We start from the raw sequence: 72,089 nt of genomic DNA, 5'->3' as shown, positions 1-72,089 counted from the left end.
CCAGATCTTCAGAGCCTGAAAATGGCAGCTAACTCAAGGTCGTGGACAGGTTAATTCTTCTCATGTATCTTCAAGTGTATGGACATGTAGGCAATCACCCTATCGTCCTGCATCAACACCGCTCTGAGGCTAATCCTCGAGGCATCACAATAAACGGTATATGACCCTGAACCTGTAGGTAGTATAAAAATTTGGGCTGTAGTCAAAGCTATCTTAAGCTTCTAAAAGCTCGCCTCACACTCCTCCGTCAACTGGAATGGAGCACCCTTCTGGGTCAACTTGGTCATAGGGGCTGCAATCGATGAAAACCACTCCACAAAACGATGGTAGTAGCCCACCAAACCAAGGAAACTATAGATCTCGGTAGCTGAGGATGGTATGGTCCAAACATTGCATGGCCTATATCTTCTTCGAATCTACCTGAATACCCTCACTCGATACCATGTGGCCTAAGAATGCCACTGAATCCAACCAAAACTCGCATTTCGAGAACTTAGAATATAACTTCTTCTCTCTCAGAGTCTGAAGCACAGTCCTCAAGAGTTGCTCATGATCTTTTTGACTCTGGGAGTATACAAGAATATCATCAATAAAAACAATAACGAACGAGTCAAGATATGGCCGGAACACACTGTGCATCAAATGCATAAAGGTTGCTGGGGCATTAGTCAACCCAAATGACATAACAAGGAACTCATAATGACCATACTGAGTCCTGAAGGCAGTCTTCGAGATATCTAGCTCCCGAATCTTCAACTACAGGTAACCTGAGGGCAAATCAATCTTATAAAACATTCGTGCGCCCTGAAGCTGGTCAAACGGATCATCAATACGAGGCAAAGGATAACGGTTCTTCAATATAACCTTGTTCAGCTGGCGATAATCAATACACATATGCATAGAACCATCATTCTTTTCACAAACAAGACAGGAGCACCCCAAGGTGATACAGTGGGCCGAATAAAACCCTCATCAAACAATTCCTATATTTGATCCTTCAACTCCTTCAACTCAGGAGGAGCCATACGATATGGAGGAATAGAAATGGGCTGAGTGCCGGTAACAGATCAATGCAAAAATCAATACTCTATCAGGTGGCATGCCTAGAAGATTAGCTGGAAATACATCGGGAAAATCCCGTACTACTAGGGTTGAATCAACTGAAGGGGTATCAATACTGACATCTCTTACATAAGCTAAATACGCGTCACACCCCTTCTCAACCATACACTGAGCTTTAAGAAAAGAAATAACTCTACTGGGAGTATGACCAAAAGTACCCCTCCACTTAACACGCGGTACACCTGGCATAGCTAGTGTCACGAGTTTGGCATGACAATAAAGAATATCATAATAGGAGGACAACCAATCCATGCCCAAGATAACGTCAAAATCTACCATGCTAAGCAACAATAAATCGGCTCTGGTCTCAAAACCAGTAAGAGCAACCAAACACGACCGATGAATGCGGTCCACAACAAGAGAATCTCCCACGGGAGTAGAAATGTAAACAGGGGAACTCAAAAAATCCCGAGGTACACCCAAATGCGGAGCAAAATAAGAAGACACATAATAGTAAGTGGAGCCTGGATCGAATAAAACCGATGCATCTCTGTGACAAACCAGTATAATGCCTGTGATGACAGAATCAGAGGCAACAGTCTCGGTACGAGCAGGAAGGGCATAGTATCTGGCTTGGCCTCTCCCTCTAGGGCGACCTCTACCTCCCCAACCTCCACCACTAGCTGGCTGAGCAAGTGGGGTAGCAACTGGAGCTGTGACCATAGCTTGAGAACTCTGTGGGGCACGTTGTGGCTGAGAAGTGTATGGATGTATACCCCTCCCATGTCTGGGGCAATCCCTCACCATATGACGTGTGTCACCACACTCAAAACAAGCTCTAGGAGGATGTGGTGGTTGTGACTGGCTCAGGCCAGGTCTGCTGGACTGACATCTCAAAGCACCCCGTATAGGAGGCGCGCTAGAAACCGGAGGTGCATAATAAGGCTCCTGAGGTATAGGGGGAACTAGAATACCACTGGATTCTAGAAGAGCTGAATAAACAGGGCGACTCATATAACCCCTACCATGATGACCTGGAGTTGGGGCACAGGCACGCGCACCAGAGTAATGGCCCGACCCTCGAGACCTCTTAGCCTCCTTTTTCTCTCTCTCTCTAGCATGAATACCCTCAATCCTCCTAGCAATTCTCACCACCTGCTAATACGGAATATCCATCTCCAACTCATGAGCCATGCTAGACCTGATGCTGGGAATAAGCCTCTCAATAAACCGGCGAACCCTCTCGCGAATAGTAGAAACCAAGGCTGGTGCATATCTAGCCAAGCTAGTGTAACAAACATCATACTCTGAGATAGTCATAGCACTCTGGCGCAAATGCTCAAACTCGGCATGCCATGCATCTCTGAGGCTTTGAGGAATAAACTATCTCTAGAATAGATCGAAAAACTGGGTCCAAGTCAGTGAAGCAGCCTCGTCCGGACTGTCTAACTCATAGGTGCGCAACCACTCATAGGTAGCTCCCTAAAGTTGGAAAGTAGTGAAGGAAACCCTGCTCGATCCTGATATACACATGGTACAGAGAATACAGTAGCACTCCTCCAAAAATCCCAAGGCATCATCTGATGGTAACCCACTGAATACGGGAGGATTATACTTCTTGAACCTCTCAACTCTCCGCTGCTCATCCTCCGAAGCTGCTGCCCTATCCTCGGGCTAACCTGGGGCTACAGGGTGCACAGGAATAATCTTTGGGACCTGATCAATGTGCACTCGCTGCTCAGGAGTTCGGGCGGCAGGAGTCTATGCTTCTCCCCCGGCCTGGGACATAGCTACAGCAAAGGGAAGCAACCCTGCCTGAGCCAAAGTGGTGTACATGATCATGAACTGTGCCAGAGTCTCCTGAAGAGCTGAAGTAGTAGTAGCAGTAGCCGTATCAAGTGCCTGGACTCCATCTGGAACTGGTGGTGGTACCTCGGTGGCAGCTTCTGCAGGTGCTCTGGCTGCACCACGTACGTGTCCTCGGCCTCTACCCCAGCCCCGGCCTCTGACGGCTACAGTAAGGGGTGCGTGTTCTTGATCATCTCGAGGAGCATGTGTCCTCACCATCTGTGAGAGAATAGAGACAGAAATTTAGAATTGTGATGTCAAAATATCGCACGACAAGGGAATCAAATGAAGCGAAAATTTTCCAAACAGTTACATAGCCTTTTGTAGATAAGTACAGACGTCTCCGTACCGATCAGCGAGACTCTAATAAACCATCTTGTGATCCACGACTCCTATGAACCTAGGGCTCTGATACCAACATGTCACGACCCTAGTTTGCCCTCCGTGAACTGTCGTGATGGAACCTAGTCTCTACGACTAGGTAAGCCTAACAAATGTAGAAAAATAAATGAAACTTGTAGAAGAAATAATCAAAAGCCAAAAAAACCGAATGAAACAATATTTAAAATGTCGTTCGACATATACAACAAAACTTATCAGAATCTAATACACTATCCCAAAACCCGGAAACTCACGGAACCACAAGCCTCTGAATGTCTAATAGTGTCTAACTCCAGAATATCTAACAAGGAAAAGAAATACAGGAGGGCAAATGTTTAAAATCTAGAATAGAAAGGGACTCCTTGGTCCACGGACGCGGCAGATTTACCTTGATGTCTCTATAGAAGTCGCCTCGCCTCATGGGTGGTAGGACTGAGTCAACATACTTGGACCTGTATATGAAAAACATACGCAGAAAAGGCATGAGTACACCACAATGGTACTCAGTAAGTTCCAAGCCTAACCTCGGTTGGGTTGTGACGAGGAAGGTCATGGCCCTACTGAGGTTAAATAAAATATAAAGTTCAACAGTATAGAACAGAACAATATAAATAAGTACAACAGTAAAAATAACACAGGGTATACAGGATAACAACAACTATACAGAAGCAAGGTAAACATGGAACGGAATACAGCTCAACACCAATAATAACAATCGGGGAACTCCAAGGATACCGTCCTGTAGTCCCAAATACACATATCCGATAAGTCTTCAGGGATACCGTCCCGTAGTCCAACTCATAGTGCGCGGGGGATCTACCGGAATCCCATTCCATAGTCCTAAATGTAAATACCCAGTACTGGGGAAATCTACTAGTGCATTCCCGTAGTTCCATGTAACTGTGCAGGGGGATCTACTGGAATCCCATATCCGTAGTCCCAAATGTAAACAGACAAGGGGGAGCTACCAGAATCCCACATTCGTAGTCCCAATGTAAATACATAGTAGCAACAAGAAAATACTCAGAAATGTCCAATTTCTATATTATGGAAAACAAGTAAGTCTAGCCTATATTAATGCACAGAATTCAGGTAAAGCAGGTTGAGCAAATAAAGTAATTAAATCACATAAGCATGCTTTCCTAAGCTAACAACAGGCTTAATAGTGCAAGTAATAAGAACAGGAAAGAAAACATACAAGTAATTACTTAATGAAAAAACGGATTTCCAACAATTAGCACAAGTACACACTCGTCACCTCACGTACAAGGCATTTCAGTTGTCAACAATACCAAATCCTAAGGTGAAGGTCCCCCACACAAGGTTAGACAAGCCACTTATCTCGAGCCGGCTCGATAATCAATCTGAAACCACGCTCTTTCCATGATTACTCGACTCCAAATGGCCTAAATCTATTCAATTCAATTGCATAATATAAGTAACACTCCAAGTAACGGATTCTACAATTAAATTCTAAACTAATAGGTGAAATTAGGTAAAATGACCAAAACGCCCTCAGGAACACGTCACCGAATCGGGTAAAATTTATATTTTCAGAATCATCATATTCTCACGAGTTCATGCATACCAAAATTATTCAAATCTAAGGTCAAATTCCCAATCAAAAGTTGAATTTTAGGTTTAGGAACTTTCTTCCAACTTTTCCCCAATTTTCATCTCCAATCCGAAATTAAATTATGAAACTAACTATAGATTGATGGAATATAACTAGGAAGGGTTAAAGAATCGTTACTCAATGATCTCATCTTCAATTTCGTCTCAAAATCGCCCTTTTCCCGAACTCCAAATCGAATTTCCAACTTTTCAAAATAAACTCTCGAAATTTCATACTTCTGCCCAGCTGTTTCGGCATCTGCGGTCCTGCATTTGCGGAACAATGGATGCATCTGCGACTTTTCACTTAAGGCCTAGATTCCGCATCTGCGACTCCCCATTCCCAAATGCAGTATCGCTCTTGCGTATATTCTACCACTTTTGCAGTTCCTGCTGAGCTCTCCAAATCTGTTTCTGCGATTGGTCCGCTGCTTCTGCGAGCCCGCACCTACGGAACCTAAACCGCAGGTGCAGTTATGATAGATATCAGTTGAAGCTGCAACCTCCAAACTCCAAAATTCCTTCTGTCAACCATCCGAAATTATCCCGAGGCCCTCGGGACCTCAACCAAAGGCACCAAAAAGTCTAATACCACTGTCCAAACTTATACCAATCCTTAAAACACCTAAAACAACATCAAAACGACGAATCACCCACGAATTCAAGCCTAAAAATTCCAAAACTCTAAAAATACGCTTTCGACCAAAAAGTCTATCAAACCTCTTCCGAATGACCTGAAATTTTGCACACACATCACATTCAACACTTCGGAGCTACTCCAACTTCTGGAATTCCACTCTGACCCTCAAATCATAATCTCACTATCGAACCTGAAACTTCAATATTCGACCTTTCGGCATTTCTAGCCTAAATTAGCTACGGACCTCCAAAACACAATCTGAACATGCCCTTATGCCCGAAATCACCCAACAGAGCTAACAGAACCATCAGATTTCCATTCTGAGGTTGTCTTCACACTATTCCGACTACGGTCAACTTTCCAACACTTAAGCTCTCATTTAGGGACTAAGTGTCCCAAAACTCTCCGAAACTCAGAACCGATATCCCGGCAAATCAAAATAGCAGAAATAAACTCGTGGAAAGCAGTTAATAGGGGATCAGGGAGTTAATTCTTTAGACTACCGGCCGAGTCGTCATCAATATATCGTCGATAAATACAATTACGAACAGATCTAAAATGGGCCTGAACACACGGTTCATCAAATCCATGAATACTGCTGGGGCATTGGTCAAACAGAATGACAATACATGAAACTCAAAGTTCCCGTATCTAGTCCTGAATGTTGTCTTCGGAATAGCTTCCTCCTTAACCCTTAGATGATGGTACCCGGACCTTAAATCTATCTTTGAAAAACACTTAGCACCTTGCATCTGATCAAATAAATCATCAATCCTCGGAAGCAGGTACTTATTCTTGATTGTCACCTTATTCAACTCTCTATAATCAATACACATCTATAAGGAACGATCTTTATTCCTTACAAATAACACAGGTGCTCCCCATGGTGATATCCTAAGTCTGATAAAGCCTTTTTCAAGCAAGTCCTTCAGTTGTTCCTTCAACTTTTTCAATTCTACGAGGGCCATTCTATAGGGAGGAATAGATATTGGATGAGTATCTGGTAGTAGGTCAATAGCAAACTCAATTTCTTGCTCTGGCGGAAGACCCGAAAGTTCATCAGGAAAAACATCGAGAAACTCATTAACCACAGGGATGTATTGAATGGTTGGTGACTCTACTTCCATATCTTGAACCCGAATTAAGTGATAAATAAAACCCTTTCTGATCATCTTTCTTGCCTTGAGATATGAAATAAATTTACCTTTCAGCGGCACTGTATTACCTTTTCACTCCAAAACAGTATCCTCTTGGAAATTGAAATCGAACTATCTTTGATCTACAATCAACGTTGGCATGACAAGAAGCCAACCAATCCATACCCATGATAACAATAAATTCTACCATATCTAACTCGATTAGGTCCGCTACGGTAGATCGACTATGACCTACTATTATACAACCCTTATATACTCGCTTTGCTATCAATGAGTCCCCAACAGGTGTAGACACCTCAAAAGGTGTAACCAATTCAGGTTCCAAACTTACTAGCAACCAACAGAGTAACATAAGATAAGGTGGAACCTGGGTCAATTAGTTTTTATACATCATATGAGGAGACTGATAATATACATGTAACAACATAAGGTGATGACTCCTGATCCTGTCGTCCTGCCAACGCATAAATTGGGTTCCAAGGACCACTTGAGCTAGATGCTCCACCTATGCCTCTACCACGACTCATTGGTGCTTGTGAACCTTGCCTAGGGGGCGTATTAATGATGACGAACTAGCTACAGACCCTACTAGCTAAGCTTTGGTTGCATCACCTCTCGTCGGACAATCCCTCATAACGTGGCCCGGATAACCACAAGTATAACAAACACCCAATCCCATATGGCACTGCCCCCCATGCTGCTTACCACACTGAGCACATCATGGCACGGGCGACCTTATCTGATTTGACTCACCCCTATACTGAGAACCTGAGGCCCTGGAATTCTGACCAGGCCCTGAATATATGGAACGATCAAATTTCCAACCACCAAATTGAGGGGGTGCACTAGCCGATGGCTGGGCTGGATATCTCGTGTACTGTTGTCTCTGACCACCTCGAAACTCACCAAAAAGACCTGAAGACCTTGCTATCTTATTCTGGGCCCTATCATGCTTACAATCGGCCCTCTATTTCTACATACGCTCCTCCACACCCTGAGCGTATGCCTGAATACAAGAAATATCCATGTCTGGGTGAAGTGAGACCGACATACAATCGCTAAGCAAGTGAGGCTTGTAGACATGTGATTTTTGACCCTTCCCAAGATTTTACATATTTTAACGTTTAAATATTTAGTTTAGGTCTAATATCATTATTTTAACTAGCTTTGACTCTTTTACTTTATTTTAAGAACAAAAATACAAAAATAGTTCCATATTTCTTTATTTAATTCATGTATTAGATAATTTCAGAAGGATATGTTACTTTGAACCTATTTTATTTTAATATAATAATTTATTTTAATAATTTATACTTTAATTTTTAGTTTTATTTGTATCTTCTTATAGGTATTGTTAGAAGTAGATTAAATTTTTAGCCTTTTCTTACCCAATTTTGTAGATTTTTTTTAGCCCAATTAAATTCATGCAAGAGGCCCAAGTTAGACAACTCACACCCTAAACTCATAAAAACCCTAAGTCTTCATCTTCTCAAAAAGCTAGACACTACTACAAAAAAAACTTAGAGACAAATACAACAACAACAGTCACCCTCACACCCTTTAGCATTCGTTGCCGCTTCTAAACCCATTCCATCGCCGGAAAAATAGTAAGAGCAAAACTCCCTAGCGCCGTATAAGTCATCTTCCTCACCCATATTCCAGAAAAAGATGGTTAAATAGTGATCTTCTTCTTTGATTTTCTTTTCTTCCATAGCCATGTAAACCACTGTGACCCATCACCAAAAGCCGAAGTTCCACCACCCATAAACACTATTTTATTAGTCATACTCTCCCACCCATAGCCATGTGAACTCAACCATTTCACCACCATTCCTTCAGCCTTTTCAGTTGCAACTACTACAGATTTATTGTTTTCGTGTCAAATGGGGCATTAGATATTTTAAAGTTTTAATTTCTAGTTTAGTCCGAGTGTTTCGGCGAGCTTTGAAGTTGTAGAAGGTCATTGTTCGAGGCCATTGTTCATTCACACGTCGAGGTTCCGCCAGCAGGGTCTGCCGTTCGAGGTTCCATTTTCCTGTCAAGGTTTCGGTACTAATATCTGCTGTAAAGATTAATTCATAGTCAAGTTCTCCTTGATTTTTCTTTAAACAAATATTGAAGCTTTGCTGCGAAGGTTCAATTCTTGTTCCCTTCTTTTCCTTGTCATTTATTCGGATGATACTTTATGCTCTTGATTATCATTTTTATGTCGTTTAGATCTACCTTTTATATGGATGAATTTAATAGCTAATTTTGAGTTTTTAGTTTTGTTGCAATGCCTCCTTAGGAGATTAAGTTTCTAAAGCTTTAGAATTAACAATCTAGTGATAAGTAAATCAAATCAGTAGATTTGATAGATGGATTGGTGGCTGGAATAAAAATGATTAATGAGCCAGCACCTCGTTTAATTCACATGGTCTTTTTTTTCAAATTGATTGTACATATTTGACTGTTTTATCATCGTGTTGGATATTTTGTGTGCTTGATTGAACAAGTAGTATGGGATTTTAGGTGATTAAGGTCTTAAAAAAATCTTTGGAACGGGACATGGGATTGGGTATATAAATAAAAGAAGATTTGAGCTTATAGGTTATCGCTTTATTTATTTTATTAACTCTGACCGCTAGGAGCATGTTAGGCCCGTCAACACCCGGGTAGGCAAACTATAGGTCATTTCTTATATTCGAATTGAGGCGAGAGGTCATTCCTTTAGTTTATTATCCGGGGAATACCCCGCAAAATTTGTATATATTTTATCCGGGGTATGCCCCAAATTATTTGTATTTAGAGGCCGAATATAGAACTCATAGCATTTTTATTTTTATTTTAAATTTTCATTTTTCTTTTATTAGGTGGGAATGACCTCGAGCTTCGTTTGTGTTTATTTTTCTTTTCTGTGTTTATTTTTACCTCAAGTTGAATATTTTAAAAGCTGATTAGATCAAGTATGCAACCGTACCAGTTACGAGATTTGGGGAGTTCCTAATACCTTCTCCCCGAGTCAAATGAACCCCCTGACCTGAATCTCTGGTGCAGACTTAGTTTTGGAGTCCAAAGTGTTTTAAAAGGAAAACTTATTTCTAAAAAACGGTGACCTGACACACCGAAACCAATGTCATGTGGCGACTCTGAAAAATCCTTTTGAACATGACTTTGTCACTTTTTAATTAAAAATCCTTTTGATCTTCAAAAATCATTTTATATATTTTAAGAGGGTTAGTGAAGTTTGTAAAAAAAGGGTGTGACAGCTCTGGCAACTCTGCTGGAGAGTTGCAGGTTCGAGCTGGTACTTGATCTTGTTGGCTTTTAGGATATTTGGTTGAGTTGTTTGTTTTCTTTATTTGCTTTATTTGTCTTATTTCCTTGTTTTGTTGTTTATTTGTTTATCGCTTTTCTTAATGTGTTACTTCTTTATAAACTATCATCATTTGCATAACAATGAGTCTTCTTTCTGCAACAAGTCTCGGAGTATGCATCACGTACATGAATTCTTTGTTGAGTCACCCTTATTTTAGGAGGGGACCGTCGGACGTATGGAGTGGATGAAAAGCTTGAGCAGCCACCATCGACCATATGCTCCCCTGAATTGCCTTGTTAGTGAACCCCAAACTTAGGTCAGCCTTTAGGTCATTTTTATTTTCATCATGTCATTTACACCTAGTAGGGCTCGGTCTGAGGCACCGTGTCCCTTTGTAGGAAGCCTATCCAAATTTTGTCAAAAATGGGCCCGTTGCCCAAAAAGATATTCAATCATCCCTATGTGATACATGTTGCATCTTTTATGGTAAAAAGGTCATTTGGCAGACCTATGTTTGGGAAAGAAGGGTGAAAAATGAAGCAAGTAGGGCCCAAATATATTTTTCTTTCTCAACTTTTTCAAAAAAAAATCAAAATACAAAAAATGAAAAATCCAAAAAGATTTTATACTTTCCCATCATTTTCCAAAAAAATCAAAAATCCAAAAAGATTTTACATTTCCACCATTTTTTTAAAAAAGACAAAACTATAGTGTTTTTTCAAATCAGATGCATTTTTTTAATTCTATCATATATCTAATCTTTCCGAACTACGCGAACCTGATTCTCGTCTTTCGGTGCGGGATACGTAGGCAACCCACACAAGGTCCGGTCTTCCTAGTGTCTTAGGTTCTTGGCTTCGCGGGGTCTTAGCCAAATCTTGCATGTCTAGCCACGTTTGGCCACATCGGTTGTTTTGCAAAATAGGGATATTTTTACAAAGTGGCTTGTTAACCCATGTCTTAGAGTCCTAAGCCCACAACAAGGTGTCCTCTCAGTTTTAAGGTCCATTCCTGTTAAATTTGCATGTCTAGCCACTTTTGGCCGATGCAAAATGGGGTTATTTTCGCAAAAGTGGTTCAATTACCAATAAAGTATGTGTCATATGAATTTAAGGTCTGTCCTTTTTTGATTTTGCCTCTTTAACCACTTTTGGCCAGGTGGGTTAATTTTCAAAAATAGCCCAATCGTGACTTGCATGTGTCCAATAGGAGGTGTTGTGGTGTTGCATAGTGTCTTGAGTCACTGATCTATTTGGTCTTATTTTTCTCATTCAGATACGGATCCATGTACCAGGACTCGAGCATGATAGATACCCCAGGACCATGGAGCTGCTTGAGGAGACTTTTTATGTTTTTGAGTCTATTGTTCATATTTTACTTTCTTATCTTGTACAGTAGTATTCATTCATTTAGTTGGTGTCAGAGTTGTCGTAGTATAGTTTAGTTTGTCAAGTCTCTCATTATCATACCTCTTGTTTTGTATTTGAAAAACGAAAAAAAAGTTATAAATAAAAAATTCGAAAAGATTTTTACTTCTTAATTTATTTTGTCCATTACTTTTCCAGAACTATGCTTGATCTGATTCATAAGGGACATGATACGTAGGCAACCTACATAGGGTTCGATCGAATCATTATTAAAAAGGAAAAAAAAGAAAAAAAGTTGTGGGATGTGAGAAATGAGAGGAAAGAAAAGAGCGATAATCAGAAAGAAAAGAGGAGAAAAGAAATGAAAAACCAAGCAGTGTTAGAAAGGAAGATGAAGAAGGAAATGGGGCAAGAAGAGTGAAATTGGGATGGTGCCATATGACCTTTGTGCCCTTGAAGCCATTCTAGAACCATTAACTGTTACTAGGGGACATTGCATATCAAATGTGATATTTCTATCTGATATATGCTCTAATGCTAACATGTTGGCTTTGTTTTGTTACTTTCATTGTTATCATAACAGAGGGTAGTTAGTTTGTGGTACTTTTGCGAGTCATCTGTACAACACAATGTCAAAGAGCAAAGTAGGCATGGCTAGCAAAGATTTGGATACAGGAGTTGTTGACCCGTCGAGAGAGTTTGTGGAGTCAAAGTCTGAATTGAAAGAGGAGGTCCAAAAATTGAAACAGTAGATGGCAAAAATGTATCATTCTTGGATGAGGGGGGCATCCTCCACCTTCATTCCCCACTAACTGCACTGAAAACCCTACAACTATCCCACCACTATCACAAGCCCAGGTTCCCACTACCGTTGACGTTTCCCCTCAACATGCATCGGGATTTACCCCTTACCACAATTACCCTGGCACTTCCTGCCAAACTTTCCATGCTCCACCAGCCAAAACAACTGCATTCCCAACTCCAGATACCCAATACTATGCCCCGGAACCCACCTTCAAAGTCCCAGATACTTACTCCTACACTCCTCACTTTTAAGCCTCGTGTTGAAATGGAGAAACCACCTAAGAACGCGGAGCAAGAGGAGATATTTAGGAAAGTAAAGAGTCTGGAGCAATCATTGGGAAATATGCAGGGGTTAGGAAGCCAGGTGAGTGTGGCTTATAAGGACTTGTGCTTGTTCCCTGATGTTCAACTGCCTGTCGGGTTCAAGATGTCCAAGTTTGACTTTTATGACGGACATAGGGATCCTGTAGCTCATCTGAGAGGTTACTACAGTAAAATGAGAGGCGCCGGGGGAAAAGACGAATTACTGATTGCGTACTTCAGCCAGAGTCTAAGTGGGGCAACTCTAGAATGGTACACCCGCAAGGACGCCAGCAGGTGGTACACATAGGACGATTTGGCTCAAGCCTTTGCTCGACATTTTCAGTACAACATAAACATTGTCCTGGATCGCCTGTACCTGACCAAGGTAGAAAGAAGCCCAGTGAAAGCTTTAGAAAATATGGGTTCCGATGGAGGGAGCAAGCTGCACGGGTCAATCCCCGATGGAAGAAGATGAGATGGTCGAATACTTTATTCAAACACTGGACCCTACTTAATTCGACCATTTGATCTCAGCCATGGGTAAGTCTTTTAATGATGAGGTAAAAATGGGAGAAATGGTGTAAAAGGGACAGAAGTCAAGCAAGATCATGAGCTATTCTACTTTAAAAGCCACAACACAGCCAATTTAGAACGACACAGGAAGCTTGTCGGATCAGAAGAAACATTATGATGTTTCCATGGTTGTCTTAGGATCACAACATGTCCCAATGGGTCTGCCTCACCAATATGCTCAGCCTCGACCCCGACGCCAACACCAAACTTATCCCCGAGCTTCACATAATCCACCTTAGTACTATCCTCCTAATAGCGTTCAGTCATTTGTTCAACCACTAGGTCACTCCTTATGGCGAGCACCATCACCGCATAATAGTCTTTCTCCTTCACAACATTTTCGAGCACCAAACAACCCTAGGAAACATGGTCATAGAGGGTAACAGAGGCAAAGAAATAGTTTCACGCCAATCGGAGAATCCTACACAAGCTTGTTTGAAAAGTAAAAACATGTCTGGCCTGATTGAGCCGCTCCTTGGCTATACTCTGGACCCATATGCAAAAGGTTTTGATCCTACTATACAGTGCATATACCACTTTAATGTCCAAGAGCATAGCATTGAAGATTGTCGGGTTTTGGAAAGGGAGATAGAAAGAATGATTCAAGAATGGATAATTGTGGTACAGGACAATGACACCTAGAACATTGCAAAAAATCCTTTACCTGCACATGATGATTCACACTTTGTGGGGAAGATGCGTGGTGATAGGGAGTATGAGAATCCTCTTGGGAACTTGGTAACTGAAGTTAATGATATTGAAATTGGTAAAGGTCCCAGTAATTTTGATGTGCAACCCAGTGGCTAAGATGTCGAGCTAGGTAATTGGAAAGACACTCCTTTCTTGGCTAGCCAGGGATGAGTTTTGGTGGTTTATTTTGTTGTCATTTCTGTTTATCCTGGTTATTTCAGGGTTGTAATCCAGATATTGTCTGTTGGCTCAAACTCTTCTTATTATTATTTTGTCTAGTTCATTTAGTTGTAGTAACTCGTCTAGTGTTATTTAGAATTGTTCTAGGGTGTAACCTGTGTCTATTTTGCTTTTCTTGTTCAAACCCTTTTCATCATCTATTTAATGCAATCTCCTATTTTCTGTTAGTTCTAGTCAGTTTTTGTTTAGGTCATTTTTCCTTTTATAGTTCTTTTCATGCCGACTCTAGTGACATGACATGCACGCATAATTCTTAGCCTGATCTTGAAAGTTAGTCTAATCAAGAAGCAATGGCGCAGTTTTGAATATGATAAAAGGATACTGAGGAAACAAATAAAGATTCATGCATTCTGAGATGACCTGAACTTTGAATTGAGTGAAACTGAGGCAATAAGTCTGGGAAATCAAGAGGTTGATAAGAGCATACAACAAGGAATTGTCTCTCAAGCAGTTTTAGGTAAATCAGTCAATGCTGAAATGCATTCTGCCACATCAAGATAAGGTTGAGTCAGGTCTGCTCCGAACTGGGAAAGGTCATTCATTCGGACAAAGGTATTGCCCGTTGGCACTTTTTGTTGGTGTTGATGCCATCAATAAATACTATGTCTGATTTGTTTGCTTATCTTCAATTGCATGTTTGTACTTGTCATTTTTAAGTTTGGTATGACGAAGGCATTTTATTCTGCTACCCAAACACTTTTATCCTTTGCTACCCATTTTGAGCCCCAATTTTTGTTTCATACCCCACTATTGGAATCAAAAAATAGAGTTAGGAACTAGAAAAGGAAAAGAAAAAGAGAAAAAGAAGAAAAAAAAGAGAAAAGAAAAAACTAGGAAAAAGAAAAAAAAAAGGAAAAAAAAAACAAACTTTGTCTTTTGAACTACGTTTGACCTGATTCTTATAACCTCAAGATACGTAGGCAGCCATACGGTTCGGTCACACCAAATAAAATATTTCATAATTCCCCGAAGTCGCGAGTGGGGCAAATTTTCTTAGAAATCCCATCAAAAAAATCCCCAAACACCAAAAACTGGGGCAAAAGTTTTAATTTTGCCAAAAGGTCTGATTCCAAAAGTCGTAATTTTGAACCCTTTTATCTTAAATTATTTTGAGCCTTCATGCCACCCTTTCTTTCTAACCCTGTCCAAAAGCCTACATTACGGTCCAAAGAAAGACCTTCCGACCAATATTTGAGGATGCCAAATCAAGTGTGTGGTGGAAGTATGATCTTCCTACATCATTGGTAATAACTTGTTCTCATCGCAAAGAGAGAAAATGATTAATGAGATAGTCTTATAGGTGAAAACCCTCATGGGCACCGTAAGGCGATAGTGAGTTGAGAAAAATAGCAAAACGAGAGATGCTTGATGGTGAAAACCCTTCGGGACAGTACAAGTCGACTGAGGATTGTTGATCAAATAGGACAATTGAAGCGCTGAAGCCCAGTTTCACAACTTAGAGGCATAACAAGAGTTGAAGATTAGACTCGCTTGACAGATCAGGCCGCTTAATCTAAAATGCATGTCATAGCCAGTGGAGATAGCCTTCAAATCAGATTAGTTTCTACTTTGTTCCTTTTCCTGGTAAAAAATATTTTCTTGTTAGATACCATCTCTTTGTTTTTCTCCTTATTTTGTTCCTCTTGTTTTGTTTGAGTTCCTTTTTGAGTCTGTTTGGTCAGAACAAGTAAAAGATGACTTCAAAATTTTCTACCAACTTTCCAATTGCACAAAATGAATTTGGCTAGCACATCAAAGTGGCATAAGTCAAGAAACAACCGCATGCGCATTGAGTTGATAACAATTAACATGCTTTGGGATTCATGTGAAATGCAAAGGTTCGGTAAATGCCAATTCATGAGCAAAATGCAACAGATAGAGGATATTGGGGTCGAATGGAGCGGAGGTGTTTTCTGTGATAAGGTTTCAAAGAAAATAGGTAGTCGATAACATGCAAGGTCTTCCAAGTTGAAATAAAAGTTATCTTGGCAAGTGTCGAAGCAGCCGCCTTCAAGTCAATGCCACAAACTAACCATCGTGTTTTAAACTCACAACTTTTCTTTGTCCGAAACTGGGATAAAGGCTATGTTCATAACAAAGCTTGAATTCTTCAGGTGTATTGCCCTAATTCTGCTTGTGCAAAGGCTATTGAGAAGATCACACATCACCCCTAGGAGACACACTTCCTAGTTCTGGGTCATTTAAGTTTATTCCAAGGAGATGCACTTCCTAGCTTGAGCCATTGAAATTTTACCCCCTAGGAGACGCACTTCCTAGTCTGGGTCCTTCAAGTTATATTTTGTTTTAGGAGACGCACTTCCTAAATTGAGTTTCACCCCTAGGAGATGCACTTTCTAGTTTTGAGTCATTTAAGTTTATTCCTAGGATACGCACTTCGTAGCTCGAGTCATTGAAATTTTACCCCCTAGGAGACGCACTCTTTGGGTATTTCAGGTTATATTTTTGTTTTAGGAGACACTCTTCCTAAATTGTGGTTCATTCCTAGGAGACACACTTCCTAGTTTGAGTCATTGAAGTTTTGCCCCTAGGAGACGCACTTCCTAGTCTGGGACTTTCAGGTTATATTTTGTTTTAGGAGACACACTTCCTAAATTGAGGTTCATTCCTAGGAGACGCACTTCCTAGTTTGAGTCATTGAAGTTTCACTCCTAGGAGACGCACTTCCTAGTCTGGGTTTTTAGGGTTATATTTGTTTTAGGAGATGTACTTCCTAAACTAAGATTTTACTCATAGGAGACGCACTTCCTAGTCTGGTTCTTCAGATTATATTTTTGTTTTAAGAGACACACTTCCTAAATTGAGGTTCATTCCTAGGAGACGCACTTCCTAGTTTGATTCATTAAAGTTTTACCCCTAGGAGACGCACTTCCTAGTCTGGGTCTTTCAGGTGATATTTTTGTTTTAGGAGACGCACTTCCTAAATTGAGATTTTACGCCTAGAAGACGCACTTTCTAGTTTGAGTCATTCAAGTTTTACCCCTAGGAGACGCACCTCCTAGTTTTGGTTCATTCAAGTTTCATCCCAAGGAGACACACTTCCTATTTTCAGTCATTCGAGTTTTATACTAGGAGACGCACTTCCTAGTTTGGTTCATTCAAGTTTCTTCCCTAGGAGACACACATCATAGTCAAGTCTTTAGTATTACTCTCATCATTGCATCAATAGCATATGTGATTTACAGTTTTGCTAACAACTCACAAATCTTCCTAGTGCAAACTGGGGCAGAAAATTTTGTTTGTTTTGTTGTTTTGATTGCAGGCACCCACCTGAAGAATAAGGGAATTCGTTTCAATTATTTCAAGTTTCAAGTCAGTAGCAGGCGCCCACCTGAAGAACGAAGGAAGTCATTTCAGAATCCAATTCAAGTTAGAAGTAGCAGAAGCCCGCGGCAAAAATGCGAGTCAACAGTCCGAGATGATCAACAGAAGTAATCTCAATCTTGAATAAAACAGAAAAACAAAAAAAAAAGAAAAAGAAAAGGGAAGTGAATCCAAAATGCAGAAGCTGAGACAAGAGGTAGATTGCTTAAGACATGACTAAAAGTCACAGGCATGGTGTGTCCGATTTTGATCCAAAAGGTTGAAGAAGAATGAACTAGCACCTGCAACTAGGAAGCGTCAAGGTTCAAATCTAAAGTATGCATGAAGAACCATTCAAGACTCAAGATCAAGCTGCAGAAGACTTATAGATAGGAATCTTGTAACTCATAGTTGACAGGCTTAGTTAGTCTTTTTTATTTTTTTTATTATGTAATAACAGGATCGCGGACCGGAACTACGACGGAACGACACCTCGACCGACTCTCCACCTCAATATACACCATCACTGCTCCTGCTTCTGATCTACACGTGGCATGATTCCTTTATTTCCAAGGATATGTAGGCAGCTCAGATACCACGGCTCGGTTACATTCTCTTCCTTTATCTTAGTTTTGGTCTCTCTAAATAAGGGTCGAGTCAGAAACCAGTCTTGTCGTTCTTTGTCTGAAAACTCTTCGTGTTTCCAGTCAAAGAGGGGCAGCTGTAGACATGTGATTTTTGACCCTCCCCAGGATTTCACATATTTTAACGTTTAAATATTTAGTTTAGGTCTAATATCATTATTTTAACTAACTCTGACTCTTTTAAGTTATTTATGAACAAAAATTTAAAAATACAAAAATAGTTCCATATTTCTCTATTTAATTCACGTATTAGATATTTTCAGATGGATATGTTACTTTGAACCTATTTTATTTTAATATAATCTTTGAAAATACCAAAAATAGTTTCAACTTTAATTTTTAGTTCTATTTTAAATATAATGGTTTATTATAATAATTTCAACTTTAATTTTTAATTTTATTTGTATCTTCTTATAAGTATTTTTAGAAGTAGATTAAATTTTTAGCCTTTTGTTACCCAATTTTGTTAGAATTTTTTTAGCCCAATTAAATTCTTGCAAGAGGCCCAAGTTATACAACCCACACCCTAAACCCAAGTCTTCATCTTCTCAGAAAGCTAGACACTACTACAAAAAAACCCTAGAGACAAAAACAACAACGGCAGCCACCCTCATACCCTTTAGCCGTCGCTGCCGCTTCTAAACCCATTCCATCGCCGGAAAAATAGTAGGAGCAAAAATCCCTAGCGCCGAATAAGTCATCTTCCTCACCCAGATTCCAGAAAAAGATGGTTAAATAATGATCTTGTTCTTTGATTTTCTTTTCTTCCATAGCCATGTAAACCAGTGTTACCCATCACCAAAAGCCAAAGTTCCACCACCCATAAACACTATTTTACCAGTCATACTCTTCCACCCACTACCATGTGAACTCCACCGTGTCACCACCATTCCTTCAGCCTTTCTAGTTGCAGCTACTGCAGATTTACTGTTTTCGCGTCAAAGGGGGCATTATATATTTTTAAAGTTTTAATTTCTAGTTTAGTCTGAATGTTTTAGCGAGGTTTGAAGTCGTTGAAGGTCGTTTTCCGAGGCCATTGTTCATTCGCACGTCGAGGTTCCACCAGCAGGGTCTGTGGTTCTAGGTTCCATTTTCCTGTCAAGGTTTCGGTACTAATATCTGCTGTAATGATTAATTCATAATCAAGTTGTCGTTGGTCTTCTCATTAATCAAATATTGAAGCTTTGCTGCCGAAGGTTCAATTCTTGTTCCCTTCTTTTCCTTGTCATTTATTCGGATGATACTTTATGCTCTTGATTATCGTTTTTATGCCGTTTCGCTCTACCTTCTATATGGATGAATTTAATAGTTAATTATGAGTTTTTAGTTCTGTTGTGATGCCTCCTTAGGAGATTAAGTTTCTAAAGCTTTAGAATTAACCATCTAGTGATAAGTAAATTAAATTAGTAGATTAGGTAGATGGATTGGTGGCTGGAATAAAAACGAATAATGAGCTGGCACCATGTTTAATTCACATGGTCTTTTATTTCAAATTGATTGTACATATTTGACTATTTTATCATCGTGTTGGATATTTTGTGTGCTTGATTGAACAAGTAGTATGGGCTTTTAGGTGATGAAGGTCTTCAAAAAAATCTTTGGAACGGGACATGGGATTGGGTATTAAAATGAAAGAAGATTTGAGCTTATAGGTTATCGCTTTATTTATTTTATTACTCTGATCGCTAGGAGCATGTTAGGCCCGTCAATACCCGGGTAGGCAAATTATAGGTCATTTCTTCTATTCGAATTGAGGCAAGAGGTCATTGCTTTTGTTTATTATCAGGAGAATGCCCCGCAAAATTTGTATATATTTTATCCGGGGTATGCCCCGAAGTATTTCTATTTGGAGGCCGAAAATAGAACTCATAGTATTTTTAAAAGCCGATTAGATCAAGTATGTAACCGTACCAGTTACGGGACATGGGGAGTGACTAACACCTTCTCCCCGAGTCAAATAAACCCCCTTACCCGAATTTCTGGTACAGACATAGTTTTGGAGTCCAAAGTTCTTTAAAAGGAAAAATTGTTTCTAAAAAACGGTGACCCGACACACCGAAACCAATGTCAGGTGGCAACTCTGAAAAATCCTTTTGAACACAATTTTATCACTTTTTAATTAAAAACCCTTTTGAGCTTCAAAAATTGTTTTATATATTTTAAGAGGGTTAGTGAAGTTTGTAAAAAAGGGGTATGACAAGGCTCTAATTCTGTCACGAACCGGTGAAACCGATCCTCCATCTTAGATAAAATTGTGGGACCATACCTAGCCAATGAATCAAACTGAAGATTGTACTCTCGAACACTCATGTTACCTTGCCGAAGGGTCAAGAACCTCTCAACTCTGGCCCACCTAAGCTCTGGTGGCAGATAATGACGAAGAAAAGCTTCTGTAAACTCCTTCCATACTGCTAGAGGGGCATCCTAACCTTTGGACAATTCCCAAGACTCGTACCAATTAACTGCAATATCTCGGAGTCTATAGGAAACTAGCTCAACTGACCCAGTCGTAGTGGACTTCATATCCCTTAACGTCCTCTGCATTCTATCAATAAATACTTGAGGGTCCTCATTTGGATATGCCCCTGTGAATACTAGAGGGTCTAAATTAATGAAGTCACGAACCCTCGCACTAACGTACCTATCTGCATGACGAATACCTACTTTCTAACATCGAGCCTGTAGGGATACTAATCGGGTTAATAGCTGAATAACATCTCTCATCACTTCACCTGATGCATCTAGTTGAGGAGCTTGACGTACAGGGGCGGGCGGTTGAGTTGGTTCCCTTTGTAGCTCTTCTGGAAAGGGCGGGGTGTGTTACATCTCGCATTTTCGTACGTTAAAAGTTTCATCTGCAGTTAATCGACATAGACTCGGGGATGGGATTATCTTGAGGTTAACGTATTTATACTATTTATAACAAAGGATAAAGAGTCATGAAGGATAAAGGGTACACATATTAAAGAAAACGAGTTTCGTTGAAAGTGGCCAATTTGGGTTAAAGTACGGATCAAGCGAAAATACCCGATAGTTATTGAGTAATACCATGCAAGGTACCATATGACCACGGTAGTATAATGTATAAAGTATACATAAAGTATATCAAAAATAAGTAAAATTTTAAGTAATTTATGGCAATTTTTAAATTATGCGGGTAATTGATTAATTATCGGGTAACGGAACATTACCCAGTTAACTAATAAGTGGATAAAAATCAATAAAATTACCCCCAAAAGAAATGTGGCAGCCAACCACTTTCCAAACAATGACTCATGGTCACGTTTGGAGCAGGTGGCTACCTAAGGGTTAATTGACATTTAATAAGTAGCTTACTACTTCCTTATTGACAATAGAACAAAAAATGTTCTTAATTAAAAAAGTAAGAAACGTTTTCCAGCTTCAATCTTTGGTATTCCAAGAACAGGAAATAACACTCAAAAGTAATAAGTACTAGCATAAGATCATAGTAACCGAAGTTAAAAGGCACTAAATTCCTGGTGAGCAGCTCATAAATCGAAAGCACACACCAAGCTTGCAGAAGCTTACTTGGGAGCAAGTATACAAACAATTCATTTCATTAACACCTAGTTCAAAACAATTCAATGAAAAGAAGTCCAAATTAGTTCAAATAATGCAAAGTAGAGAAGTCAAAAATTCGTTCAAAACTATTCGGGGAGCAGAAGCTCATTACGATCAAGAAAAATTCAAAGAAGCATAAGCTTATTTTGTTCAAAATACTCCAGGTATGTTAAGGTCATCCCTTCTTTCTTTTGACATGGTCTAAAATATACTGAAGAAACGAGCAAATGCATAGTTACCACAAATTACTCTATTCATAGAGATATTAGGGATATCTATATTCTTGATTCCTCGAGAGAATTTTTATTATCTTCTGTTCATGGGTCTCAGAATAGTACACAGTTGAAAAAGTTTATCCGGAAGGAATATTGGGATTATCACATATTTTTCAAGCATTTCACCCATTTATGCATGTGCATTGACCCATGACCAGATGGTGTTACATACCCGTATATATGTAAATATATGTATATGGGATATGGAAAAAGGTTATGGCGTTATATACGCACCACCACCTGATCGGCTAGTATATGTTGATGATGTTGCCCATAGTGGCCGAGACGATATGATGGATGCCCTCTGTGGCTTGATGATATAATATACACCCATACCTATGCATGGTACGACATTTATACGCACGTGCATGACATTATAAATATTTTAGAATTTACAAGGTTATTCAAATTTAAAGACTTATTTCTATACTTCATGTTTCATCTATGTCTTTTACGTATAAATTTTCATGCCTTACATACTCAGTACATTTTTCGTACTGACGCCCAATTTCACGGGGCATGCGTTTCATGCCTGCAGGTGTAGGTAGGCAAGATGATGGTCCCCCTTCTTAGGATCACTGATCAGTAAGAGTTGGTGTGCTCCACTTGATCTGGAGCTTCTTTAGATTTTGGTACGATATGTATATATATATGGGTATGACGTGGCTCATTCCCGTCTTTGTATAGTTATGTTTCCGTTAGAGCTCTGTAGAAAGTATGTCTACTTGGGTTATATGTGGCCTTGTCGGCTTTCAGTTTTGGATGTATAGTTGTCTATAGCAACCTTGCCGGTTTGCCCACTGTATTCTGCATGTATACATATATATGCCTTGTTGGCAGGTCTCCTTCATGTATGTTATTTTCGTAATTCAGCAAATGTTATTCAGGTTCATATCTTAGACGCATGCTAAGAGGTGTTTGATCGGTAGGACTCAAGCACCCATCGTGGCCCATTGGTTTTGGTCGTGACAGGGTATGTGAAGTGTCACGACCCTAACCGATGGGCCACGACGGACACCCAGTTCCTTACTCAATCGAGTACCAACATAACGTATCTCTTCATGTCATACTATCATAGGTAACTGAGCCGGAAGGCTGCTGTGAGATAACTAGAATACAACATGTGATACCAACTTATATATTAGACATACGGGCCTATAAGGCCAACATAACCACTCGTACACTAAACATAGGCCGACAAAGTTATAGAATCTTTTACGTACATGACATTTGTCTACAAGCCTCTAAGAGTAAATAATTTTCATAAAGGTCAGGACAAAGTCCCGCCATACTAAATAATACACGTCTAAATCATACTAACCAAGCAAGCAATTCCGAAGCAAATGGAGCACACCAACATCTTCTGTGGAGCTAATAGCCTACTCGGAGGGTTCTCGGCCTGTCTGTCGGGACCTGCGGGCATGAAACTCAGCATCCCCTAGCAAAATGGACGTCAGTACAAAAATTTACCGAGTATGTAAGGCACATAAATAAATACATAACAGATGTGGAAAAAATATTGAGTAAATGACTCAGCCTGTAAGTCTAGATAATTCTATAATTCACGAAATAACTATAGTGTCATGCATATGCGTATGAATGTCATGCCATGCATAGGTACATGTTTCATAATATCATTACGCCTCTGAGGGCATCCCATCATATCATCTCAGCCACTGTGGGCAAAATTATACCAGCTGATTGGGTGGTGGTGCGTATATAATGCCATAACCTTTCCCATACATATATATATATATATATATATATATATATATATATGTGTGTGTGTGTGTGTGTGTGTGTGTGTGTGTACCGTATATAATGTCATCTAGTCATGGGTGAATGTGAATGTATAAATGCATGAAATGTATATGAAATACGTTAATAAAATCTCTCGGTACGTCATAAGACCATTATGCCTCTAATTAATATCATGAAATAAACTTTACCAACTTACGTATTTTTAAGACTCATGAACAGATGATAGAATAATATTAACACGTGGGAGAATAACAATATACACATCTCTAGAATTTCTACGAATAGAGTAATTTATGAAAGTTGTGTATTTGCTCGTTTTGTTCGTGTCGTATAGATCATGCTAAAAAGAAAGAAGGGATAGCCTTAACATACCTGAGACGATTCTCTTGACAATCCCTCTATTACACGTCAATTGTGACAAAATACGTAACGGCGGATCGAAGTAGGAAAAAATCCGTATGACATTCTTGAGAAAGATTGCACCGTACTTCCTTAGAATTGTAAAATCTTACATTGCTAAGTATTAAATAGCCTTTTACGATATTTGATTCTAGCAAATCACGTATGTAACTTGTATGGAATTATATATGATTTTGACAATTCACTAGCTCCAACCATTGTCAAAGAACGTATGAAAACTTTCTGATCTTAAGGGGATAGGCAACCATTAGCTTTCATGTGTTCAGATAAATTAATATTATTATGCAAACTTTTATAAGAAAGCTAAAGAGAAGTGAATCACTTTGTATGCTTTAACAATGTGACACCTTGTTACATAGTTTATGAGTCACTTATTGCATTTATTATCCACATAACGTGCTGCCACTTGGTTCCTTTAACCTTATCCAAATAATTCATCTTTTCTTTAATTAACTCATTAATCCCCTACTAATCTAATAATTAATCAATAACCCACATGATTAAAAATTATCTCAAATTACTTAAAATACTACTCATTTTCACATACTTTATACACATTACTATCCTGGTCATGTGGTACCTTGTATGGCACTAACCCATAAACACCGAGTACTTTAGCTCGGGCCGTATTTTATCCCAATATGCAAAACTTGGACGAAAATTTATTTTTCTTTGACTTGTTTCCCCTCTCACCTTCACGAATTTACTCATTACTTGTTTGAAATAGCATAATCCTTATAATCTCCAAATAATCTTTTTCATGGACTTATGTCAATTAACTTACGACAAATTCAACGTACAATACTACAAGGCGCAACATCGTCGTAATTTAATACTGCGAAGTGTAATATCAACGCAATGTAATACTGCAAGGCGTAACATCATCGTAAAATAATATTGCGAGATATAATATTGACGTAATATTGTGGGATGTAACATGAAATCTGAAATGGAATCTCACTATGAGACTCTCCCCGATCCCTGGTTACTCGTGGAACTCGACTAGTAGTGTCGCCAGCCACGGACTTTCCCTTCTGGGCGGCTGTAGTATTCGGAGGCATCGCTAAAAGCGTATCATATTATTAGGAACATGAATTCTTATCTCGAACGATCTGAGATAAAAAGAGAGGATAACATCCTATATGTACTGTAGCCTCTTGTCTATTAGCGTGGTGCACAACACACCCATAAAAAAGACTCTACTAGACACGGTCTATAGAAACCCTAGGACAGAACTGCTCTGCTACCACTTTTGTCACGGCCATAACTGATGGACCGCGATGAGTGCCAGAGTCCTACATGTCGAACACCCTTAAGCATGCGACTAAGATATAAACATGAATAATATCTGCTGAATTACGATAGTAACATGCGCGAGGAAAACCTATCCAAAATACATATATACATATACATGTATATTACAATGGGCGAGCCGACAAGGCCGTGATAGACAACTATATACCCAAAACTGAAAGTCGACAAGGCCACATACTGTCCAACTGTACATAACTGTCAACAGGCCTCTCATAGAAATACAATTTTACAAAGACGAGACTGAGCCATGTCATATCAATATATATATGTATATACAAGCATATAGTACCAAAATCAAAAGCAACCCCGGATCAAATGGAGCACGCGAACTCTCACTTATAAAGGATCCTAAGAAGGAGGATCGTCGGCTTGCCAACCTGCACCTGCAGGCATGAAACGCAGGCCCCGTGAAATAGGGAGTCAGTACAAAAAATGTACTGAGTATGTAAGGCATGAAAATCAGTACGTAAAAGACATAGATGAAACATGGAAATAAGAAATCCATTTGTAAATCTGAATATCATTATAAATTTTGAAACATTTATAATGTCATGCACATGCATATAAATGTCATGTCTTGCATAGGTATAAGTGTACATAAAATTATCAAGAGTTTGATGGAATCCCATCATATCGTCTCGGCCACTATAGGCAACATCATCAACATATACCAACTGATCAGGTGGTGGTCCGTATATAATGCCGTAACCTTTTCTCATATCCCATATATATATATATATATATATATATGTATATATATATATATATTAACGACATCTGATCATGGGTCGATGTACCTATATAAATGCATGAAAATATGCTAGTAATCTCAATATTTCTTTCGGATAAACTTTATCAACTGCGTATTACTTTGAGACCCATGAACAGAAGATGTAATAATATGTCACATGGAAAATTAAGAACACAGTCACCCCTAGTATTTCTATGAATAGAGTTGTTTATGAAAACTCTAAATTTCCTCGTTTCTTTTGTATAACTTGGATCTTGCCAAAAATAAAGAAGGGATAGCCGTACATACCTGGAGTAGGAAAAAATCCGTATAATATTATTTGTAGGAGAATTTGGATGGAAGAAATCTCGTTGTTAATATCTTATAGGAGCTTGAATTGTCAATATTTCTAACATTCTAATTGTGACTTGTCTTCAAGATATGAGAAAGGAAACTTTGTTGAAAGCTTTGAAATGGCTAACATTTTTGGATTTGCAAAATGCTAATGTCTTTGAATTATAAATGTTCCTAATGGTCTGATGGTAAGAATTGTATAATAATCTTAAGAAATGAAGTGTCCCTTTCTTTGCTAACTTAGTTGTCACCTATCAAAATGACTAAGGAGTCATTTTTCTTAGGTTGTGGCCAGCTGCCACGTTTTTGGAGGAGTGGGGTGGGAATTATTAATTTTTATCCACTTACTAGGTAATTAGGTAATGTCACATTACCCGGTAATTAACCAATTACCCGTATAATTAAGAATAATCTCAAATTACCTGAAAATACTACTCATTTTAAATATACTAAAGTTTACAGATTGTCTTTCTAATCTACAACTTAACTACCTTACTAAATAAGTATTTTTTAAGAGATAAAAAAAAGATTATTGGAACTCTAAAATATTATTATTATAATAATAATAATAATAATAATAATAACTTAACTTGGTGACAACAAAGGGACAAACATGGCTACAAGGGTTCAAATTTTAGTATATATGCTCCTTTCAGACAACCAAATGCCAGTGGAATTATATCTAATGCTTTGCAAAAATAAAAATAATTAAAGATGCTTAACACAATTTAATTAACTAACATATTGTTATAACATTATCAAACATTCAAGATCATATAAAAATGAATTACAATAGAAGGATGAAGCTACTAATATTTTCCAGCGTCATTATCTTTCATTCCAACTCGATTTTATGAGTTTACATGGTCCGAAAATTACATGGACAACAGAAAGAAGAACAAATACAGCAGAGTCAGCTCTTTCCAAAATCAACAGCAAAACAATTAAACGGGCAGCAACAATAGCAAAAGACAGCGACAACCGGCTGATTCAAACCCAAGAAAATAAACTAGAAATACCCCAAGAAAATAGTACAATTATGTAACTCCAGAAAAATCTTTCAAGACTACTCTATTTTTCTTAAACAAGTTTTTCACTTAAGAATCAACTCACAAAAGCTGCTAAGGGATATTATAGCTACTGATTTTTTTCTCTTTTTTGTGTGTAGAGCTCCCTCAGTAAGGTGGAGTGTCCTCCTATATATCAAAACAATCAGCTATTTCAAAAAATTAAAAATCAATCTTTTTGATAGATTTTTTTACAAAATTTGCTCTTAAATTCAAAATGCCAGACTTTCTAGTTTAAATCTTGTCAAGTATTTCAAACAAAATCTGCTCTCCACTATTCAAAGACAGACTTTTATTCAAACACTGTCCAAAGGTCTACATTTCCTTACAAAACAATTTGACTTTTGAGTGTTGTACTCAAAGAGTCTTGAAGCAGTAAATAAACAACCAAACAAGTACCATATACTCTTAAGTATTTTTCATTACCTCACTTTTATCAACACAAAACTATTTTACTAATTCAACAAGTGCAAAAACAGAAAATTTAACATTTCAAACTTCAAAAACTAATGCTAAAATAATTAATAATAGACAAAAATAAAATCTGAAAAAATAAAAATAAAATAGACAAAACAGCCACAAAAAAAGAATAGAATTTTTACCATTTTATAATTCAAGTGGTCGAAAAAATGGTGGTATGCCCAAAGAGGGTGTTCGGGGAGGTCGCCGGAATTTGGCCAGATTTTGGTCGCCGGATTTTTAGGGTAAAATTGGCATCAATAGCTAGCTCTTGGGGAGTTCTATCCATTGATGTAGGTATTGTGGAGCGGTAGTGGTTGGAGCTTCAAGAATTTGGGCAAAAAAGTGATGGAAAAGTTTCCTAGAGAGAGTATGGGTGAAAATGGGGACAATTTTCAGATTTTTTAGGCTTTAAATACCTAAGCCAAGAGTGAATGAGATCCATTGGATCAAAATAGAATGGATGGGTAAGATTTGATCTTGTTTCATTTAGCGAAACGACGTAATTTTGAGTCAAAATTACGTAGTTTCAGACCCTTTCAATGACAGCCGTTTATCTTGCACTCTTGGACACTTTTTCTTTCAAATTTGGCCAAATTTCTTCCTTAACCCCACTCATTAAACTAAATTTACACAAATAAATAAATTAATTAAATAACTTATTCAAATGATCGATTAACTAGATTAATTCACCTGTTGAACATTTAGTTAATTTCTAAAATGCGCAAATGAAGAAAAAACTATTTTTGGTATTTTTATGATCGAAAATATGCAATTAAACACACAAAATTGAAAAAACTATTAAATAATAAAAACACTAATAAATTTAGGAGGTGTTAAAATAGCGCAAAAATTAGGTATTCATAGCTTCCCCTTCTTTGCTCGATAACATGAATATTTTTCGTGCAAAGAAAAATGAATGTCATGGCTAATTTTTGCTCACATTTCACTCCAATGAAAGCGTTTTTGAAAAGGGTGACCGAACCTTGCTTCTGAGGTTGCCTACATATCCTTGGCTATAAAGGAATCAGGTCGGTGTAGTTCTGGAAAACTTTGGTATCTGGGACTACCGGACACTGGATTTAAAACTGTTGTTGTTATTATTGTTACCTACTGCTTACATCAAAAGGAAAAGAGAAGAGAAACTACATATGTCTGCAAACTAAGAATTACAAAATTCCTATCTATGTGTCTTCTGGAGTCAAACCTTGATTCTTGACCTGCTCGCTTATGTTGACCTTAGATTGGATCTTAATTCTTTTGAAGAAAAGATTATGACTCAATCTCGATGGCTTGCTTTCTGGATCAGAATTTGAGAAGATGAATCTAGAGAATCCGGGTTGCTGATACTTTATCAAAGCTAACCCCGACTATCTTGTGATCGAAGGACTTCTTTCTTCTGATGAGAAACTAAAATTGCAAGCTTTAATCGTCACTTGTGCTATACGGCAGAGCCTGCAAAGCTATCAAAGACAAACAAAAACGAACAAAATTTTACTGCCCCAGTCTGGCACTAGGAAAATTTTGTGAGTTATTAGAGAAATCTGTAAATTATCTAATTTATTGAAAAGGCAGACAGAAACAGTAGTATAAACTAACTAAAAGAGATAAAATTTGGTAAAGAATGATAGTTCAACCAGGGATCGGTACCCTGTACTACTGAAAGGAAATGTAATCAGGGGCTGGTACCCTCTCTTACAGGAAGGAAATAGAATCGAGTATTAGCACCATGTATTATTGATAAAGTGTTGAATCCCTCTAGGCAAAACGGTTCTACCTGAGTTAAGCTGCGTAAAACACCCTGCGCGAAGAGTACTTCTACCCGAAACTATGAGCTAGATCCCTCTAGGCAAAACAGTTCTACCTGAGTTAAGCTACGTAAAACACCTTGAGCAAAGAGTACTTCTACCTGAAAACTATGAGCTGGATCCCCCTAGGTGAAACGGTTCTACCTGGGTTAAGCTACGTAAAACACCCTGAGCGAAGAGTACTTCTACCCGAAAACTATGAGCTGGATCCCCCTAGGCAAAACGGTTCTACCTGGGTTAAGCTACGTAAAACACCTTGAGCGAAGAGTACTTCTACTTGGAACTATGCAGCTGGATCCACCTAGGCAAAAAGGTTCTACCTGGGTTAAGCTACGTAAAACACCCTGAGCGAAGAGTACTTCTACCCGGAAACTATGAGTTGGATCCCTCTAGGCAAAACGGTTCTACCTGAGTTAAGCTACGTAAAACACCTTGAGCGAAGAGTACTTTTACCCGGAAACTATGAGATGGATCCCCCTAGGCGAAACGGTTCTACCTGGGTTAAGCTACGTAAAACACCCTGAGCGAAGAGTACTTCTACCCGGAACTATAGAGCTGGATCCCCCTAGGAGAAAAGGTTCTACCTGGGTTAAGCTGCGTAAAAAAAACCTGAGCGAAGAGTACTTCTACCCGGAACTATGAGCTGGATCCCCCTATGCGAAATAGTTCTACCTGAGTTAAGCTACGAAAATGGGAGGTGTAAACAATAGTGATGCATGCTGAAAACAGAAAAATGGAGATTTTAAGGATCTTACGTTTGGTGACGTTCGTTTTTTTTTGGTTCTTTATTTCATGGAATGCGGGAAAGAATTTGGAGAGGACTTCCCTTTTGGATTGATTATTGTTGTAAAGCTGTTTCTAGCCCTTGCGCAGTTTTTCTTTGGTTGCACCTGCTTCTCACAAGGTTGCTTTGGATTGCACCTATTTCATGTCTTTAAACAAAGAACAATTGTTAGTTTGAAATGGTGGTTGATTTTATGGCCTTGGTTATTTTGATCACTTGATCTCGGCCCTTTCAACTGCAATTGGTTGCTTCCTGAATACCAATTGCCTTTCTGACTCTGGAAAAACTCTGGCTTTTTCAGAATTTGTCATGATGATTGGTCGGTGGAACTCAACCTTTTCGACTTTATCTTGCCTTCGTAGGTCTTTCCCTTCTAACTTCTTTTTTTTTTCTTTTTTTTTTCTTTTTTTCATCATTTTTTTTCTTTTCTTTTCTTCGGAGCATTGGGGAACTTTTGGCTCCTTAGACTTTACTGCAACGGCTAGTCGTGTGGGACTTAACTTTTTCCAACTTTATTTCGCCTTCGTAGGCCTTTCTTTTCTGGCTTCTTTCTCCCAACTTCAAATTCAGAGCATTTGGGATACCTTGGCTTTTTCAACTCTTTTCTGAGACGGTTAGCCACATGAGACTCAACCTTTTCAACTTCATTTGCCTTTATAGGCACTCTATTTGATTTTCTCTTTCCAAGAGTTTTGATTTCGAAGCATCGGCCGCTATGGCTAGTCGGGGTCGACTTGATGCCCGTGACGAGGCTGGGTGCCTTTATGCACATTAGCTCGCGCCAAATGAGAACCCTATAAATCAGTCTTGGCATCCTTTCTTTGTCTTAGTTTCGGAACAGTGTTAGACCGAAAGGGATTCAAAGAAAACAAACAATGGAATGGAGAATGAGTTTAAAACAAGAAGTGTCCCTTTCGGGGAAAGGAAAGAAGGACTTATCTGGAGTACATGCGGACTTCAATGAACATGACATGCCTTTTAGATTGGATGCCTGATCTGTGTAAACCATCCAACTCTCAGAAATTCATCACAATTTTTATCTCAAAATCGAGAAACCTTGCCAGGACTCTGTCGGTGCTGATGGCTGTGAGGATCCTCTTTTCGATCAGGGGTGCCCTTTGCGGGTTTTCACGAGCTGACCTCTCTCATTTCTCTTCTCGCCTTATAGTGCTCTTTACGAGTTTTCACTAACAAGACTCTCTCATTTTTTATTTCTCTGCTTACTATCGCCTCATGTGCCCATGTGGGTTTTCACCAATAAGACTCTCTCATTTTATTTCTCTCATTTTTATTACATCAGATACAAGTAGCCGTATTCTCTGATCCTTGAACATTCTCACCGATTGATCGGAAGGACTTGAAAGGATTTGGGTAAAAATGATTTGGATCGAATTACAACTTTGAAACCATTCAGGCGGGATCATCACCGGACCATTACAACATCTGCCCCAGTTTCACTTTTGGGGGAATTTGGATTTTTATTTTGGTGTGACTGAACCCCAGAGAGAGGCTGCCTACGTATCCTTTTGGAATCAAGTCGAACGTAGTTCATGACGACTTGAACTTGTTTTGATTTTTTTTCTTTTCATTTCATTTTTTTCAATAACACCTTTGGGTTCCAAAGAGGGTAATCAAAGAAAGGTAATCGGCTCAAAGGTTTGGCAAAAAGGGTTGATGGTGTTTAGGTAACGAGAATGAAAGCCTCTGTCATCCCAATTAGAGAATATTAATGTTGCACAAGGCGTTAAACATAATACCTTTTGATTGCATCCGCATTGATAGTTGTATCGAGGACATTTTCTTCGATGTATCCTAAATACAACGCTCATTTTGGCAGGACTCTTGTTATAATATATGGAACTTTTCCAATTTTAGAGCAAACATTTCTTCAGCTTCTTCATGATGCAGGAGGACACATCTCAGCATAAGTTGCCCTACTTCAAATTTTCTGAAACCCACTTTCTTGTTATAGGCATGAGCCATTCTTTGTTAGTACAACTGCTTGTGGCAGATCGCAACTAACCATTTTTTTCAACCATTTTAACCGGATTTTGACACAATCTTGATCCTTGATCTCGGTTTCAACAAAGATCCAAAAAGAGGAAATTTCAACTCCTGCTAATATCATGGCTTCAATGCCATAAACCAATCACGTAAGGGCGGTTTCATTTAGACTTTGTTTAGGCTTAATATTCCAATTCTCTGTATATTTCATTACAAGCCTTATCTTCAATACATTCTACTTCGTGATTCATTATTTCGGGGTCTGGCAATATTTTAGGATCTAGACATAAAGTCAACAAGCATGTCATGTCATTAAAATCTGCATTAATAGAACTCAAAAGAGAATAAGAAAAGTGACAAGATTAAGAAAAGAGACATTCCTAGAAAATAAAATATTAATTTCATTTGATTTTTTTTAAAGATAAAAGGGTTTACGTCAGAAAGTAAGACAATAAAGTAAAACATCCGGATTACACCCTGAAATAATCCGAAAGCAGAAAGGATAGCAAGACTGGCTACCGAGACTCCCGTCTGATGGGGAACTTTCAGGCTTGGCGACCATTTTTTGGCTTTTCTTCTGTCTCGACAATGGATGCAACGGTCTTCAGTGCCGGATCAAATTCCTCATATTCACAAATCATTCCGGCTATTGGCCCCTGTTGTGTGCAGGCGACAAATTGTTCATCACATCAATAGCTTCTTCATTCTGAAAAACAATTCTTTCAGCTTTAATCAAATCTTCAACTGCCCTTTTGAGAGTCTAACAGTCCTCTGTACTGTGTCCCACTTCTCCAGAGTGCTATTCACATCTAACATCAGTTCGCTGCGAGGGGGACTTGGGGTTTGGCCGGTTCGGGGCCACTAACTGCAATAGATCTAGCATGATTAGTTTTTGGAACAAGCTTGAATACGATTCACCAATAGGGGTGAACTGATTCTTTCTGAAAGGCTCTCTTTGGGCGAGGATTGTATTGGGGATCATTTGGTTGAGGATTATATGGAGCTTGGTAAGGATGGGCATTTCTGGGAGGTGGAGCTCAATAATATTATGGCCGAGTACAAGGTTGTGCGTTCATCACCGCATAGGGAGGCAGTGTCACGGCATAAGCAACATCTTGATGGGGATAATGGTGTTGTGGGACCTTAGGAAGCATGTATGATTGGTTGAATGACCTGTGGCGCCCCCTCGAGCTACAAGCTATCATGGCTCCCTCTTCTCTCCTTTTTCTCTCACTTTTTTATTTCAATCTTTTTTCCCCTTTTTCAATATTTTTCTTATTTTCTTATTCTTTTTGTTTATTTTTTCACTCAATGTGTTTATGGATGTGATTGAATCTGATATGGATTGCCTACGTATCATGACGCCGCATGAATCAGATCATTACGTAGTTCAGGAAAAAATCAGGAATAAAGTACACAAACTAACTCTCATTCTTTTTTTTACTCATATACAAAATAACTCCATGAAAGCTCCTAACAAGGAACATATTTTTGGATTTTTTTTCTGTAGAAAGAAAGACTTCAAAAAAAATTTGGATTTCAAAATATTTTTATTGAATTGTTGAAAGGACTTCTAAAGAAGAGCAAAACAAATTCAATTTTTTTTCATTTTATTTTTGGAATTGTTGAAAGAAAGACTTCTAAAAGAAAAGATTTTATTTTTTGATTTTAATTTTTTTTTTTACGAATTTTGTTTTTTTTTTGGAATTTTTGAAAAAAAAGAACTTCTAAAGAAGAAATAAAATATTTTTGGATTTTGAAATTTTTCCTTTCAATTTTCGAAAGAAAAACTTCTGAAGCAGAAAAAACATATTTTGGAAATCAACCCTTTTTGTAATTTTCAAAAGAAAGAAGATATTTATTTTTAAACAAAAAAAATATTTTTGATTTTTTTTTAAAAAAAATTGGGGTCTCTAAGAAATTCTTTTCTAAAGGAAGGAAGTAAAGGAAAATATTTTTGGACTTTTTTTTTTTTTAAAATTGGGGACCGGAACCGATGAGGTTTTCCTACTTATCTCACATCCGGTGAGAATCAGACCCGTGTAGTTCGGTTAAACTGGGTACTTTTCTCTTTTGATTTTTATAAAAATTAATTTTTACACCTCACGCCAGACTACTACAAAATCTTAATAAGGAAATGTTTATTTGTGCTAAACTAAGAGAAAGTTTTTTTTAATTCCACTCAACTAATTTTCTAAAGCCGGTCAACAATACAAACAAGCCTTCCAAATGATGTAATAAGTAGCACAAAAGTGAACATAATGGTCTCAAAAAGGATACTTGTCTTATACGGACCCGACCACTGTGCCGAGTTTCGCTAAGTCAAATGCACGTGATGCACATAAAGCGAACCTAATAGGGATATCCAGCATGAGGTTATGTTCTTCTAGATTTTAATCCTGGTGGAGAGGTATCTAGACTGGCTTACTCGAGCGGACAACTCGAGCCGAGGAGCGTCAACGTGCCGGCCGTAGAACGGTTCCGGCTTTACTGGTGGTTCTCCCCGCCTAAACATGTGTGACTAAATCCTTCACCAGGAGCAGGTCTGCACACTGGCTTTATTTGAGACAAAAAATTTTGTGGAGCTGGTCAGCACACACAATATTATTACTTATAAGAAGACTCAGATGGGGTGCGAGAGAAGATAATTTATATATACAGTCAAGAATATATCAAAGCAGTAAAAAGCGAACAGATAGCACATCAGGCACAAATAAATCACAATATTTACACAATTAATAAAGCCAAAAAAGTCAATATGTACAAGCTCGAATCTTATCAAGTCCCCAGCGGAGTCGCCAGAGCTGTCACACCCCTTTTTACCCCTCCAAAAGATAAATGTAAAATGTTATGGATTGTGGGTTAAAGAGCTTTTCCAATTAAAGTGACAAATTTGAAGTAGGGATTATTTTATTTACAGAGTCGCCACTTGGAATTGATTTTTACTGGTGTTCCAAGTCACCTTTTATTTGAATCCCTATTCAAAGGAAGGTTTGACTCTATTATTATTGGTCTGCGAAAACAAAGTCCGGGTAAGGAATTATGTTGACCGGGGAGAAGGTGTAAGGCATTCCCTGAGTCCCGTGGTTCTAGCACGGTCGCTTTATTGACTACATTTGGCTTGAATTAAACTTGGATAAACTGTGGTTTATTTGATTTTTATGCTTTTCTTATGTCCATTTTTATTTATTTTAAAAAAAATTAAAGAAAAGATTTGAATAATAATCTACAACTTAACTAATGAGAGAAAATTATTGTTATGAGTACTAATTTAAAAGATGAGAGTAATGAGAGAAAATTATCAATTGACATTGTTTAAAACTAGTAAGATATGGGCTTGTCTTGAAATTGAATGAGGCAGCCCACTATTGGGTTGATGGAGTCAAATGGGCTCATGTCCAAGACAAAATCCAAAAGCCCATATGCTTTTGGACTTTAAATCTGCAGATATGGCCTTTTAAAGCTATGTTACAGATTTGGCCATATCTTGCTATTTGCAATCCGTAGCCAACTATTTACAAAAATAAGTTTACAGATTGTCTTTCTAATCTACAACTTAACTACCTTACTAAATAAGTATTTTTTAAGAGATAAAAAAAGATTTTTGGGACTCTAAAATATAATAATAATAATAATAATAATAATAATAATAATAATAATAATAATAATAATAAAAAACTTAGCTTGGTGACAACAAAGGGACAAACATGGCTACAAGGGTTCAAATTTTAATATATATGCTCCTTTCAGACAACCAAATGCCAGTGGAATTATATCTAATGCTTTGCAAAAATAAAAATAATTAAAGATGTTTAACACAATTTAATTAACTAACATATCGTTATAACATTATCAAACATTCAAGAGCATATAAAAATGAATTACAATAGAAGGATAAAGCTATTAATATTTCCCGGCGTCATTATCTTTCATTCCAACTCGATTTTATGAGTTTACATGGTCCGAAAATTACCTGGACAGCAAAAAGAAGAACAAATACAACAGAGTCAGCTCTTTCCAAAATCAACAGCAAAACAATTAAACGGGCAGCAACAACAACAAAAGACAGTGACAACCGGCAGATTCAAACCCAAGAAAATAAACTAGAAATACCCCAGCAAAACAGTACAATTATGTAACTCCAGAAAAATCTTTCAAGACTACTCTATTTTCCTTAAACAAGTTTTTCACTTAAGAATCAACTCACAAAAGCTGCTAAGGGATATTATAGCTACTGATTTTTTTTCTCTTTTTTGTGTGTAGAGCTCCCTTAGTAAGATGGAGTGTCCTCCTATATATCAAAACAACCAACTATTTCAAAAAATTAAAATCAATCTTTTTGACAGATTTTTCTACAAAATCTGCTCTTAAATTCAAAAGGCCAGATTTTCTGGTTCAAATCTTGTTAAGTATTTCAAACAAAATCTGCTCTCCACTATTCAAAGACAGACTTTTATTCAAATACTGTCCAAAGATCTACATTTTCTTACCAAACAATTTGACTTTTGAATGTTGTACTCAAAGAGTCTTGAAGCAGTAAATAAACAACCAAACAAGTACCATATAGTCTTAAGTATTTTTCTCTACCTCACTTTTATCAACACAAAACTATTTTACTACTTCAACAAGTGCAAACACAGAAAATTTAACATTTCAAACTTCAAAAACTAATGCTAAAATAATTAATAATAGACAAAAATAAAATCTGAAAAATTAAAAATAAAATAAAAAAAACAGCCACAAAAAAGAATAGGATTTTTACCATTTTATAATTCAAGCGGCCGAAAATGGTGGTATGCCCAAAGAGGGTGTTCGGGGAGGTCGCCGGAATTTGGCTGGATTTTGGTCGCCGGATTTTCAGGTTGAAATTGGCATCAATAGATAGGTCTTGGGGAGCTCTATCCATTGATGTAGGTATTGTGGGGCGGTAGTGGTTGGAGCTTCAAGAATTTGGGCAAAAAAGTGACCGGAAAGTTTCCTAGATCTATGATTCAAAGAGTTTGAAGGATTTGGTTTGGAGATATGGAAAGAGGAAGTTGTGGAGATTACATGGTGTGAATTTGGAGGTGTTTGGAGGTAGTCCGCCGGCGGCGGCGATTTTCGGCCGGCGGCAGTGGGCGGAGCTGGGGCGGTGTAGAGAGAGTGAAGAGAGAGAGAAGAGAGAAGAAGGAGAAAAGAATTATGGGTGAAAATGGAGACAATTTTCAGATTTTTTAGGCTTTAAATACCTAAGCCAAGAGTGAATGAGATCCATTGGATCAAGATGGAATGGATGAGTAAGATTTGATCTTGTTTCATTTAGACGTAGTTTTGAGGCAAAACTACGTAGTTTCAGACCCTTTCAATGGTAGCCCTTTATCTTGCACTCTTGGACATTTTTTCTTTCAAATTTGGCCAAATTTCTTCCTTAATCCCACTCATTAAACTAAATTTACACAAACAAATAAATTAATTAAATAACTTATTCAAATAATCGATTAACTAGATTAATTCACCTATTGAACATTTAGTTAATTTCTAAAATGCGCAAATAAAGAAAAAACTATTTTTGGTATTTTTATGATCGAAAATATGCAATTAAACACACAAAATTGAAAAAACTATTAAATAATAAAAACACTAATAAATTTAGAAGGTGTTAAAATAGCGCAAAAATTAGGTATTCACAATACCGCCAGCATAATATACTGGAGCCAGTAAAGTATACCGGTCCAGCATAATATACTGGAGTTCATACATAGGTGCACCGAACTCCAGTATATTATGCTGGATCGGTCTCTGTTGCAGCAAAATAGTGACTATTTTTCATTGACTTGGTAAACGCTGGCTGTTTGAATGACCAGTCCGAAAACTAGCTATACCATGCTATTTTCACGAGAATTTGGGAGCCACTCTTTAAGCCCACATCGAGCGAGTTATACAATAAGAATCTTAGTGGGCGTTTGCACATAAGAATTGTAAAATTCCCAAAACAAAGTAAAAAAGAAAATTAAGTGAAAATGATATTTGAAAATTAGAGTTGTGTTTGGATATGAATATAATTTTGGGTTGTTTTTGAAATTTTGTGAGTGATATGAGTGAAAATTTTGAATAGCAGCTTTTTGGAGTTTTTCAAATTTTCGAAAAATTCCAAAATGCATCTTTAAGTGAAAATTGAAAATTTTAAAACTAAATACTGATTTTGAAAAAAAGTGAAAATACTTCGAAAAAAAAAGTGAAAAATTTCTTATGTCCAAATGGGCTCTTACACTACCCAAAAACTGGGAAACAAAAGGAAATGAAATTCGCACAACTCGTTCCCAAAGGAAATGGTAAAAGAAACAAACAATACGTTTGTAATTACATTGCAATTATATTATGACAAACAAATAGGTCCTCGTAATTACTATATTGTGTAATTAGTAGGCTGTGTAATTATTATCCTAGTAATTATACCAATTTCAATTATCGGGTGACTTTCCAAACAGATCCTAAGAGAAATGGTAATACACAATTGACATTTTTAACTGGGCTTAGTAATGTCAGCCTTTTACTTGTTCTATTTTAATATTCATATTTGTTCGATATTTATAATAAATCAATAAACAACTAACATGTACTCTCTCTATTTCAGTTTATGTGAACTTATTTTCTTTTTGGCCCGTCCCAAAAAGAATGATCTTTTTCTAAATTTGGACACAATTTAGCTTAAATTTCCAATTTTACCCTTAATTAGAAACTTTTATAACCACAAAAATATTCTGGACCCATTTTTTTACTTGTTTAGGACCACAAATTATAAAATTCTTCATTTTTTCTTATACTACGCGCATAGTCAAACATGTTCATATAAATTGAAAATGAGGTACCACTTTTTACACGCATGCACTTTTATTATATCTAATCATAGTACTTTAGTACTCCCTCCGCTTCAAATTAGATGAGGCACTTTCTTTTTTTAGTCTGTTCTAAAATAAATTACACATTTTTAAATTTGGAAATAATTTAACTTTAAACTCTTCATTTTATTCATTTTCCTGTTAATGAGAGGCTTTTATAACTAGACAAATGCCATGACCCTTAAGCTTTTAAGATTACAAGTTTTAAAAGTTCTTTTTTTCTTAAACTCTGTAGTCAAACTATGTCATCTAAATTGAAACCGAGGGAGTAATATATATATATATATATATATATATATATATATATATATATAAATAGAAAAAATATTGGAGAGTGAAGCAAACGTGCGGTGCGTGGGAGAAGCGCGAGTTTGGTTGGACAGTAGGGCAGATGAGAAGAAAATAGAAAATGTCTTAGTCCCCAAGAGTCTCAAAATCCTCTGAGCCTCTGCAGACAGCCGCTCTTTTCGGAACTCAACTTCTCTTTGTTTTCTCCCTTTCTTCCTCACATTCACCACACACATACACACACACACTTTCTCCAAGTTTTTTCTTCTCGTTTTCTCCGTAGCTACCACAACTCTATATCTTTCTTTCTCTCTTTCTTCTATTCTTCATCTTCTACTTCTTCTGTTACTTGTTCAATGGCCACAATGAATCTACCTACAGGACTACATGTCGCGGCTAAACCGGCGTCATTGGATCGGCTTTCCTCGGCCAAGAACGTCGGTGATTTGTTCTTCTCCGATTCTCGTCACAGGAAACGAGTGAATACTTGGAATCAAATCATGGCCGTTCAATCACTTGAGCATATTCATGGCGTTAATAACAATGTTTATGCCAATTATGTTAATTTCAATGTACCCTCTGTAAGTTTCTTCAGCTCTTTATTGACGATTGATTAATGACCTGTACATTTGTTTATTCCTTATTCTTTCTATTTTACATGTCACTGACATCAGCTTTTCTAGCCAAAAATGTGAAGCACTCTAGTTCTCCCCTTTCCCGTTTGTTAAAGTTGACCCCTTGCATGAAATACTTCCGGGCTACTGCAGGACAGCGGAGGGCGGGCGTATATCTTATGGAACATTTATCTTGCATTTTTGAACCAAGGGGCTGTTTCCGTGCCTCCTACTCTGTCCTACAGTTCACCAGAGAAGCAACGCCAACGCTTGTGGTGGAGCCTGAAATTCTAACAAGGGGATTCAGAAAGCACCATTGCACTAAAAAAGTTTTCTTTATATAAAGGGGATTCAACAAGTTTTATTTATATATCTATCTATATATATATATATATATATATATATATATATATATATATATATATATATCTTTTAAACCTATATATGCAGTACAACCGGCACAGTTGAACCCCCTTCACCATACATAGCTCCGCCACGGTCAAGGCTGGCCTTCTAAACCAAGTGCAATAGAGTAGATGCGGAAGTATATGAATTTTAATTGGCAAGAATGACAGTCATTCTTGATAAAATGCATCCCTGAATTTTACTCTAGCTAAACTTTTGAGTAAATGGAGGGATGTGAATTCCTCTAGATTATCTAGCAATTGGTGCTAGTGTAGTATACTCTGTTCGCCTATTTATTACACTTGACTTTCATTCATGAATTGGTCCTATGCTTGTGATTTATCTTAAAGCAAACATAAAGATCCTCCACAATGCAGAGTGGTCTCCTTGAGTTTGCTTTACATTGTGATTTATTGCTTGTATTCCATCGTAGTAGTATCTCCAAAAGCAGGATTACGCCATTGAGCCATTAATAATAATTTCTGAAGGTCTTGAGAATATGATGGACTCTTGTTAAAGTGTTAGTAGACTCCCATATGAACTGCCGATGCTGAATTTAATTGGAAGAATTGCAAACATGTTGCCTCATGGTGTATTTTTTCTTGATATCTTAGAGAAGCGCAAAAAGAGGAACATATGAAAAGAGAGCAAAGAAATTCAAACCATTTCCTTCTAGTGAAGAGCTTAGTGCCTCTGACACTTTGTGCATGCCTTTTCTAATGGTTTCAAGTTTAATGTAGATGTTTTTTAATTTGAGCAAAATGAGCTTATTCCCTTTTCACCATTTGTTTCCTGTAACAGTGCATACTTTGAACATTCTAATGTGTCATTTGTCCTTAAAAGCAAGTTATGGTAATTTTGTCCCTTATGTGGTTCAGTCCGGTTACAGTCTGGGGCAAGAAAGTGTGTATCTGAATTCTCCAAGAAAAACCAAGATAGTTTGCACCATTGGTCCCTCCACAAGCTCACGGGAGATGATCTGGAAATTGGCAGAGGCTGGAATGAACGTGGCCCGTCTGAATATGTCACATGGGGACCACGCATCGCATCAGAGAACGATTGACCTTGTTAAAGAATACAATGCTCAATTTGAGGACAAGGTTATTGCAATAATGTTGGACACTAAGGTAATGCTTATTATTAGCTTTATAGCTGCAATTATCAGTTTCTGTTTAAAATGTATGTTTGAAACAGTAATAGCATTGGTCGAAGCACCTGAGGATGTGGCCTAGTGATCAATGAAGTGGGTGCAAACCTTGGAGGTCATGGTCCAAATCTCGGTAGAGACAAAGCCACTAGGTGATTTCTTCCCATAAGCCTAAGCTTTATTGGGCAGAGTTACGCAGTAGCTGCGTTGGTGGAAGATAACAAGTACTCGGAAGCTGGCCAGAGACTACCGCTGTAAAAAGGAAACACCATTAATAGCATAGGTCTAATATGTTGCCGGTTGGAGTGGGATACTTGTGTCCGGCACTTTTTTGGTTATTCAATTGTCCTGCCTTTTACTATTGTTTGGAGTGTCAATATCATAAGAAAATATGTGTAGCTTCAGTGGCTTTGGAACCCATTGAGATGACCAAAGAATTTCACCATTTCGATTTTGCTATTCCTTGGGAACACCGTGAGAAGGGTATGTGGGTGGTGGTGGTGGTGATAGAGTAACGAAGGTGAAGGGACAAAACATCCTTTTCATATATCAAACAAAGACTTGGGCTCCTTTCTTTTATAAACTAAGTTTGGGACGACTAGATGGTAAAACTGTTTTTCAGGTGATCTATTCTGTATGCTGAGGCCTACCGGACATGTTCCTTAATATTCTTTTTCTTATTCTATCAAAGAGAACAGATTGGACACTGGACAATCCTGTCCATTTCTTGTCGTTGTAGCCGATCTGCTGCCTTAACTTTAGAAAGATCGTTTTTGTTCCACATTTCTCTTTTTTTTTTCTAGAAGTAGGGAAAGTAAGAGAAGAGTGAATGAAGACCCCCACGGAGCAGTAAGGAGATCGATGAGTTTTTAATCTTCCTCTTTATGTATGAAATTACAGACATATAGTGAATGGATGAGCCCCTTCAACTTCGAAGCAGCTTCCTTTGTACTTCCCTTCGTAGGGGAGGTAGGAAAAAGAAAGAGATTAGATACCACTTATCACTAGCATCACCAGAAAATAGACTTCAAACTTTTGGTGCATGTGGAACTTGTATGCTGCTATTCTGTTCATTAGGTTTTGGGATTCACAATTTTGCAAATGGGTGTGGCAATTTAATTATTTTCAACTGATATGAGAGTCGTCGAACTGAGCTTTTGCTTTTGGGCTTTGGGTACTTTTTTTCGACCAAAAGGAAATTAAAATTGAGATCCATCTTCTGTTGCTTGTTATTTTCATCTTCAATTGTAAAAAATGCCTAATGTTTCTTGTTGTTCTATGAACAAGTTACTGCATTGATGTTACCATTATCAAAAAAAAAAAAGTCACTGCATTGTGGATAACAATTATCAGTTGCCATTCGATGTTGAAAATAAATTGTTTATTTACTGTTTTAAGATGAGATATAAGTGCTAGTATAAACAGGCACTATGCTAACAAGCTCCTTCCATCATATTCTTTGGTTGCCTGTGATATATCTTGTAGGGACCTGAGGTAAGAAGTGGAGATGTGCCCAAACCAATTCTCCTTAAGGAGGGTCAAGAATTCAACTTTAGCATTAAAAGAGGAGTCAGCACAGAAGACACCGTTAGTGTAAATTATGATGATTTCATAAATGATGTGGAGGCCGGAGACATACTACTCGTTGATGGTAATTGAGTTTCTGTTAATTCATTTTGCTTAGCTAAAACAAAGCTATAGCACAAACAATGTTCTAGAAAGGCAAAACTGGGACTTGCTTCAGGGTGAGACACTTTAAGAAATGCCTTTGGGTGAACGTGGGAGGCACTTGTCTCACTGTGTGCAGTTCGCCTTGTAGGCCCCCCTCCCAAATTCCTTAGTTAGCTCTCCTCAAAAGCTCTATTTTTTTTTTCAAAAGCTCCATTCATTGATCACGAATGAGAAGTTTAGAACATTGCAACTTGAATGGAGTCTTAGTATCTCATATTCTTTGGCTGAGAACACCATGAGGAGAGTTTCAAATGGAACCTTTCATATGAAAGTTTCCATGTCTTAACTTTTCTTAGTCTTCACTAGTCAGTTCTCCATATTTTTCTCTTCAAATCTTGCTTTTCTACTCTATTTTGGTTGATACAATATTGTCCTTTTTGTGTTCATGAGATATGGTACTTATTTATTTTAATAGTTAAGTGTTAATGAGTAACAACCTACAACTAATTATATTCAAAATATTACTTTTCTGTAATGAGTAATGATTTATACTATTATAGTGCAGTGAGTTGTTTCTTAGTTTATTAACTAGTTGGAGCACACAATATTGGAATTTGATTAGTAATTGTGAATAATTCTTTCCAAGACTAATTATCGTTTTCTGATTATTTTCATCTCAAACATAAATTCAATAATGAGAAGAGTAGTCTTTGGATCTAGATTTGCTGTCAATTTTTCCTGTCGCTTGGAAAAAAAACTTTTAGACCCATAAAATATCAAATACCTGCTCTGCTTCATCCAGGTGGGATGATGTCATTAGCTGTGAAATCGAAAACCAGCGATATAGTGAAATGTGAAGTTATTGATGGAGGAGAACTGAAATCGAGACGGCATCTAAATGTAAGAGGAAAAAGTGCCACCCTGCCTTCAATAACAGGTTATCCAATTTCTGGACCCCTACCTCCCTACAATATTTTGCTTACTCAGTTGTTCTTCTAAGATCACGTGTTAGCTTGATCTTTTTGTAACTTATACAGAAAAAGACTGGGATGATATTAAGTTTGGTGTGAACAATCAAGTCGACTTCTATGCCGTTTCTTTTGTGAAGGATGCTAAGGTGGTCCATGAATTGAAAGATTACCTGAAAAGTAAAGTGTCTGCTACCCATTATGTTTTTTTTTTCTTTGGTTTGGGATAAGATCTTCTGCCTATTATGTTTATAGGGATGTAACCTTATCATAGCATTTCATGGTTAATATCTGTTTGTTTAAGTTGGAAGAGCTATTCTGCAGGCTGTAATGCAGATATTCATGTTATTGTAAAGATTGAAAGTGCAGACTCCATTCCAAATCTCCACTCGATCATTTCCGCTTCCGATGGGGTTAGTTCAATCTTTTGAAAATGTTGTCTAATTAATTTTCTTCAGTAATCACTCATGCTATTTTTGCTATGTTAGTGTATGTGTGTGTAGGGTAAGACTCCGTAAAGAAAAAAATAGCAGTATCAATAGTGTCTTGCTTTTATTTATCGAGTAAAGGATGATGCAGTGAATATGTTGGTGAAAATTAAAATGAATTCTCAAGATATGGTGAGCCCTTTTACAGAAATGTGAAGAGCAAAGAACATATACAATAGCATCAGTAGTCACTCTATGATAATCAAATTGCTAGAATTCTGTACAATGAGAAAAGGATTGCTTCATGCTATGATGAACAGTATGTGAAAGGTTCATGTGGTATGTAAAAGGTTCATGTGGAACGTTGAGCTTCATTTGGACGGAAGGAAGCAGAAGAAAAGGAGAAGAAACAAGTGACAGTACTAGCTTTCAAAAGCTTCAACATTCCTTATTTTAACTAGTTTGGAAGTTGAAGTCTGCGAGAAGCCTTTGATTGTCTTCAATCCTTCTCCTTAGTATTTTACACATCTAGGCAATATCTTGGCTTTAAGGCTTTCGATGGATTCCTATCAGGAGTCTTTCCTGGAAACTTCGTAGGACTTTTTACTAGCAACATTTGACTTCTGATTTGCTTTCTTGGAATACATTTGTTTTGGAAGTTTTTGGCTGCTGTCGAAATTATTAATAGGAGAAGTAGGAAAGCTGTAAAAATATAGTTGTAATCTTATGAAGAAGGGATGGTCAATCTTCTTGTGTAGTTCTTGTTGCTTCCCCAAAACGCTCTTTGTATTAATGGGTGTTGTCTCAAAGCTTATTGACAATTCTACTGGTGAAGAAGTTGTTTAATTTAGCAATATCAAGCTGCCAATATAAGCCAAAGTACTCCTATTACAGAAATATGATCTTTTATATGATAATAGCGATTACTTTAACATCTTCTTGGATATTTTTCTTATGTTATGCAACTGTTGATAGGCAATGGTGGCCCGTGGTGATCTTGGAGCTGAACTTCCAATTGAGGAAGTGCCGTTGCTTCAGGTAATTTCAATGCTGATACATAGAGCTTCTTTTATGAGCCTTTTAATAGCTTACTACCCATGTTATTAAGAATGGAGAGGGTGAGATCTTTAGAATACCATCTCTTGCTAGAAAAGTCTTAAACGTTCCAATTTTCATCACCAACCACACCATCTTGGTTAAATCTTTGCTCTTTGGTTAATTTGGGTTGCCAAATTTATGTGATAAAACTAATTTATAGAAGGGATGCGGGATATGGGTGAATATATTTATTTAGTATTAATGTTGATTTTCGCAAATTTTGTGTTAATATATTCCCATGGCAAGTTAACCAGCATGTTCAAAAGATATATTCCCCTGGCAACTGAACTAGACTGTTTTAATATGTTGCACAGTGCATAGGTTTGCGATCAAAATTCCTAGTAATTCGGGTGGAGAAACACTGCACTGCCGCTTATGAAAAATCTTCATGTTAGTTTACTAACTGAGTTGTGGAGTTTCCATTTACGTTTAAACTATTTCTGAGTATCACTTTTGTCTACCTTTTTCTCCGATACAGCTGTAATGCCCATCGAAACAAACTTGTCATGTTTCATTCAGCCTGTTACCACCACAACACCCCCCCCCCCCCCATGCGTCTGCAGCAACCAAACCCCATCGCAAATATAGAACAATTGTTCAGACTCTTTTTTCATTCTTTCAGTCAGCACGGTTTACTTTCCAAATGCATTTTATGCCTCTTTTCCGAACTTGGGTGTTGTGTGGTGTTATCACACTCTTGTCAAAGGTTAGTGACTTATAGTCAATTTGGTCGGAAGGGAATGATTATTCTATTTCTGATGTAATTGGAAGAAACCAACAGAAAAATGTTTGCAAGTTTAGGAAGTCATTGTTTCTATTTCTTAACATAATCAATTTTATTTTTCTTTATTAACACAATCAATTTTAAGAGCTAGAATTACTGAAACAGGATTACAGACCACTGAACTGCATTCCTTATAGCCACAGTCAATGATCCTTTCTATTGGAGAGATTCCTACCTCTCCAAACCCTTTTGTATCTTTCATTAGGAACTTAGTGAGAACTAAAAAATGCTATTGCATGTATCCACAGGAAGACATTATTAGAAGGTGTCAGAGCATGCAAAAACCTGTAATAGTAGCAACGAACATGCTCGAAAGCATGATTGATCACCCAACCCCAACAAGGGCAGAAGTTTCAGACATTTCCATTGCAGTACGTGAAGGCGCTGATGCTGTAATGCTTTCAGGCGAAACCGCTCATGGGAAGTAAGTTTTGTTCTAGGCACAAACTATTCCACATGCCTTCCCTATTTTCCGCTATCCATCTTGGTTTCTAATTTCTATGACTGCTTTTCTACTATTTGCTTAAATTGATATCAGGTTTCTCTGCATGCATATTTGTTTTTATATCTCTACATTGACTATTTTTCTATTATGGATGGCCAGATCCTCATGGTTATGTTCTTTTCTAGTATTCCCTTTCTTATGCTACTCCGTTTTCTTTTTCTTCCTTGTCTAATTCGGGAGTTAATCAAATTTTCATGATATATTCTCACTTGAGTTTGCAATGAGAATTTTCTTCTTCTTTGCGTTTCCATTTGTTATACTATGTGTTATTCATTTTGTAAATATTGAACCATCTATTTCCATAAATGCATTAGGTATCCACTGAAGGCAGTTAAGGTGATGCATATTGTGGCATTAAGGACCGAGTCTAGCCTACAAAAAAGCACTAGTTCTCCTAGTCAATCTGCCGCCTATAAGGTACATATGCGGTGTATGGATAATATATAATATTGGATCTTAATCTGTTTTTGTGCTATGAATTCAATTCTTTTCAGCTAGCCAGATTTTTTATTTCCCATATTGTCCAACCAGGAAACCACATTGATCTTTAATTGTTTAAGTAAAATGCTTAATCTATTAGATATATTTTGCAGAGCCATATGGGTGAAATGTTTGCCTTCCACTCTTCCTCAATGGCTAATACCCTTAGCACTCCCATCATTGTCTTCACAAGAACTGGGTCCATGGCAATAATTTTAAGTCATAATCGGCCTTCATCAACAGTTTTTGCCTTCACAAACAAGTAAGTCCCCTTAAAGAAGTACTATTAACTTTATGAATATTGTATCATGATATATTTCAATGAGATCGCTAATATTATTGTATCTCATGGTGATTCAAATCATTTCACACTGTTTAAATGTTGAAGGAAGTTTTCAGTACTTAATTTTAGGACTAGTCTTGTGGAAGTTAGTTGGTTTTTAATTATTTTCTCGGCAATCTTGGGATCTTATTGATTAATTTACCTTGGTAAACTTGTGTTTATTTACTTCCCCATTCTGAAATAGTTCCAGAGCTTTTGACTGCCTGTAATCAAGCTGTTCTCTGCCATGTCCCCTGTTTTATTATGGAGTTTGCAACTCTGTTTGACATTTTGAAAAGGCGATCTCTGAAGAAAAAGTTCATAATTGGAACAAAATATTTGGAGGGGTCAGTATTTTCAACATGGGAGGTGAAGAAATCTTGATGCAGATTCTTAATTTTGTCCTAAGTTGCTCAGACACAACAGCTTAGGTGCCGCACACGCGTCGACACGACACTAGTATGGGTGTGGGTATGGGATCCGTACTGGATCTGGTCAAACAATTTTGGGTACTTTGACTGATGGATTCGAGACGAGATAACAATTTGATTCCCGAAATCAGAACCAAAACTAAGGTAAATTTAAAGAAAATAGCATACCTTATCTAGGAAATCAATCTACAACTTGAGAATAAAAAATAAATTCACACTTTACAAGCTATACATAAGTATTCTACAAAATTTCTCATAATTTAGAGATATTTTGATTTTTTTTTGAATTATTTATAGTAGGATCCCCGTACCTGTGTCCGTGTTAGGATCCATATCCTCGCATCTTAGAATTTACATCTCAAAGGATCAGACCTCTAGATCTACACCTGTGTCAGACACCCACACCCGTGTCCGAGCAACTTAGATCTTGTCTACCATGTGAATATCTCATCTCTCTCTCTCTCATATATACTCATCTGTGTATATTGTTTTATGTACATTTATATATTATCTTTTTGTGCCAGTGAAAGGGTGAAGCAGCGTCTGGCTCTGTATCATGGTGTCGTGCCTATATATATGGAGTTTTCAAGTGACGCAGAGGAGACCTTTTCTCGAGCTATCAAGCTTTTGTTGGTTAGTGATCATTCCTTTTCTTTTTAATGCTGTATTTCCCTCGGCATTTCTTGTTTGGGGGTTCTCCATGTACACACAGGTAATCTTTTTGTTTCCTGCATCCTGTAGAGCAAAAGCTTGGTGAAGGATGGGCAATATGTAACTCTCGTCCAAAGTGGAGCCCAACCAATCTGGCGTAGACATTCTACTCACCACATACAAGTCCGTAAGGTCCAAAGTTGATACGTGTAGCAACCATTTATTTTGGTGTAATCACGTCGATTGGTAGGCATTAGGATGCAATTTTTCAAAGTTTCTTATATACAGTTGCTTTTTTTTTTCTTCTTCTGAAGTTGTTCCTTGTATGATGAAACTGGAGAAATCTTCTTAAAACTTAAAATTCTAGGCACAGATGTTTCTGTAATTGTGAACTTTCTGGCAGATGGAAGCTTAAGTTTTGATAACTTCGTGTAGCATCATTGGGAATTTATTTTTCTGCTTTAGCCATGTGTGTAGTTGCCTTTATCACAGTCCCTTTTGGATGTGTCCTGGTGCAACGGAACTCAAAAACAATTCATCAGGATCACAGGCAAAGCAAAACAGAACTATTTAAAGGATAAGGATATGGTTCCTCTGTACGTTGGTTAATTTTGATTCCAAAAGCTGAATTGTTGACTGTTCCTCACAACTCGTTGGCTTTTGAAATTTTTCTTGATGTAAAAACTGGTTAATGTTACACTTGTCCATATCAATGCAATTTGTGCTTTTAAGATGGATACTGGTTCTTCTGGCCCTGGATTATTCGCTAGATCTCCGTAGACATTTATCGAAAATCCATCTCATTTTGCTATTGAACTCCCAAATGCTCGTCACCTTCTACAACTAATATGACGAAACCAACAAAATATATGTCAATTCTACAACTAATATGTCAGAGCCAACAAAGACATTATAACCAGTCCAGAACTCTCCAGCTCTTGTAAGTTGACTTCGGTGGTAGAACTGACAACAGGTAGCCACTCCACTCTAAAGGATTGCTATTTAGAAATTAGGCAGTGCGTCCTGAATTTTAGTTTTCCAGTTTAATTTTTTCCTGAAGTCGAGATTTTTAGTTTAAAAATTCAGGATATAATAAGTACTGGCTAACCTCTAAATAGCATCCCTAAGAATGACTATCTAAGCACTTGCCCCAATTTGGTGCTTCGAATGGGTTAAGTTGAACTTGTATGGAAAGAAATCTGTACAAACAGTTGAGGAGAACTAGTTCTTCCTCTAATTTATTTAGTTCTGGCAAAATACGCCTAAAAGTATGATAATTCTGTCTGGTACATTAGACTTTACATTTGTCCTCTTCCTTAAGTTGTTGAGTAATTTCACCATGCTTTATACCCTTGTACCACTTAGCACAGGCTATGTAAGCAACTAAATCTAAGATTGTCAAGCCAGCTAAGAGAAAGTAAAACCTGTCAAGATGACCCTTATTAAGATTTCCTGGGATCCATCCAGACATGTTATCAGTTGTAGAAATTTTCATCACTACGCTCACGAGTAAGTTGCTGACGTAGTTTCCCAGTGATATCGATGTCATGCACAGTGCACTACCGAAGCTTTTGAGTCCATCCGGTGCTTGTTCATTGAAAAACTCCAGTTGGCCAACGTACATGAACACTTCTGAAGCTCCTACCAGAGAGTATTGAGGAATTTGCCATAAGATAGTTAGAGAGCTTGAGCCTTGGTCTTTACTAGCATACTTGAGCCTGTAGCACTCCACAATTCCTGCTGATAGCATTGCCATCACAGCTATGATAAGTCCAATACCCATCCGTTGAAGTTGAGTTATCCCTAGAGCCTCGCCCTTGTGCTTCTTTATCTTTTTGACAAAAGGATCAAGGACTCGGCGGTAGAGGAATATTACAACTGCTACACTCATGATGTCAAAGCTAGACATACTTGCTGCTGGTATCCTGAATTTCCCGATTGTAGTTTTCATTGCATCACCTTGCTCGACGAAGATTGAGGCCATTTGTGTGAAAACTACAGAATAAATTATAGTACATAGCCAAATTGGCATCAATCTCAAGATGCATTTCACCTCTTCAACTTGTGAAATTGGGCAGAGGCGCCAGGGGTTGCGATTGCTCTGCTTCTCATTGCCAAGTTCCTTGGATGTGATCAAAGCTGCTTTATCCAAAAACCTGTGTTTAATAAAAGAGCATCTTAAATGGACAAAATACACAGGCCACAAATTAGGCATCTATGTAACTATCTTTTGAATTGGACATTAGTACTTTTAGACTCACTTGAAACCTTGGGTGTGGAGCATTTTTCTACCAGCAGTTCTGGAGCTCTCGTCATCTCCTTCATACAATGCATCTTCATTCTCTGGAATCGCTACTCTCCACTTGTTCGATGCAGCGATTATAACTTGGGAAAACCTGGTTATAGGGTTGCCACTAGACCTAAAGTGCCTATACTTCACGGTGCCTCCAAGAAAGAGCACCAATGCAGCAAAAGCAGAAGCAGCAGATGCCCAAAAACCAAGAGCCCACATCCCGTCATCCTCAAAGTAGTCTAAAATGGTGTTAGAAAAAAGTGAACCAAGGTTCAGGGCCAGGTAGAAGTAGCTGAAGAAGGCCTGTTTGGATTGTTTCTCTCTTGGATCATGCTCATCGAACTGATCAGCTCCAAAGGTAGCAATGTTAGGTTGGTAGCCTCCATATCCTAGAGCAATCATGTACACAGAGATGTAGAATAGACTAATCTCCATGGTTGAATGCGGTCCACATAGAGTTGTTCGATCACCACAACCTTTCGGTTTCAGCAAATAAAGTTGTGTCGCCAGTGATAATAGTACTAATCCCTGTTTTACAAGTATGAAGGAATAAGAAATCTGTTTGATTGTGAATTTCATTAAACTGTGTGTGAGATGCCACATAATGGATACTTACAATCACATAGATGACCTGAAAAATGGCACAACTTTTGAATCTTCCCCAGTAAGAGTCACTAAGAAAAGCACCAACAAGAGAGAAGATGTACACAGTGCCAGTCCATTTGCTCACACTATTAGCAGCCTCAGCATTGTTTTCTTGCATCACTCTTGTCAGGAACAACACCAAATTCACCCCAACACCAAAAAAGGCAAGAGTAGCTAAACCTTGATTCACTGGATAAAATCACAGGGAAAACAAATTTAAAAGAAAGTTAGGTGATCCATTTATTGCTCAATTATAGACAAAAGAGCATTTGTTTATAAGATAGTTGAATCAATCAATTTGCTTTTATCGGTGTTACATTCTCCTACATAGTGCGATTAAGTGGCTAACTAGGTAAACCAATCAATGTTCAAGACCAAAGCACACTAGGCAAAATTATGGACAACTTTCAACTTTAGCCTCTCAAGTAATGTAAGATAAAAAGAGCATCAGTCTATCAGATAGTTGAATCAAATAATTTTAGTTATATGGATGTTAAATTATCCTAAATAATGGGATTTAGCATGGCTAACAAGGTAACTCGATCAATCACACACCTGCAGAATGTAGACAACTTTCAACTTTAGAAGAGCGTCCATATATGAGATAGTTGAATCAAGTAATTTTAGTTATATGGGTGTTAAATTATCCTAAAGAATGGGATTTAGCATGGCTAACAAGGTAAATCGATCAATTACACACTTGCAGATAGACAACTTTCAACTTTAGAAGAGCGTCCATATATGAGATAGTTGAATTAGTCAATTTGGTTATATGGATGTTACATTCTCCTAAATATGTATAGTGGGGCTTAGTGACTAAATAGGTAAATCAATCAACCAATCAATCAATGTCAAGACACACTTGTGAAAATGTGGAGAACTTTCAACTTTAGCCTCTCAAGTAAGATGAAAAGACCACCACAAGTTGTGGCCAAGTATTTCTACTAGGTTTGATAATTAGGTCCCTTCAATAGACCTATCATTTCTTTCTTTTCCAATCAATTTCTTGTCAAAGTGATATTCACAATGCATTTTACTGTACTAGATTTGGAGTTGAAATTAGTGATAATTGTGCACCTACAAAGGCAATTAACACTTACTAAGGCAGTTAACCATGACCTAGGTGTGATATTCCTATAGCATTTAGGGGTCGTTTGGTGGGGTGTATAAGAATAGTACTGAAATAGGGTGTATTAATAATGTTGGGATTAGTAATGTTATTATTAGTTATACTAAGATTATTTCTTATCGACTGTTTGATTTGGTGTATTAAAGGTTTTGAAAGGACGATTCTGTCTTTATACATGCTTATCCATTTACTAAAAATCATGGTATTGCTAATGCTATGGTATGCCATGTATAAGAATAGTACTGAATATAATGTATAACTAATACAAATATTAGTTATACATAAGTTGAAAAATACTACCAAACAAGAGATTAATAATACCAAAGCTAATACATTCTTTTCCCTAATATATCCTACCAAACGATCCCTTAGATCGTTCAATAGTGGAAGGTGATCTTTTTCTATGCCATGTTGTGGAAAGAAATTAAATATCTTTTGCTTCCTCTTTTTCTCTCCTCTTTAAACCAAGTCACTACCTAAGCAAGCACTCAAATGTCAAAACTTGCCAACACTATGTCCTAATGTCAAAACTTACCAATACACTATGCCCTAATGTCAAAACATGCCAACACTATGCCCTTTTTGCCAATTTTGTAAATGAGAAGAACTTCAATCATTAATCATTTTACCTTGATAGATCTTATGTAACCTAATTGTCATCTTTTTTTTTTCCCAACAAAATAAAGCACCCTAATAAGGCATGCAGAAGGACTTTAATTTTGTTGTTGTACGTTGTACGTAGTAGTAGTTGTTTATATGCAATAAATCTTTCCATGCTCCATTCGACATGTTTTCCTTCTTCTCCGAATAGTAGAATGGCCAATCAAGGCATGCAAAAATCTGCCGTTCCGGACCGGTCACTACATTCTCAATAAACGACAAGGTATGACCAATCAAGAAATGTGATAAGAACACTGGTTATTCCTTGATATGCCTTTCTGCTTTTAATACATCATTCTTCTACGTACTACGCCAATGACCAATCATAAAATGTGATGCACTTACATTTGCCGATACACCTTTCGACTTTTAACACGTCATCCTTCTATGTACTAGGCCAATGACCAATCATAAAACGTTATAAGAGAACACTGATATTCATACACGCGCACGCCTTTCAATTTATAATACGTCATCCTTCTATTAGGCCAATTAATGCATAGATCTAATAGAATCAGAACCCTATATCTGCGCGTACCACGTGTTTTTTCCTGCAGCTTAGATAGTCGTAGTAACAACAACAACAACAACAACCCAGTATAATCCCACTAGTGGAGTCTGGGGATGATAATAGGTACGCAGACCTTACCCCTACCCCGAGGGGCAGAGAGGCTGTTTTCAGGAGACCCTCGGCTCAAGAAAGCGACAAGAGACGATATAATAGTACTATCCATAGATTCATAATAAAATAAAATAACATACCATAACATAAAATAAAAATAACAACAGTATAAGAAATATAGGAAGTACGAAAAAGATGCAAGATATAATAATATCCAGCAGATAAAGCCCTACATCAGTAATTGACCAGTAGCATCCTAAGACTAACTCCTAACTGGCTAGTCTCACTTTAGTGCGCTTTAGAAATACTCACACCTTCTCCTAGCCTACAACCTTAATGCTCGACCTCCACAATTCCCTGTCAAGGGCCATGTCCTCAGTAATCCTAAGTCGCGTCATATCCTGCCTGATCACCTCTCCCCAATATTTCTTAGGTCTCCCTCTACCTCTCCTCGTGCCCACCACAGCCAGTCGTTCACACCTCCTCACCGGTGCCTCAGTGCTCCTCCTCTGAATATGCCCGAACCATCTGAGTCTTGCTTCCCGCATCTTGTCCTCCATGGAGGCCACGCCCACCTTCTCTCGAATATCTTCATTCCTAATCTTATCCATCCTTGTATGCCCGTACATCCACCTCAACATCCTCATCTCTGCTACTTTCATCTTCTGGATGTGTGAGTTCTTAACCGGCCAACACTCGGTCTCATACAACATGGCAGGCCTAACCACTACTTTATAAAACTTACCTTTTAGTAACGTTGGCACTTTCTTGTCGCACAGGACTCCCGATACTAACCTCCACTTCATCCACCCCACCCCTATACGGTGTGTGACATCCTCGTCGATCTCCCCGATCCCCTGAATAACTGACCCAAGGTACTTGAAGCTACTCCTCTTAGGGATAACTCGAGAGTCAAGCCTCACTTCCACTCCCGCTTCCGTCGGTTCAGCCCCAAATTTGCACTCGAGGTATTTCGTCTTCGTTCTGCTCAACCTGAAGCCTTTAGACTCAAGGGTCTGTCTCCAAACCTCTAGCCTCTCATTGACACCGCCTCGTGTCTCATCGATTAGAACTATGTCATCAGCAAATAGCATGCACCATGGCACATCTCCTTGAATATGATGAGTTAGTGCATCCATCATCAGGGCAAATAGGAAAGGGCTGAACGCAGACCCTTGGTGTAACCCTGTAACAACCGGAAAATGCTCGAAGTCGCCTCCTACTGTCCTAACCCGAGTCTTAGTTGTAGTAAGTTGACACCAAACTTAATTTATACCGCATCTTGTTATATATGCACTTCCAGTTTGGTTTCCTTAACCTTTTGTTAAAATCATAAAACTTATTATCCTACATCCCTAGACACATCCATCCTCAATATCTCATAGCTAACAAACTAACAATCATGTTTACTGAATACAATCCATCTGATCAAATAATTATTTTGGGAAAAACCGTAAATAAAAAATGAAAACACACACAAAAACAAAAATTAGAATAGGCCAAGAAATCCGAGTCCGAAACTTAAATAATGGTATTTTGGACTCAAAATACCTTTAACAGTTAAAAAGAAGAAGAAGTTACATTTCTAACTTATACTGCGTTTTAGTTTAACGGAAAGTTAGCCGTTAAAGAAAACGTAGTATAATACTACGTTTTAATTAATAAATCATTTTTTAAATGTAAAACATATTATAATACAATGTTTTACTAAAACATTGTATTATAATACGTTTTAGTGCTCCAAACTCAAAGCCATTCTTGGTTAAAGGAAAGGGTTGATGGGAAGAAGAATGAAGAATCCCCCATGTGAAGCTCTCGTGATACCTTGTCAGCTAAAACAGTAGACTGTGTACACCAAATCTTACATTTCCCAATGCCATTTAGTTCCCATTACTAGTACTAGTAATTTTGTCTTCTTACTCCTTTTTCTTATTCTGCAAAGTTTATTATCTAAGCAAATTCATTCCTTTTATTATATCTTTAAAAACTCGTCGAGGACAATTATAATGTGAATGATATTTTTTGCGAATATAATGTTAATATAGTTTGCTCGTCAACTTACCGCCATCATAAAATTTTATATAGTGGAACCAAACATCTATCTTAAAGATATAATAGTGCACCCATGGTATTAAAATCTTGGATACGCTTCTGTGCACAAATTGCCCATTTTAGTATATTTTGGGATGGATATTTTATATATATTAAGTAATATATTAATACAGGAAAAGAATTATGGGCGAAAGCTGCTGAATCCTGCAAAATTCATAATTTAACTCTAGGTGGGTCCAGCTGATTTTAATAATACTTCACAAATGAATTTCTTAATTTGAATTAGAAAGATACTAGAATTTTTAAAAACCGAGTTGTTTAAGCCACATGGTGATCACCTGTAATTTGAATTTGATTGCATTTCGAATATATCATATTTGTATATACTGATAAGGTTAGTGATAAGATTTGAGATTCTTTATATATACCTCCAAATATGTACATGAAAAACAAAATCCATTTATTGCACCCAAAACCACAAGATCCTTTTCTTGTTTTGAATTTTTCTTAAAGGATACAATAAATAAAGGAGTATTAAAAAAATACTTAAAAGCAAGACATTTAATAATTTTTGTATCTAAATATATTAGTAATTCAAAAGAAGGAGAATAATATATTTATTGGTCACAAAAGTTTTTAAGTTTTTTTTTTTGTGGGTAATCTCCAATTAGCCTTTGGATGGAATGCTAGTATCAAAATGAGAAGAGAGTTGGATCTTAATTTCCATGTAATTAACTCACAAATAAAAAGTAAAAGAAAAATATCAATTTTAGCCAGTGACGAGAAGGGGAAAGTCAAAGTGGTCCTAAATGGTCAAATCCCTGAAGTTATCAGAAGAAGATGGTTGCAAATGCAAAGATGCACAGTCTCTGCTTTATAAGGTTGGAATTAGTAAAACGTGATATAATACAATGTTTTACATTAAAAATAATTTATTAATTAAAATACAGTAGTATATTATTTTTTTTAACGACTAACTTTTCGTTAAATTAAAACGCAATATAATACTGCATTTTAGTTAAAAATATAACTTTTTAAACTATATAAAGATATTTTGAGTCCAAAATACCATTATTTAAGTTTCCCCCTCCAAAAAATCCCGATCAATAATGGAGGGCAACCAAGAACAAAATTTTGTCATTTTATGACGTGGCACCTACAGTCGCATGAATATATTTACGTGTCAGAAATGTCTTTTCTATTGCATGCTTTTGTCACACAGCCCTCCCCCCCCCCCCCCCTTCCTTTTTTCTCTCTCGTCTTCTTCCACAGAATTTTTGCTATTACTGCCAAATTCATATCACAAAAGTACAGAGATACTGGAAGTTTCTTCTCTGATCTCTCTCAACCCCCTCCCCCAACCAAACCCAAGCCCATAGTACATACAAGTTCATATACGTATGTATCTCGAGCTGTCAAAATGAGAGAACCCTCTTTTGACACGTGTCTTAAGTATTTTACTTCAATTTAGACTGTGCACTTTTGAACTCTTGTCATATTCCAGTTTCGTTGCATATGATAGCTGGCTTCATTTATTAACTCACAATTTCCCAGAGTTATCAACCTTTATTTAAAACTTTTACTATTTGTTTACACTAAAATAGAAAAGAAAAATAAAATCTGGCAACTCTAAGAAGACCACCTTTCCACACGCCAAGTAATAAACAAAAGAAAAAATTAAAAATAAGTCAGAGAAATTATATTAATACTTTATACAAAGTGTACTGACAATTTTATAAGGTGGGAAGAACTATAAAAGAAAGATAAGCAGAGTGTAATATCAGTTTTTGTTCCTTCTTTTTCCATATATCACTCAAGATAAAACTGTGGTTTAATTTTGTGTAAAAGAGGAAAAAGCTTACAGAGAAGTACAATTCCAGCCTTCCATGTCCCAGTTTTTCCTCTGATTGCAGGCATTCCATGAAAATCAATAGTTCCATCATTAGTGCACTCTTGTTCTTCTTCTCCTTTCAGCTTCACCTGATGATTAGTGAAATGATCATTCTCTTTCACTTTCTTGAAAAAATATACTATAATAGAAAAGGAAAATGTGTTCTCTTTGCATGAGAAGATTATAAAGATAGAAATCTAATGGTTTTTAATTAAAGATAGAAATCTAATGGTTTTTAATTCTTGTCTAGAGAATTAAAAAGATAGGTGAATGGTTGGCACTAGGGATAATTAACGTTAATTCTTGATTTTATAACTAATTAATTAATACTCTTGATTAAGAGAAACAAAGTAAGTAGATGATCAGTAAAAAATTACCTCTTTGGAGAGTTCCAAGCAAGCCATTGATGATGACTCAAAGCTTACTTCAAAGTTATGGGAAAGGGGAGAAGTGAGTGTGTTGATGGTGGAAATTAAATGAAGAAAGCAAACAAGGAGGTTGAGTGTAAATCAAAGTGGGTAAACATTTGTATTTATAGAGGTTTGAGAGACTTATTAACTGGACGGTGGAGTTCATTGGAGGAAAAAGCCAAGTGAGAGAGATATCTAATATGACCCAATTTTCACAAAGATTTAAATTGTATATACTATTCATTCCGTTTCAATTCACGTGAACCTGTTTAATTGGGTATAAAGTTTAAGAAAAAAAATGACGACTTTTGAAATTTGTGATAGTTATAAAAACTTCTCATTAAAGGTAAAATTGAAAGTTTAAGCTAAATTGTTTCCAAATTTAGAAAGAGATCATTCTTTTTAGAACAGATCAAAAAAAAAAAAAAATCACATAAACTGAAATAAAAAAAGTAATATTTATAAAGATTCTTTTACACTATCAATAAATTTTAAATTGTAATAACAGGCGAGAAAGAATTACTCAAGTAATAAGCATCATCCACCTCAAACTCTAAAATTGTGGGTTCAAGTTACCAAGAGAACAAAGTAAGGAGTTCTTGGGGATGGGTTAAAAAAAAGAATCTGTGATAGCACTATTTATTATTTTACTAAATTACTAATTAATATTTAATAATAAATTTACCTGTAATAATTAAATAAGTGACTTGAATATGTAAATGTTATTGACACATAGGAGTGAGCTTAATTTTCTTTTTTGAGAGTGAGCTTAAGTTTGATTGTGATATAATAAGTACCATACATGAAACCTAATATTGAGGGTCCCTTACTATATCCGTCTTGTCTCTCAAATGGTTGCTTTGATTTTGACCCATGAAACATTCATTTTAATGCTTTGTTGAAAGACTTGACAACTTAAGTTTAAAAGTGGAACTTACCTTTAAAATTGGACGCTTTAAATAATTAAACATCATGCATAATTTTTTTTTCTTTCCTTTTACTTCCGGTTTGAAGTATTGTGAATATTTAAACCTTAAGATCTTACAACTTAATTACTAGCTAGTTGTGTGGTGGGAATACTGAAATAATATCCCATCTGTTCTTCGAGTGCAATTTCTCGAAAATAACAAGGAAGATCAAAGGGAAAATATGCAGAGAATTTACTTTGGCAATTTTGGCAGCATTGGTGTATAGAGTATCGTAAGACAGAAAGGAAGCTTTATGGAATCAGAGAATACATTGCCTAGCTGCAGTGGGTGAGCAGATAAAGCAAGAATGCAAGATTCGAGTAAGTGCGCAACATACCAGAAGAGTGTTGGGATCGAAATACAATGATGCATGCGAAAACTAACAATGCAAAGTTTGGTAGACGATAAGTGAGACGAGAGAGAAAAATATATTAAATTAGGTATAAATATTTATTATAATTTGGTCAGTCGACATTCTAGTTGTAGAAGCTTTAAGTTGGAAGAGTTGACCAAGGTTTGACTTTTGGGAAAACAGACTCGGAATCGGGTTTTGATTGTTCCAATAGGTTTGTATGATGATTTTGCACTTGTACATATGTTCGGATTTAGTTTCAGAGGTTCCTAGAAGAATTCGACATTATTTGTCAAAAGTTGACAATTTGAAGAACTTAAGAGTTCATAGGTTTGACAAAGAGTTGACTTTGGTTATGTGAGGACGAGTTTCGAAGAGTTCTTGATAGTGTCGACCACGGCTTGAGCCGGATGTCTACCGACATAAGGGATACGCTGCGCATTATCATCTTTTCTCCTGGATGGGGTCAAGAGATCTAGATAACATGGACGATTTCAGATGTTTAGAAGAATGCTAGCATTATTAGATACCACTTGAGAAGGGTGTGCACTCCAGAAGGCGCACTGTGCTTCGACTTACGGTTTCCTGACTAGTATTACGGTAATCGCTTGATTGATCGATCGCTGATGTACAGATTTTGCCTTGTGGCACGAAATAATGATACAAGTATTTCTCGTGGGATGATCGTGAATGATGAATATGTTAGTCATTTGAGTAGTGTAGTTGGGATCAGATATGGAGATTATGGTATTTTAAGGATCTGAAGACTAAGAGGATTCTAAAAGGAAGCTTGTTCCTTGGTTGCGGACCGTGAAGGTATGCTAAGAGTTGACGACTGATGGTACGTGCTATAGAGTTGTTATTGTGGGCTTTTCGGAGGCTATCTACTTATTTCGGGAGGATCAGAATTGAGGTCTAACGAGAATATGTATTCTACATCAGTTCGGATTTGTTTACTCAGCACAACTAATGCTGATGGTGGTGTCATAGATTAGGGTTGATCTTATTCATGTTCTGATGTGTTCCATGTGTTACTCTCCTATGATACGGTGACTTTGGAGATTGTTGATTATTTTCACACATGATGCAGTATGTTTGGGCTTTGTGGCGAAATTCCAGCGAGATAGCTCCTAGGGTGTTGAATGATTGATTGTGCCTTGGTTATGGTCTTCTTGTTTGTGGTATATATATAGTGATATACATTTTTCCATGGTTATGTTCATGCGCCTCGCGTGTTTTTTGAATATTACGCATATGGTTATTGATTGTGAGACTCATGCCTCAAGGTATTCCATGTGAAACGATGTTTGGATTGGGTCACGCATCTCGGCGGAGTTATGTTGGGATTGGATCCTTGTGCTTATATGTGTGTTTAGTTTCTCCTTTGTGTGATGGGTTCATAGCATTGCGCTTCGTGGTGTAACTGGTTGAGCTTGGGGGGCGATTCTATCATTTGATTCCTTTCCATCATTGGGTACATCCGAGTTGTTGCTTGTTTGGTACACAAATTGCATGGTAAGTGGCTCTAGGTAGGATTGGTGTGGCATGTTGTTAGAAAAACTTGTATTGGATGAGGTAAAGTTAGTGGGCCTAAAATGAGTGTCATCAGATTTGATTAAGGCATGTTTGGAAGAATAACGTCACTAGTCAGCTTAGATTTCGACTAAGGTTCTTGTCGGGCAAGAGAGCTCCATGACTTGTTGATGCGATGGGTGGTTATGAGTTTCTGCATATTTCTTTCCTCATTGGTAGTGTACAGAGATTTGGAACAAGGTTTTAATTGATAGAAGGTTAGATACCGGTACCGGGTTTTCTATTTGAGCAGCTATTATGGTCAGGAGTTATTGCTATGTGTATCTGGATTATGTGGAATATCATATAATTATACTTGGGATATGGTTATGGCTTGATGCAACTTGATTCAGACTTATATAGCATATAGATGCGAGAATCAAGTATTATAATGAATTTCGAAAGTTGGAGCTTGGGTTCTAAGGTTTGTAAGCTAAGGTTGAGGTAAAGATCTTCGGTTAGATTGTGTTATCGGACTTATATTGGTTGAGGTTATGTGGGATCACTCATGGGTATGTTTATGGAAAGTTTATACATCAATTTGATGGCTATAACGACTCTTGGCACGTTTGAGGAAGAACGTATGATTAAGTAGGGAAGAATATAATGACTCGACTGATCGTTTCGAGATTTAATGTTCCATTCGGTTGTTTGAAACTTTGAATAGCTTCATATTATGTATTATTACTTGAATGTATGGTTGGTTTTGATTTTCGAGCGGTTCAGGATTGCTTTGGAAGAATGATTCTCGTTTTAGAAGTTTTAAGTTGGAAGAGTTGACCAAGGTTTGACTTTTGGTTAAACGGACTCGGAATCAGGTTTTGATTGTTCCGATAGGTTTGTATGATGATTTTGTACTTGTACGTATGTTCGGATTTAGTTTGGGAGGTTCCTAATAGAATTCGACACTATTTATCGAAAGTTGACAATTTGAAGAACTTAAGAGTTCATAAGTTTGACAAAGAGTTGCTTTGATGTTATTGGACTCTAATCGGTGTTCCGAGACTTTGGATAGGTCTATATAGTTGAATTAAACTTGTGTGTAAAGTTTGAAAGCAATCCGAAGTGTTTAAGTATGATTCAGATACTCTTTTGAAAGAATAAATATTTAACAACTTAAGAGAAATTCTATTCGGTGTGAGCTTCGATTCTTTATTGTGATGTTGCCATGGGTATTTTGAGGCTTTGGATAAGTTTAGATAATGTATTTGTACTTGTTGGTAAGATTAGATAGAGTCCCGAGGGGCTCAGGTGTGTTTTGGATCATTAGTTGAGAAACTACTTAAGTTAAGGATATTGTCACGACCCAAACCGATGGGCCGCGACGGGAACCAGGTACCTTACTCAACCGAGTACCAACATAATGTATCTTTTCATGTCATACTATCATAAATAACTGAGCCGAAGAGGCTGCCGTGAAGTAGGTAGAATACAACAGGTAATGCCAACTTATACATAAGATATATTGGCCTCTAAGACCAAAATAACCACTTGAACACTTAACATAGGCCAACAAGGCCATACAATCTTTTACGTACATGACATATATCTACAAGTCTCTAAGAATACATAATTTTCATAAAGGTTGGGATAAAGTCCTGCCATACCAAACAATACACATCAAACTCATACTAACCAAACAAGCAACTCCGAAGCAAATGGAGCGCACCAACATCTTCCCCTGAGCTGATAGCCTACTTGGAGGGCTCTCAACCTGTCTATCGGGACATGCGGGCATGAAACGCAATGTCCCTAGGCAAAAAGGGACGTCAGTACAAATAATGTACTGAGTATGTAAGGCACATAAATAAGTACATAACAGACATGGAGGAAATATCGAGTAAATAACTTCACCTGTAAGTCTGAATAACTTTGTAAATCATTAAATAATTATGGTATCATGCATATGCGTATGAATGTCATGTCGTGCATAGGTACATGTTTCATAACCTCATCAGCCTCTAAGGGCATCCCATCATATCATCTTGGCTACTATGGGCAAAATCATCAACGTATACCAGCTGATCAGGTAGTGGTGCGTATATAATGCCATAACCTTTCTGTCACGACCCTAAACCCGGACCGGTTGTGATGACACTTCTTGTGAAGACAAGGCTAGCCGACACTTTCCCATTTCAGTTTTTAAGCAATTAAGCAATAAGAATTAAGTCTAAAACTTAATAAATAATCCAACGGTAAGCAGTGAACATTACAGTTTGCGGAAATAAAACCCAACACAGCCCGATACCGGGGCATCACCAGTCATAAAAATCTATCAATTTAATACAAGTCTGAAATGTCTACAAAGCTATTACAGAATCACTGAAAGAGAAAGAAATGAGATAAAGGGAGAGAAACACGGGGCTGCGGACACCGAGCAGCTACTTCGTGAACTCCGAAATCTGCCGGGAGCTCTCAGCTCCCGCAAACAGGATCTGCAACGCCTGAATCTGCACACGGGGTGCAAGGAGTAAAGTGAGTACTCCAACTCAGTGAGTAATAATCATAAATAAAGACTGAGAAATATGAAATCATGTAAGGCACATTACAGGCTATAATGAAGCAGTAAAAGTCAGTAAAATAGTGAATCAGTAAAGATATGTAAAAATCATTTTAGTTTAGTTTAAACTTCATGAAATGCCTTTCTAACATTTAAACAAACAAATGACAGGCAAATAAGAAAGATAAACACATAAAGGTTCGCCACTCGGGCACAATGTCAACAAATCTGCCCCTCGGGCTATATCTCACATCATAATAGGTACCCGTACTCACTGAGGGTGTGCAGACTCCTGGAGGGGCCCCTTATGGCCCAAGCTCAATATCAAGCCATCTCGTCGCATCATCACTAGGCTATCGGACTCATATCAACAAGTCACCTCGTGGCGTGCAAATCTCAGGCCCCTCGGCCTCATAATCATGATTAGTGTATCACCATTGCAGCGTGTAGCCCGACCCAAAAGTATCCTCACAACACAGGCCCTCGGTCTTACTCAGTCAAAATCACATAAGCCACCCGGGCAACTGTAAAACATGATGCCCAGCCCAAAATATTATTTGAAATATCATTTAGTATGTTAAAACAGAGTAAACATAGCTGAGTTATGAAAACAATAGATTATAGTATGACTGAGTACAAGTATAAAGTCAAAACAATGATGAAATATCAATAACAATCCCCTAAGGATTCAAATAGTTGGCACGAGGCCCAAATATGGCATTCAACCCAAAACATGATGATAGCAAATAATTTTTAGTCAAATACGCATCGGGACGGACTAAGTCACGATCCCTAATAGTGCACGACCCCACGCTCGTCATCAAGCGTGTGCGTCACCTCAATATAGCACAATGATGTGCAATCCGGGGTTTCATACCCTCAGGATAACATTTACAATCATTACTCACCTCGATCTGATCAAACTCTAGCCCGCAATGCCTTTGCCCTCACGAATCGACCTCCGGATGCTTCAAATCTAGCCACAATTAGTACATAACTATTAAAATATGCTAAGGGAACAAAGCTCACTTGAAAATATCCAATTTACATCAAAAATCCTGAAATTGCTCAAACCCGGCCCCGAGCCCACGTCTCGGAATCCGATAAAAGTCACATCAATAGAATCCTCATCCTCTAACGAGTTCATACATATCAAAAGTACCAAAATCCAACCACAAACGACCCCTCAAATCCCAAATCCTAGATCTCCAATTACAAGCCCTTGTTCTTCAATACTAGGCTTAAATTCCATGATTAATTAGGTAGAATTCACAAAATAATCGAGTGTTGAGTTCAAAAATCTTACCTCCAGGTGTTATCTCTTGAATCCCTCTTCAAATCCTCTCAAAAAGCTCCAAAATCGCCCAAAAATGGTGAAAGATAGCCCCAAAATCGCGGACAATGGCTATTTAAACATTCTGCCCCATCAAAAAACTTCTTCACGAACCCGGTCAATGCCTCGCGTTCGCGAAGCACAATTCAACTTTGACCAAAATTTCCTCTTTTGCGATCGCGACCTGCCCATCGCGAACATGATGGCTCCTCAGCTTGACCCTTCGCGATTGCGTTACCTCACTCATGAACGCGATGAATAAAAATACCCTGAAGCTCAGTTGCCAAATTCCTCTACGCGAAACGCGGTCCACTTCACGCGAACGCGATGACCAATCGCCCAACCCTTCACGAACGTGGATCCTTCCTCGTGAACGCGAAGGCCAAAATCTCAGCCTTCTCCAGCTAACCCTTCGCGAACGCGAAGGTCTAAATCCTCTGCAACACACAACAGTTTTTCTGCATTTCCAAACATCATAAAATGGTCCGATTGACCACCCGAAACTCACCTGAGGTCCTCGGGACCTCAACCAAACATACCAACATATCCCATAACCTCATTCAAACTTGTTCCAACCTTCGGAATGCTCAAAACAACATCAAAACACCAAATTCGCATTGGATTCAAGCCTAAGAATTCCAAAATCTTCCAAATTACGCTTTTGATAAAAAACCCAACTAAACTACATCCGAATAACCTGAAATTTTTCACACACATACCAAATGACACAATGGAACTATTGCAACTCTCGGAATTCCATTCCAACTCCTATATCAAATTCTCACCTATCAACCGGAAAATGCCAAAATCTCAATTTCGCCAATTCAAGCCTAAACCTTCCACGGACTTCCAAAATGCATTCCGATCACGCTCCTAAGTCCCAAATCACGTAACGGAGCTAACCAAATCATAAAAATTCTGATCCGAGATTTATACCAACAATTCAAATCTTGGTCAAACTTTTCAAATTTCAAGCTTCAAACTGAGAACTGTTCTTCCAAATTCATTCTGATTACCCTGAAAACCAAAAACAACGATTTATATAAGTCATAATACATCACACAGGGCAAGTCATGACCGAGAACTGGAGAGGGAAGTGAAAAAACTCAAAACGACCGATCGGGTCGTTACATCCTCCCCCACTTAAACATACGTTCGTCCTTGAACGTGCTTAGAGTTGTTTCAAAAGCCAACCAATCGCTGAATAACCTTACTATGCACATACACGGGGGTGATCCCATGTCACCCTATCTTATATAGGTCTGATAATATGATGTAACTGAATTTCACAATCCAACCTAGCCCATAAACCTTAGAACCACATTTCCACTTCTGAAATCATCCACGAGATCAGAATCTCACATCTATACTCTGAATGAGCCCGAACAAGCTGTAATAACCCATACCTGCAACCTCAGGTGCAATTACATGATATACCACTTAACTCAAACGCTTGCAGCGATAACTTCTAATCACAACAGCTGCACACAACAACCGAATACCGATAGAAAACCTCTTATCAACTAAAGTCTCATTCCAACACTTTCATATACTGCCAATGATAAATGAAACATGCAATAAACCATAACTATTTCTCAGATCAACCATTCATGAATCCACTTCTCATTTGGCAAGGACCATAGAAAATTTCTAAGCCGAACCTTGATATTATCCTTCCAACACACTGAAACCGAATCCGTTTGTATTCATTCTAGATCCCAGCGATCACATCTAATCCAACACAACTATTCTGGTGACATGACACATCAACACCATCTAAGGCCACAACTCGTGCAATCCGCACACCGATAAGCAACAATCCGAACATACCTAAATCATGAAAATGACTCAACTGAAAGAGCTGTACCGTAAGCTCACCAGAACCACCACACACAATGCTAAGAACCCGTCACACATCATAGAAACAGAACGCACGAATCCAACCCGAAGGGTCATCCTCCTCATAGCATCGCTCCAATGCGCGACCCTACCCAAGCACTGGTCCACATGGAACACCTTAAGTCACTATGCTCAACATCGACAATGACGAGCGATTTGATGTCTAGAACCAAAGCAAATCATCTACCACGTCAAAACAATTGACATAACATTATACAACCCGAAAGGACACAACCGATGAGCCATCCGCCAAGCAATATCCAATATTCCTCCAGCTCGAATTCCACTGAGAGACCCCAATAACACCGCACCACATGTGCCTATAACCAACAAATCCCAATGCCTCGCAACATGGAAAGGTAACTCATAGATCTCCCCATATTACTAACAAGCTCAATAAAAATCGAATAAACACATCCCTCAACAAATACAACTCGGATCCAACCAAGGCAACTCAAGTTAGAACACACATCCACATTGGTCTGCCAACGAACCCCTTATCAAGGAAACCTTGAAGCTTCTCCTTCAACTCCTTTAACTCTGCCCATGCCATACGATAAAGTGTCCGACATCAAATCAATACGGAAATCAACAAACTTGCCTGGCGACATGCCCGACCACAAGAACATATCCAAAAAGTCCCTCACCATCGGACATGAATCAATGGTAGGAGTCTCTGCACTAACATCCATCACAAAAGCCCAAATAAGAAAGACAATCCTTCCGAAACATCCGCTGGGTCTTCGGAATATAAAACCACCCTACTAGAACATGAAATCCGTCGAATCTCGCCACTCAATTCATGGCATTCCCGTCATAGCCAACATCGCCGCCTTAGCGCAATCGCCCAGAATGACACAATGCTGAGACAACCAATCTATAACTGATATCAAATCCAAGATCTAACATACCAAGCAACAAAAGATCCACTCGGGTCTCCAAACCCCGATAGTCACTAAACAGTGCCGATACACGCGACCCACTGTCACACCTTCTTTTTCACTACACCCTGTAAGGGGTATAAGGGAGTTTTTTCCAACTTAAAGTGACAATCGAAACGAGATTATTTATTTAAAATATTCAGAGTCGCCACTTGGGAATAATTTATGGTGTTCCAAGTCACCAGTTTAGAATCCCGAATCGAGGACAAGATTGACTCTATATTATAGTCCGCGAACCAGAAATCCGGGTAAGTAATTTTGTTAACCCGTGAGAAGGTGTTAGGCATTCCCGGGTTCCGTGGTTCTGGCACGGTCGCTCAACTGTTACAATTGGCCTATTACCTGATTTTAATACATGTTTTAGCCTATGGTTCAATTTCAACTTTATAGCCACTTTCATTCAAATATTTTTAAAAAGATTCAACGTCATTTAAAACACGTCTTGAACCACGTCACATAGATAAACCCGCGGTCCATGACACATTTTATCTAACGTTGTTGAGATTTGGATTTGGGTCACATAAATGCGCACCCAAATTTAGGAAGGTAAATTATTAAACTAACGTGCCTAAAGTAGTTACACATTTGTAATTTTGCGAGGGCCAAAGAAATTTTAACTAAACGACTCGCCTCGAATTCTAAGGAAAATTAACTAAATGAGGGCCATGTAATTGTCATTTTTGTTAGGCATGGCACATCTCCACTAACCAAGTAAAATTTGAAGAAACTATGGCTATTTTTAAGTCAATGCTCAAATCCAACTTATTAATTATAAGGCTATCTATACTTCATCTTTCAAAGCTTAGGCCCAGATTGGGGCCCAAGAATCAATTGTAAAAGAGAAAGCCCAGAACGCGATAGCATATAACCCCACTGGCCCATGTCTTCTGGTTTAGGCCCAAGGGAACCCCCAATCTCCGAAAGAGCATATATTAGGATTTCAAGGCATCCAAACAAGTAAAAAGGGACGCTCCCTTACTGGGCTTACTTAAGCCCAGATTTTAGACACACAAAAACAAAAAATCGATATCATCAGAATGCAAATCTAATTGAGACATGCTATTATATTAACGATTTCACCTCTAACTTTCAATATTCAAGCACAAGTTAACTAACATGAACTTCCAATTTTATCCCAGCCTGCATTTTGAATCAAATTTACTAAGTGAAAGGCCTTACGATAACAACCCAAGTTATTGGGCTCATGAGACAAGCCCAAGAACCTGTAACTTATTACCCTCTATACTGAAACCACACTGACACCATAATTAATGAAATGCCCATGCTTGCATTTTAATTTTTTCTTAAACTACTTCCCACAAACAAACATATGGGATTGGAACTAACATAGACCATTAAAAAGCTGTTTTGACTAAACGCAATACTGTGATGCCTTTCGAAGTGCAAAGCAGAGTCATGGACACCACTCAATACAATAAGCCTTGATTTCAAACCAACGAAACTAACTGACACCTTCAAGCATTTTCCTTTTACAAAATGTTTAAGAGTTCATTCATACAAATCGAATTCAAACACTATCACAATACCCAATACTCTGAAATTACACACTGAATCTAAATAACTAAACCACCCTAAGCTATTAGCATGAACTAGCAACCCAACATAAACCAGAAACTAAATTACCACAAAACTGAAGCATTTAATCACACATAATGATAGTAACTAGCGGTAATTACATCAAAATTTAATGTTTCCATTTCAACCTCAACTTGAGTTTCCAGATCTTCATAAATGCTAGTCAACATTCACTTCCACGACAAGTTTTGAAGGTGTACATGGAAATTGCCGAAAGGAAAAAGGTGAAATCAAGCAACAACAACAAGAGTAGAACCCAGCAATAAGAAATGAACTAGAAGACCAATTTTAAACCCAGCAAATGAGGTACAATAGTCTAGAAACCAACTTCAGTCAAACAGTAAACCAGGAATCTTCAAACCAGTCTCGATCTCAATCCATTTCACACCCAAATAAGGCATGAATTGCTTCAGCAAGATGAAGATCTCGAGATTTTAAGCAGAAAAGCTTCATGAAGCAGCGTTCTCATCCAGTTTTTAGCCGTTTGTATTTTTCTGGAATTTTGTCTCTTAAAATCTGCCTTGAATGGCAAGGAAGAGATGCCTTTATAGGCAAAGAGGTAGGGCAACAAATTTGCACTTAGACCCTTTTTGAATTTTCTTGTTTGCTTAACAATCCCTAGCCAATTTTCCTTTTTGCTGAACTACCCTTAATGTAGTCATCAGATTATTACAACAGCCCCCACCCCAGTTTCTAGGAAGCTTCCTAGTTAGTTAACAAAAGATTCTTTACCTAGACTACCCAAATTAACCTCCAATTCCCTTGTTTTTACTGCAGCATACCATATGGGTCAAGTTGACCCAAGATTCAGCCCCAAACCTAGGCTTGCGACCCGGACTGACTTCCCTTCTCTTTGGGCTTTCAATTTTAACAGGAATCAAACCTAATTCAGTAATTCACAATAAAACTACCTAGTTTCGAACTGAAGTCAGAAACAACAAAAAAGAAAAAGAATTATCTAACACTAAACATGAAAATTAAATAAATGCAACTAACATGCTCTTACTTTAATCATGCCAACAGAAATTGCTTCAACAAATGAACAATAACAAGGAATAGAAAAGATGAACGGAAGAAGATGGAATGAAGAACAAAAGAATGGATAAAAGGAGAAGAACGAGGGTACCTAAGAATAGACGCGAATGAACATAGTTTGAAAGACTTCAGACTTCTCGATTTTGAGCCAAAATTAGTCTCAATCATGCGTTCTTGTTAAGAATGGATGAGCAAGACCAGTTTCGACTCCAAACCTCTTGTCAAAACTGGAAAAATTCGTTTCCTCTTCTCCCCTTTCAGATCCAGACTTGACTCCGTTTGGTGATGATTTGAATAATTATGGTGAGAGATTAAGGGTCAGGGGTGAAGGAGGGTTGTAGAGCCGGATTTTGGTGGAGAATGGAGCTCCTTTGCTTTGTGAAAATGACGGAACCTAGGGCTGATTAGGGTTGAGAGATATAAGAGAGATGGGAGATGGGGAAGCTGACCCGTCTCTGAGATTTTCGGACAGATATAAGGGAATTGGGTCTTTAGTTCCTAACCGTTGGATAGATGGAGATGAACGACCAGGATTGACAATTACCAAACTACGTCGTTTAGGTTGGGGTGGGGCTGGATCGGGTTATGGCCGAACTGGAGCGGGTTTCAGAGAGGAAAGGATTTGGGCCTGAGAATTTTTAAATTAAACATGACCCAACTAACTTCTTATTCTTTGCCTTTCATCTTTTCTAATTTCAAATCAATTTTCCAACAATTCTTTTTCTTCTTTTTTTTTTTTCAAAATTAAATTAAAATCTAGATTAAATCCTAAAACCTAATTACCCTATCAAAAACACCAATTAACCTAAATAATAATTGTCACAATAACAAACAAAATCAAATTAAAAGAAAACTACTCAAAAATCAAAAATAAGATTAAAAGTGCAAATTAAACTATTTTTTTTGATTTTCCCATTTTATAAAATAACTAATTACTAATTAATTCTTAAAAATGCAAAGTTAAACCCTAATTGCACATGCAACATATTTTTTGTATTTTCATTAACTAAATAAAGTAAAT

The 72,089-nt window shown here is 37.6% G+C and overlaps 2 protein-coding genes and 1 long non-coding RNA gene across 4 annotated transcripts; 1 reads left to right on the top strand and 2 right to left on the bottom strand.

Annotated features, from left to right (window-relative positions):
- Positions 1–36,321: 36,321 nt before the first annotated feature.
- On the bottom strand, positions 36,322–37,514 carry LOC104239799 (uncharacterized). Its single transcript, XR_714237.2, has 2 exons — positions 37,263–37,514; positions 36,322–36,473 (listed from the first exon to the last, which is right to left on the bottom strand). It is a non-coding gene; the product is annotated as an uncharacterized lncRNA (long non-coding RNA).
- A 2,291-nt stretch (positions 37,515–39,805) lies between these two features.
- LOC104239800 (pyruvate kinase isozyme G, chloroplastic) lies at positions 39,806–49,595 on the top strand. The gene is made up of 12 exons (XM_009794515.2): positions 39,806–40,247; positions 41,564–41,812; positions 43,318–43,483; positions 44,306–44,440; positions 44,541–44,651; positions 44,796–44,884; positions 45,875–45,937; positions 47,030–47,205; positions 47,601–47,703; positions 47,880–48,028; positions 49,044–49,152; positions 49,261–49,595. The coding sequence occupies exons 1-12, from the start codon at positions 40,023–40,025 to the stop codon at positions 49,372–49,374; spliced, it is 1,689 nt and encodes a 562-aa protein (XP_009792817.1). The 5' UTR covers positions 39,806–40,022; the 3' UTR covers positions 49,375–49,595.
- Positions 49,596–50,370: 775 nt separating this feature from the next.
- LOC104239804 (protein NRT1/ PTR FAMILY 7.3-like) lies at positions 50,371–59,005 on the bottom strand. Of its 2 annotated transcripts, XM_009794516.2 has the most exons (5): positions 58,840–59,005; positions 58,434–58,551; positions 52,080–52,297; positions 51,432–51,991; positions 50,371–51,326 (listed from the first exon to the last, which is right to left on the bottom strand). In XM_009794516.2, the coding sequence occupies exons 1-5, from the start codon at positions 58,864–58,866 to the stop codon at positions 50,462–50,464; spliced, it is 1,788 nt and encodes a 595-aa protein (XP_009792818.1). In that variant the 5' UTR covers positions 58,867–59,005; the 3' UTR covers positions 50,371–50,461. The 2 variants fall into 2 exon arrangements, with proteins under 2 accessions (XP_009792818.1, XP_009792819.1); XM_009794517.2 differs by lacking the exons at positions 58,434–58,551; positions 58,840–59,005 and adding an exon at positions 52,664–52,748.
- Between the last annotated feature and the right edge of the window lie 13,084 nt (positions 59,006–72,089).

Source organism: Nicotiana sylvestris, chromosome 8, assembly GCF_000393655.2.
Source record: "Nicotiana sylvestris chromosome 8, ASM39365v2, whole genome shotgun sequence".
In the NCBI taxonomy this organism is placed as follows: Eukaryota; Viridiplantae; Streptophyta; class Magnoliopsida; order Solanales; family Solanaceae; genus Nicotiana; species Nicotiana sylvestris.
This window is presented reverse-complemented; position numbering and strand designations above follow the sequence as displayed.

Bases quoted from the DNA above. Each gene is read 5' to 3' on its own strand.
- LOC104239800 (XM_009794515.2), top strand. From the start codon at position 40,023: ATGGCCACAATGAATCTACCTACAGGACTACATGTCGCGGCTAAACCG. The intron at 40,248-41,563 runs GTAAGTTTCTTC...TATGTGGTTCAG, and splicing joins TTAATTTCAATGTACCCTCT to TCCGGTTACAGTCTGGGGCA. The intron at 43,484-44,305 runs GTAATTGAGTTT...TGCTTCATCCAG, and splicing joins AGACATACTACTCGTTGATG to GTGGGATGATGTCATTAGCT.
- LOC104239804 (XM_009794516.2), bottom strand. From the start codon at position 58,866: ATGGCTTGCTTGGAACTCTCCAAAGAG. The intron at 58,552-58,839 runs GTAATTTTTTAC...ACTAATCATCAG, and splicing joins GCTTGGAACTCTCCAAAGAG to GTGAAGCTGAAAGGAGAAGA. The intron at 51,327-51,431 runs GTGAGTCTAAAA...TATTAAACACAG, and splicing joins CTCCACACCCAAGGTTTCAA to GTTTTTGGATAAAGCAGCTT.